This window comes from Amblyraja radiata, chromosome 2 (assembly GCF_010909765.2).
Source record: "Amblyraja radiata isolate CabotCenter1 chromosome 2, sAmbRad1.1.pri, whole genome shotgun sequence".
Classification (NCBI taxonomy): domain Eukaryota; kingdom Metazoa; phylum Chordata; class Chondrichthyes; order Rajiformes; family Rajidae; genus Amblyraja; species Amblyraja radiata.
The window spans coordinates 134,398,733-134,470,821 of NC_045957.1; the positions used below are offsets into that span (position 1 = coordinate 134,398,733).

Genomic DNA, 72,089 nt, shown 5'->3' on the forward strand with positions numbered 1-72,089 from the left:
TTTAAAGACCTCTATCAAGTCCCCCCTTAACCTTCTGCGCTCCAAAGAATAAAGACCTATCTTGTTCAACCTTTCTTTGTAACTTAGGTGCTGAAACCCAGGCAACATTCTTGTAAATTTCCTCTGTACTCTCTATTTTGTTGACATCTTTCCTATAATTTGGCGACCAAAATTGGGCACCATACTCCAGAATTGGCCTCACCACTGTCTTGTACAATTTTAACATTACATCCCAACTTCTATACTCAATGTTCTGATTTATAAAGGCCAGCACACCGAAAGCTTTCTTTACCACCCTATCTACATGAGATTCCACCTTCAGGGAACTATGCACAGTTATTCCTAGATCCCTCTGTTCAACTGCATTCCTCAATTCGCTATCATTTACCATGTAAGTCCTATTTTGATTTGTCCTACCAAGATGTAGCACCTCACACTTATCAGCATTAAACTCCATCTGCCATCTTTCAGCCCACTCTTCCAAATGGCCTTAATCTCTCTGTAGACTTTGAAAATCTACTTCATTATCCACAACACCACCTATCTTAGTATCATCTGCATACTTACTAATCCAATTTACCAAACCATCATCCAGATCATTGAGGTATATGACAAACAACAGTGGACCCAACACAGATCCCTGAGGCACCCCACTAGTCACCGGCCTCCAACCTGACAAACAGCCATCCACCATTACTCTCTGGCATCTCCCATTCAGCCACTGTTGAATCCATCTTGCTACTCCACTATTAATACCCAACAATTGAACCTTCTTAACCAACCTTCCATGAGGAACCTTGTCAAAGGCCTTACTGAAGTCCATATAGACAACATCCACCGCTTTACCCTCATCAATTTCCCTAGTAACCTCTTCAAAAAATTCAAGAAGATTAGTCAAACATGACCTTCCAGGCACAAATCCATGTTGACTGTTCCTAATCAGACCCTGTTTATCCAGATGCTTATATATATTATCTCTAAGTATCCTTTCCATTAATTTGCCCACCACTGACGTCAAACTAACAGGTTTATAATTGCTTGGTTTACTCTTAGAACCCTTTTTAAACAATGGAACAACATGCACAGTACGCCAATCCTCCGGTGCTATTCCCGTTTCTAATGACATTTGAAATATTTCTGTCATAGCCCCTGCTATTTCTACACTAACTTCCCTCAATGTCCTAGGGAATATCCTGCCAGGACCTAGAGACTTATCCACTTTTATATTTTTCAAAAGTGTCAGTACTTCCTCTTTGAATCTCATAGTTTCCATAGCTACCCTACTTGTTTCCCTTACCTCACATAATTCAATATCCTTCTCCTTGGTGAATACCAAAGAAAATAAATTGTTCAATATCTCCCCCATCTCTTTTGGCTCTGCAGATAGCTGTGCACTCTAATAATAATAATAGTAAATTTTATTTTCGGGCGCCTTTCAAATCTCAAGGTCACCTTACAAAGATTAAACAGAAGAGAAAAAAAACATATAGTCGGAGAAAAATAAATAATAAGGACATCATCAATACACAAATTAAAGATAGAAATCACTCCAAAGACACAAAATCAAAAAATCAAAAAAAACACAATGTGAAGAGAGAGCAGCGGCAGCTAAAGCGCGCCAGCGCACACTCTCTCTTCCGACAGCCATCTTGGACACAGACTAACAAAGTACCTTACACACAGAAAAATCATCCCCCCACAGTGGTTACCACTGTGGGGGAAGGCACAAAAGTCCAGTCCCCAACCCCAGTTCTCCCTAAAGTCAGGCCTATTAAGGCCACCGCTGTTGCCTCAACGGAGGCCCGATGTTCCTGGCCGTTCTAGGCGGGTGGTCTCGCCCCGGCGTCGGGAGAGTCCTCACAGCGGCTGGGCCACCTGGAACGGCCGCTTCCTAGCAGGGGATTGTCGGCTTCCGAAGCCGACAAGGACGCACCGAGTTGGAGCTCCCAGGCTCCCGATGTTAATGTCGGCGCCGCACGCTCCGCTCCGCAGACCCGCAGCCCGGAGGTGTTGCTCTCGGCGGTCCAGCTCACCGGAGCTCCAGCGCGGCGACCCAGGCAAGGCATCGCCCACTCCGCTCCGCGATGGCGCTCCAGCGCTGTGCCGCCACCGAAGCCGAGGTGCTGGGCGGTCCCCACCAGGAAACGGCGCTCCAAGCCCGCTGGTAGGCCACGCGGACAGGTCGACGGGCAGAGAGTTAGACTGACTCTCTAATGGACAATTTTATCCCTCGTTATCCTTTTGCTATTAATATAGCTGTAGAAACCCTTTGGATTTACTTTCACCTTACTTGCCAAAGCAACCACATACCTTCTTTTAGCTTTTCTAATTTCTTTCTTAAGATTCTTTTTACATTATTTATACTCCTCAAGCACCTCATTTACTCCATGCTGCCTATAATTATTGTAGATCTCTCTCTTTTTCCGAACCAAGTGTCCAATTTCTCTTGAAAACCAGGGCTCTTTCCAATTATCACTCTTTCCTTTCAACCGAACAGGGACATAAAGATTCTGTACTCTTAAAATTTCACCTTTAAATGTCCTCCATTTCTCTTCTACATCCTTCCCATAAAACAAAATGTCCCAATTCTCTCCTTTTAAATCCTTTCGCATCTCCTCAAAGTTAGCCTTTCTCCAATCAAAAATCTCAACCCTAGGTCCAGTTCTGACCTTCTCCATAATTATATTGAAACTAATGGTATTGTGATCACTGGACCCGAAGTGCTCCCCAACACATACCTCCGTCACCTGACCTGTCTCATTTCCGAACAGGAGGTCCACCACTGCCCCTTCTCGAATAGGTACCTCTATGTATTGCTGCAAAAACTATCCTGCACACATTTTACAAACTCCAAACCATCCAGCCCTTTTACAGAATGTGTTTCCCAGTCTATGTGTGGAAAATTGAAATCTCCCACAATCACTACATAGAAACATAGAAACATAGAAATTAGGTGCAGGAGTAGGCCATTCGGCCCTTCGAGCCTGCACCGCCATTCTATATGATCATGGCTGATCATCCAACTCAGTATCCCGTACCTGCCTTCTCTCCATACCCTCTGATCCCCTTAGCCACAAGGGCCACATCTAACTCCCTCTTAAATATAGCCAATGAATTGGCCTCGACTACCCTCTGTGGCAGGGAGTTCCAGAGATTCACCACTCTCTGTGTGAAAAAAGTTCTTCTCATCTCGGTTTTAAAGGATTTCCCCCTTATCCTTAAGCTGTGACCCCTTGTCCTGGACTTCCCCAACATCGGGAGCAATCTTCCTGCATCTAACCTGTCCAACCCCTTAAGAATTTTGTACGTTTCTATAAGATCCCCTCTCAATCTCCTAAATTCTAGAGAGTATAAACCAAGTCTATCCAGTCTTTCTTCATAAGACAGTCCTGACATCCCAGGAATCAGTCTGGTGAACCTTCTCTGCACTCCCTCTATGGCAATAATGTCCTTCCTCAGATTTGGAGACCAAAACTGTACGCAATACTCCAGGTGTGGTCTCACCAAGACCCTGTACAACTGCAGTAGAACGTCCCTGCTCCTATACTCAAATCCTTTTGCTATGAAAGCTAACATACCATTTGCTTTCTTCACTGCCTGCTGCACCTGCATGCCCACTTTCAATGACTGGTGTACCATGACACCCAGGTCTCGCTGCATCTCCCCTTTTCCTAGTCGGCCACCATTTAGATAATAGTCTGCTTTCCTGTTTTTGCCACCAAAATGGAGAACCTCACATTTATCCACATTATACTGCATCTGCCAAACATTTGCCCACTCACCCAGCCTATCCAAGTCACCTTAGAGTCTCCTAGCATCCTCCTCACAGCTAACACTGCCCCCCAGCTTAGTGTCATCCGCAAACTTGGAGATATTGCCTTCAATTCCCTCATCCAGATCATTAATATATATTGTAAATAGCTGGGGTCCCAGCACTGAGCCTTGCGGTACCCCACTAGTCACTGCCTGCCATTGTGAAAAGGACCCGTTTACTCCTACTCTTTGCTTCCTGTTTGCCAGCCAGTTCTCTATCCACATCAATACTGAACCCCCAATGCCGTGTGCTTTAAGTTTGTAAACTAATCTCTTATGTGGGACCTTGTCGAAAGCCTTCTGGAAGTCCAGATACACCACATCCACTGGTTCTCCCCTATCCACGCTACTAGTTACATCCTCGAAAAATTCTATAAGATTCGTCAGACATGATATACCTTTTGTAAATCCATGCTGACTTTGTCCAATGATTTCACCACTTTCCAAATGTGCTGCTATCCCATCTTTAATAACTGACTCTAGCAGTTTCCCCACTACCGATGTTAGACTAGCTGGTCTGTAATTCCCCGTTTTCTCTCTCCCTCCCTTCTTAAAAAGTGGGGTTACGTTTGCTACCCGCCAATCCTCAGGAACTACTCCAGAATCTAAAGAGTTTTGAAAGATTATTACTAATGCATCCACTATTTCTGGAGCTACTTCCTTAAGTACTCTGGGATGCAGCCTATCTGGCCCTGGGGATTTATCGGCCTTTAATCCATTTAATTTACCCAACACCACTTCCCGGCTAACCTGGATTTCACTCAATTCCTCCAACTCCTTTGACCCGCGATCCCCTGCTATTTCCGGCAGATTATTTATGTCTTCCTTAGTGAAGATGGAACCAAAGTAGTTATTCAATTGGTCCGCCATATCCTTGTTCCCCATGATCAACTCACCTGTTTCTGACTGCAAGGGACCTACATTTGTTTTAACTAATCTCTTTCTTTTCACATATCTATAAAAACTTTTGCAGTCAGTTTTTATGTTCCCTGCCAGTTTTCTTTCATAATCTATTTTTCCTTTCCTAATTAAGCCCTTTATCCTCCTCTGTTGGTCTCTGAATTTCTCCCAGTCCTCCGGCATGCTGCTTTTTCTGGCTAATTTGTAAGCATCGTCCTTCGCTTTGATACTATCCCTGATTTCCCTTGTTATCCACGGATGCACTACCTTCCCTGATTTATTCTTTTGCCAAACTGGGATGAACAATTTTTGTAGTTCATCCATGCAGTCTTTAAATGTCTTCCATTGCATATCCACCGTCAACCCTTTTAGAATTAATTGCCAGTCAATCTTGGCCAATTCACGTCTCATACCCTCAAAGTTAACTTTCTTTAAGTTCAGAACCATTGTTTCTGAATTAACAATGTCACTCTCCATCCTAATGAAGAACTCAACCATATTATGGTCACTCTTGCCCAAGGGGGCACGTACAACAAGACTGCTAACTAACCCTTCCTCATTACTCAATACCCAGTCTAAAATAGCCTGCTCTCTCGTTGGCTCCTCTACATGTTGGTTTAGATAACTATCCCGCATACATTCCAAAAAATCCTCTTCCTCAGCACCCCTGCCAATTTGATTCACCCAATCTATATGTAGATTGAAGTCACCCATTATAACGGTTTTGCCTTTGTCGCACGCATTTCTAATTTCCTGTTTGATACCATCTCCAACTTCACTACTACTGTTAGGTGGCCTGTACACAACACCCACCAGCGTTTTCTGCCCCTTAGTGTTTCGCAGCTCTACCCATACCGATTCCACATCCTGCAAACTAATGTCCTTCCTTTCCATTGCGTTAATCTCCTCTCTAATCAGCAACGCTACCCCACCTCCTTTTCCTTTCTCTCTATCCCTCCTGAATATTGAATATCCCTGGATGTTCAGCTCCCAGCCTTGGTCACCCTGGAGCCATGTCTCCGTGATCCCAACTATATCATAGTCATTAATAGCTATCTGCACATTCAACTCATCCACCTTATTACGAATGCTCCTTGCATTGAGACACAAAGCCTTCAGGCTTGTTTTTACAACACTCTTACCCCTTATACAATTTTGTTGAAAAGTGGCCCTTTTTGATTTTTGCCCTGGATTTTCCGGCCTGCCACTTTTACTTTTCACCTTGCTACCTATTGCTTCTACCCTCATTTTACAACCCTCTGTCTCTACGCTCACATATTTAAGAAACCCTTTCCCTTTAACTCCATCCTCCACTAGCCCATTCGACACCCCACCCCCCTTATTCAGTTTAAAACCACCCGTGTAGCAATGACCTGCCTGCCAGAATGCTGGTCCCACACCTGTTAAGATGCAATCCGTCCCTTTTGTACAGTTCCCCCTTACCCCAAAACAGATCCCAGTGATCTAAGAATCTAAATCCCTGCCCCGTGCACCAGTTCCTCAGCCACACGTTCAGGTCCCGTATCTCCCTGTTCCTGCTCTCGCCAGTACGAAGAACTGGAAGCAAACTGGAGATAACAACCCTGGAGGTCCTGCTTTTCAGCATTTTTCCGAGCTCTCTAAAGTCACGCTGCAGAATATTCCTCCCCTTCTTTCCGACATCGTTTGTGCCGACATGCACTACCACTTCCGGATGTTCACCTTCGCCCTTGAGGATTTTCTGCACTCTGTCCGTGACATCCTGGATCCTGGCACCAGGAAGGCAGCACACCATCCTCGCATCCCGTCTGTTGCCGCAGAAACCCCTGTCTGTACGTCTCACAATGGAGTCTCCTACTACAATGGCGTTGCCTGCCTTAGGCCTTTTTGGTTTTGGCTCAACAGCCCTATTCACATCACAAGCCAGTCCGCCGCCCAGTGTAAACACCTCTTCTGTCCTGACAGCTTCTAAGTGGGTGAACCTGTTCACAAGAGGTACAACACCCGGGGACGTTGGCATTCCATGCTTCCCTCCCGTTCTCACTGTCTCCCACCTTCTCTCTTCCAGTACCTTAGGTGTAACAATCGTACTGTAGGACTTGTCGAGGAACGACTCCGTTTCTCGGACGAACCGGAGGTCATCCACTTGCTTCTCCAGTTCCCCAACACGGCCCTTCAGGAGCTCTACCTGGATGCACTTTTCGCATTTGTAGCAGCCAGAGGCACCAGCGGTGTCCTTGACCTCCCACATACTGCAAGCATCACACTGAATCAGCTTGCCTGACATCTCCTTCTTTCGTCTCTCCCTCTGCAGTGTTTTGCGTAGTCTCCTCTCCTCAGCCTCCTCTCCGAAGACTCTCGAGCCAAAGACTCACACTTTACTCACAGGGCACTTCCCTCGCAAGGCCGCTCACTCACTGCCGCTCGCTAAGAGCAGTCTTGCTTAAATTGACTGATAAATTGCCTGATTTACCAATTTACAAACCAAATTCCTCAGTTTTCAACTGTTTTCCCAGCACTGACTCACTTCTCTCCTCCCACTTGGGCTAGAGCCAATCAGTCGTATCTCTTGCTTAACTCCTGCTGCTGTTGTTGCTCCCAAAGCTACAGCAGTTCTGAGTCAAGTCTGCCTGTCCTTGACCTGTACTTAAACTGTTTTCACTTCTCTCCTCCCACTTGGGCTAGAGTCAATCAGTCGTATCTCTTGCTAACCTCCTGCTGCTGTTGTTGCTCCCAAAGCTACAGCAGTTCTGAGTCAAGTCTGCCTGTCCTTGACCTGTACTTAAACTGTTTTCACTTCTCTCCTCCCACTTGGGCTAGAGCCAATCAGTCGTATCTCTTGCTAATCTCCTGCTGCTGTTGTTGCTCCCAAAGCCCTTGTGCTTACTACTAATATCTGCAATCTCCTTACATATTTGCTCTTCCAATTCTCGCTCCCCATTTGGCGGTCTATAATATACCCCTATAAGTGTTGCTGCACCTTTCCCATTTCTCAGTTCCACCCAAATAGCCTCCCTAGACGAGACCTCTAATCTATCCTGCCAAAGCACTGCTGTAATATCTTCCCTGACAAGCAATGCAACACCTCCACCTCTTGCCCCTCCAATTCTATCACACCTGAAGCAACGAAGATACAGTGCGGAAACAGGCCCTTCAGCCCACCGAGTCCGCGCTGACCAGCGATCGCCCCATACACCCCACTAGCACTAACCTAAATACTAGGGACAATTTTACAATTTTACTAAAGACCATTAATCATTTAGCCACAAGGGCCACATCTTAAATATAGCCAATGAACTGGCCTCAACTACCTTCTGTGGCAGAGAATTCCACAGATTCACCACTCTCTGTGTTAAAAATGTTTTCTCATCTCGGTCCTAAAAGACTTCCCCCTTATCCTTAAACTGTGAGCCTTTGTTCTGGACTTCCCCAACATCGTGAATAATCTTCCTGCATCTAGCCTGTCCAAACACCCATAATCATGATCAAACCCGGGTCTCTGGCAGGGTAAGGCAGCAGCTCTACTGCTGCGCCATCATGCCGCCAAGTCCTCCTTGTAACCACGTGCATTTCGTCTGGATGCTCTGGTATCCTCTCACATCTGGGCAGGAGGTGAACTGCCCTAAATGTGCAGATATGTGTTAGGGAGAGTTGAAGAAAATCTGGGAAGAATCAAATTATTTGAGGTACGATAACTATAAAAATTAATGCTTGATGTTCGGCACAATCTCAGTGGGCTGGTGTTTCAGTCCTGTATCCAAGCTTATATGACAGTGAGAAATTAATAGAGTGATTTGTCCACAGTTCATAAATATTTTTCTGAGGGTATTTTAACAACGGGATTGTGCTATGTAACACTTGCAAATTTGTAGATGACACAATGCTGGGTGGCAGTGTGAACTGCGAAGAGGATGCTAGGAGGTTGCAGGGTGATTTGGACAGGTTGGTGAGTGGGCTGATGAGAAAAAACCTTTTCACCCAGAGAATTGTGAATTTGTGGAATTCTCTGCCACAGAAAACAGTGGAGGCCAAATCAGTGGATGAATTTAAAAGAGAGTTAGAGCTCTTGGGGCAAGCTGAATCAAGGGGTATGGGGAGGCAAGCACAGGTTACTGATTGTGAATAATCAGCCATGATCGCATTGAATGGTGGAGCTGGCTCGAAGGGCCGAATGACTTCCACCTGCACATATTTTCTATGGTTCTATATTTCTATGTTTCTATGTATGGACAATGGAAAGACAAGCCATTGTTACAATAATTTAAAAATAATTAAATATAGGTAAATATATGATAAATTGTTAAATATATTGTTTCAAGAATCATAATTGTCATGCACTGTGTTTATTATTTTGATAATTTATAAAATTATGACAATATTTGCAATAAACTGCTTAATGAACACAACAGAGCATTAAATACAATTAGAAACTATACAAACAATTGAAAATAATACTTTACTTGATTGAGATATATTAAAAAACACACTACCATAAAAAGCTTTTATTTTAAAGCAGCTTTCTTTTATACAGGCCAAAATCAGGTCAGTTATCTGTTTTACACTTAAGGGCATATTACAATTTGCAAAAAAGATACAAAAATATGTACAAATATTATCCCAAAATACATTATGTTCATTGCACAAAGAAGAGGGCATGGTTCAGAATGAAGTTACACTGGATGGCCCTAAAATATTACATTGGATTTGTTACATTTCAAAATAGGAAATATTGTTTAAAAATCATATAGAATTATTTCCTTTGATATGTTAGAAATTTGGAATTGTTTGGTTCCTGAATATCAGATAAAGGTAATGTTGGCATTGTAATGGAACATTGGACCTTGCTAATTAAATCACAAAGAAAGCTTGAAAGGTTAGATTAGTTTAGGTTAATTTAATTGTCACCTTTTCCAAGGTACAGTGAAAAGCTTTTTTGGTGCATGCTATCCAGTCAGTGGCAAGACTATACACACATCTCTTCAAGCATATTTTCCATCAGTTGCCAATATGTGCTGAGGTAGGTTGAAGAGATGTAAGATTACTTTCTCATGTCATATCTTACACCTAAACAAGTACTCAACGCATTCCATCTGACCACCAAACAGACAGTATTACCAGCATGCTTCGAAGACCAATATAGCACAAACAGAGAAAATTCAAATTCCACAGCAACATAGGGAGTTTAAAACAAGAGAATCATGAAACAACCTAAATGGCTGAGGTAATTGGAATACATGGGTGTTATGCATGTAACTAAGGCGTGTCTATCAACCTTTGACTTCAAGTGAATTATAATGGTTCCACTCCTAGTTTATCTAGATATTTCATGGTTCGCATGCAGATTCAAATTAAAATTGAATTATAAGGCTCAACAGGAAGCAGAAATTTACTTTGAAAATAATGAAAAACTATGCTCTATGAGAATTGCATTTTTATTTCCAGTTATTTATTTCAGCATGTAACATTAAACATTGAAAATCTTCCACAACTGCATGTTCTTGCACTTGTGCATGAATGATAGGTGGCTTGAAACTCCAATTTTAATATTTGAAAGGAATATTTGATGTGAATTCACCTCATTTTTTAGGCTTTGATTATGTTCACCAATATCTTCAGTTACGTCACTTTGGTTAATATTTTGTTAATAAGATCAGCATGAGATTTGGTTGTAAATATGCAAACCTCCACCTTGGAAAAAATTCCACCCTAATGTAGTAGATTGTGTGTTAAACTCCCTGTACGGTGTTATCCTATAATAATCAGCCTTCTATTTCTTCATGTTTTTAAGTCCATTGTGCTTGGGTTGTTAGAAAAAAGTAATACTATTTCTTCACTGAATCTAATTTATGCCTAGGATCTGAGGCATAAGTCCGAGCCTCACAATAAAAGGACATACCTTTAGGAAGGAGATGAGGAGGAATTTCTTTAGTCAGAAGGTGGTGAATCTGTGAAATTCATTGCCACAGAGGGCTGAGGAAGCCAATTGATATTTTTAAGGCAGAGATTGACAGATTTTTGATTAGTAAGGGTATCAGGGGTTGTTAGTAAGGGTGTCAGGGGTTTTAGTTTAGTTTAGAGATATAGCGCAGAAACAGGACCTTCGACCCAACGGGTCTGCGCTGATGAGCAATCCCTGCACATTAACACCACCCTACACTTTTTTACATTTTATACCAAGCCAATTAACCTATAAACCTGCACGTCTTTGGAGTGTGGGAGGAAACCGAAGATCTCGGAGAAAACCCATGCAGCTCACGGGGAGAACGTACAAACTCCGTACAGACAGCACCTGTAGTCAGGATCGAACCTGGGTCTCCGGCGCTGTAAGGGAGCAACTCTACCGCTGCACCACCATTATGGGGAGAAGGCAGAAGAATGGGATTGAGATGGAAAGATAGATCAGCCATGATTAAATGGCAGAGTAGTATTCTGCTCTTAGAACTTAGGCCAATGGATTATTTTATATTTTAATTTGGAATATGCTCATCATGGAAAGTGATTGTTTGAGCATGTCTTAAATATGGAATCTTCCAGCTTAATGTTGGCTAATAATTTGGCACAAGTGAATCCTGAGTGCAATAGGTAGCTGCTTATAATTAGATCACAGTTTCGATCTGTATGACTTGCCAGTTCTCATGTGCTTTTAACATGTTCTCTGAGGCAAAGCAATATCAACAGAGTACAATCAAAATAAAGTGACATGCCGAAATAATCCCAATGTTTTTTTTTCAGGACCACAATGTACATTCCTCTGTTGTCGACTTTTTTGCTTTGTTTGTCAAAAATTGAGCTTTACAATATGGAACTGATCTTGTTATACAAAAGTACAATTTCACTGCGATAGAAATGCTTCAGTGTGCAACTTGTAGCTTATTGATATATTATTTATATTACTTTATATTCATGCCGACAACATCAACATGAGATGTCAAAGATTAATTTGAGTAATATAAAATAAGTTAATACTTTGATAGAAATTGTACCGTTTTAACAATTTACAGTCAGTTCTTGATTTAAAAAATAATAAGCTGGCCAACAACAGCAGAAATGTGTGCAATTACAAAGATTTAAAACTGCTGCAAGATCCTAAATATATTAATAAACATAAGATTAGATCAAAAAAGATTTATTCTAAACTGGCCTCAAGAGCCAGGAGTCAGCATTTGATTGCAGCACTTGTTTAATATACATACATGGAATGCTTTTGCTTCTGAAAAGTCTTGTTACATAAACCTTTTTTTAAAATGGTTTACACGGTGAAATTTTCAAAGTCTTTATTTCGGAAATATGCGAAGACTTCTGAATGATACAGCTGGTTGTTCCTTGTATTTTGCCTTTAGCCTGTGCCAGATTTGTTAAGGCCATGGCAGCGTTAATTTCCTTCCAGTAGGTTTCATCTTTGGAAGTTTCTTTTTTCTTTGGATAACTTTAAGAAAATAGGGAGTGGAGTTTAGTCCTCAAGTTCCCAACTTTCACTTCTACAAGTAGAATTTTCTGAAATGCACTAACCTGGTTAATCGGTTCGGTCCGTGTTCCACTGTTTCTGAAAACAAAAGAGAAAAAAGTTATTATTTTTCTCTTGAGAAGATTCCCTCAGAAGCTATCAGGAAGAATAAGCCATTTGTACCAATAAAAGATAAAAACAGATTTTTAAGGCAGTTATCCTCTTTCCTCGTTCAATTCATTTGCAATGTTGACCATTCCACTGGAGGGGCATTTTACTCTGCAAAGATACTCCTATGTTGCACAAAGTGAGCTATAAGCCAAATATTCTGATGGTTATGGTAAATGTGGAGATTTGAAATAGATTTTCTTTGGCCCTGTTCTCTCTTCTTCTGAAAGAAAGTATATTTGAAAAGAGGGATTGAGTCATACTCTATCACTTTTTTCAAAACTTATTTTCACTGGGATGCCACTGGTCACAAAGTCATAAGAACATAAGGATTTATGCACGCTTGCCAACATGACTTGTCGATTGTGCATAAACATTGGTATTACAGTGGGATATTTTTGCTTTTCTGTGACATACATGAAATGTGGATCCAATGCCAGATGATCCATGGGTTGATCTGTAATCCCACAGATATGCTATATTATGACAGACTACCCAACAAATCTGACTCATACTGCTGCCTGAATAGGAAAATAGAGCTCTGCATATCAACATCCAGTTGCCAGTTAGACAGAACAGTTAACAAGCCAAAAACACAGTCAGCTTTCTGCTTACATTAATCATAGAATACAGAAGGAGGCCAATTGGCTCATCGTGCCAGCGCTGGCTCTTTTAAAGGGTGATCCATGGAGTCCCAATCTCCTGCTCTTTCCTAATATTCTGCAAGTTTCAAGTTCATATTCAACTTTCTGTTATGCACACTTCCATCATCCTTGCAAGTAGTGCATTCCAATGCATTAATATCATTAGCAAAATGAAGTTTGCAAAGTTCCCGAGTGATTAGTCTGAGTCTGAGGAATTTCTTAAAGTATATATTACAGTGAACATTTTAAAATCGCAGTGATAAAGAGCGAAAATTTTGACTCCTGCTTGTGCACAGGCAAAATAGTTTCAGATTACATACTAAATTTGTTTTGAGTGATTTACAGGAATTATCCCACATACTTTACATCAAATAATGCCAACCCCAATCTACATCACTGGAGGCAGCCTATAGGTTATGCAGAAGATGAGTATAGGATTTACACATTCATTTTCTTTCCTTGAAAGATGATTTATGTGGCCCTGCTGAAACACAATGGAAAATATGCACGTGAAGGTATATATGTGCACTGCTTGAATATAACTGCTTCTGTTCCCATGAAGTATATTTTCTGATGATTTTTCTATATATTATGTAATAATACTTGTCAGCTGGGTAGATGTCCCATAGTCATTTCGGGAAGGAATAAAGTAACCTCAGAAAAAAATGCATGTTTATTGGATCATATTATTATTATTATGATAACAGAGGCTTTTTTGCTGCTGGACAGAAACCTGATCTTAAATGTTGTTGATATCAGAGAACTAGAGCGAACCGGGAACAGATGGAATAGAATTAGTTTCTTAACTCCTTAATCATTCAACCACAAAAAATCAAGTGTTCTTATGTTTGCAATAATGCTGATGAAATATGTGGTTGTTGTGGGTTAAATATTGTGTGACAATTTGGATTAAATATTTGCACAGATTTATTGGTATCTTGTTTTAATATCAGTCAGGGGTATATAAGGCAATTTCATATGGATGGATTTAGCCTATTTACTCTGGTTTAGTGGTCTCCGCAACGCAGGAGGCAGCTTTTCAGTCATTGGATCCAGGTTAATGCGCCAAAGTGCATTCCCAGCGACCCACTTCTCTCTCTCCTTTCCACTCTCTCTCCTATTCTCTTTTACATGGCCATCAGTTCCCATTTGTTGATTTTGCCACTTAACTACGCCACCTTAATCGTTAAAAATGTGAAATTGAATAAAGGAGTGCTCTAAACAGTGTTAGAATAGTTTACATGAAGAATCATTCAATTAAAGGACGGCACGGAGGCACAGTAGTGGAGTTGCTGCCTTATAGCGCCAGAGACTTGGGTTCGATCCTAACTATGAGTGCTCGTCTGTATGGAGTTTGTACGTTCTCCCAGTGACCTGCGTGAGTTTTCTCCGAGATCTTTGGTTTCCTCCCACACTCTAAAGACGTACAGGTTTGTAGGTTAATTGGCTTGGTATTAATGTAAATTGTCCCTAGTGTGTGTAGGATAGTGTTAGTGTGCGGGGATCGCTGACCAGTGCCGGCTCGGTGGGTTGAAGGGCCTGTTTCCCCACTGTATCTCCAAACTAAACAAAATGGGGAGCTCCATGAAGAGCACCCATTTGCCACGTCACTGGGACAGATGTCAGACCTACAAGGAGTACACCCTATGGCTACCATGACTCACCATGAAAGGAAGGAATTAACAGGGCAGAGGGTGAGCTGTACATAGTAAACGTCTGTTGGCATTTATATTTGCCCTGATGGAGTCCTGTGCTGTGAGTGAACCAATGCCACTGGGAAGTAGAAGGTGATCAATGAGGCAGAGATTGCCGCATGTAATATGGCAAAATCATATTACTGCATAATTTGTGCATAGACGCTAAAACCAATGGATCCACTTTCTAAATACTTCTGTTTACTTATTGAACATAGTCTCTTGAATATGTCCTGCCATTTAATGAGATTGTGGTTTATCTATGATCTTTCTCCTTGAATGCATTTTTGTTCCATATACCGTAACACCTCTAATTAATAAAAATCCACAAAGTTCAAATTTAAAACTAGGTTTTTCCAACCATTGAAAATAATTTCTCTTTATCTACTATCAGCTTTCAATAATATTTTAAATCTTTTAATCAAATGATCCCCTAACTAAGATGACCGTCTAAACTGCTGTGCATTTACTATATTCTGTTTACTTTCTCCTCATAATTTATACTCTGGAGCCCATGAATGATTCAAATAAATCTAATCTGCTCTCTTGCTCCAAGAATATTAAATACTTTATTAGACTTTCAGCCTAGAAAAGACACCCCATTGGAAGAAATATATGTGTTTTGCATTGTATTACGTTCCTCTCCTAGTAAAATAGCATGCGGAAAATGAGTAACACAATTGCAGACGTTTCTGCCAATATATTAATTGTCTTGAGACACAATTTAAGCTTGTCTGCGATGAAAATATTATGCTATAGTATTGCACTGGCATAGGTCCCAAATGCTAACGTATACTGAACTAAAATACTTTATATCCTTTTAGTCAGTGTGAGTAATACTTATCGTGAACCATTCTCGTGAATTCCTGAAGCTTTGTTGGTTAATATTGCACCAATAAAATGAAAGAGAATAATTGATGAGTGGAATCAGTTTTTCTCATTTCCTTTCACTTTGACACCAACCACTCTGAATGTGTTGGAAGGAACTGCAATTACACCGAAGATAGACACAAAATGCTCGAGTAACTCAGCGGGACAGACAGTATTTCTGGACAGAAGGAACGCTTAGATATCGGATATCAGATTATTAATTATATATTAGATATTATAATTATATTAACGTATCAGATATGTACCTCATATCTGATACAGGAAACCTCCTTCCACACTACCAGAATAATATGATGGAATTCAGGATGAGCAAGCAACTATGCCATCAGACTATTTCCATTTCACATCCAACTAGTCACATGGCAGCAATAAATGTCACGGACAACTTAGAAACATAGAAACGTAGAAAATAGATGCAGGAGGAGGCCATTCGGCCCTTCGAGCCAGCACCGGCATTCATTGTGATCATGGCTGATCATCTACAATCAATAATCCGTGCCTGCCTTCTCCCCATATCCCTTGATTCCGCTAGCCCCTAGAGCTCTACCTAACTCTCTTTTAAATTCATCCAGTGAACTGCCTTCTGTGGCAGAGAATTCCACAAATTCACAACTTTCTGGCTGAAATTTTTTTTATCATTCAGTTTTAAATGGCCTTCCCTTTATTCTTAGACTGTGGCCCCTGGTTCTGGACTCCCGCAACATTGGGAACATTTTTCCTGCATCTAGCTTGTCCAGTCCTTTTATAATTGTATACGTTTCTATTAGATTCCCTCTCAATAGACAATAGACAATAGGTGCAGGAGTAGGCCATTCGGCCCTTCGAGCCAGCACCAACATTCAATGTGATTATGGCTGATCATCCACAATCAGTACCCCGTTCCTGCCTTCTCGCCATATCCCTTCACTCCGCTATCTTTATGAGCTCGATCTAACTCTCTCTTGAAAGCATCCAGAGAATTGGCCCCCATTGCCTTCTGAGGCAGAGAATCCCACAGATTCACAATTCTCTGTGTGAAAAAGTTTGTCCTCATCTCCGTTCTAAATGGCCTACCCCTTATTCTTAAACTGTGGGCCCTGGTCCTGGACTCTCCCAACATCGGGAACATGTTTCCTGCCTCTAGTGTGACCAATCCCTTAATAATCTTACATGTTTCAATAAGATCCCTTCTCATAATTCTAAATTCCAGAGTACACAAGCCCAGCCGCTCCATTCTATCAACATATGACAGTCCTGCCATCCCGGGAATTAACCTTGTGAACCTACGCTGCACTCCCTCAATAGCAAGGATGTCTGTCCTCAAATTAGGAGACCAAAACCGCACACAATACTCCAGATGTGGTCCCACCAGGGCCCTGCACTACTGCAGAAGGACCTCTTTGCTCCTATACTCAAACCTCTTGTTATGAATGCCAACATGCCATTAGCTTTTATTCACTGCCTGCTTTACCTGCATGTTTACTTTCAGTGACTGGTGCACAAGGACGCCCGGGTCTTGTTGCACTTCCCTTTTTCCTAATCTGACACCATTGAGATAATAATCTGCCTCCTTGTTCTTGCCGCTGAAGTGGATAACCTCACATTTATTTACATTATACTGCATCTGCCATGCATTTGCCCATTCACTCAACCTATCCAAGTCACCCTGCAACTTCCTCGCATCCTCTTCGCAGTTCACACTGCCACCCGGCTTTGTGTTATCTGCAAGTTTGCTAGTGTTACTTTGAATCCCATCATCTAAATCATTATATATATTGTAAATAGTTGCGGCCCCAGCACCGAGCCTTGCGGCTCTCCACTCGCCATTGCCTGCCATTCTGACAGGGACCCGTTTATTCCTACTCTTTGTTTCCTGTCTGCCAACCAATTCTCTATCCATTTCAATACCCTATCCCCAATACCATGTGCTCTAATTTTGCCCACTAATCTCTGTGTGGGACCTTATCAAAGGCTTTCTGAAAGTCCAGATACAATACATCCACTGGCTCTTCTTCATCTATTTTACTTGTCACATCCTCAAAAAATTCCAGAAGATTAGTCAAGCAGGATTTCCCCTTCATAAATCCATGCCGACTTGGACCAATCCTTTCACTGCTATCCAAGTAAAAACTTAATTCTTACTGGAGTTAAATCATATCTTCTGCTTTAAATCCACTGGAAATGAGTTAATGGCTACCTTTCTATTTAGGACTATTAGCAGTCCTCAGAGAGAGGACAATGGTCTGGACTGAATTCAAACCAAGTTCCAGATGTAAAGGACCAATGTTCCAAACCATTACACCTTGCCATGTTGTGCTATTTACATCAAAGGTCACGTGCACTTGTGGAATTACCCTTTCAGCAAATTGTTGATTGGTGTCCTTATTAGAAATACTTTACGCCTAGAAGTAATGATGGGAATTATAGTATGTAAACATCCAATGCGCCTCACATTCCCATTGCCTACCATTTCATACTGGTATATATAGTATTTATAAAAGGAATTGCAGAAATAATGTACAAAAAGCTTTAAAATCAGTATTCTAATAACACCACAAAAAGAAGAATGCATAAGTGGAACCAGATTACAGCAATTTTAAAGTCATTATCTGTTTAGTCCGATCAGGCAGCACTGGCATCAAAAAAATGTTTTCCAGTCTGGCTCTGATCTCCACAGCTGCGTCCACAGTACGTTTTCTAACTGTCTACGTTAATCGACATCTCATGTGCACACACACCAGCAGCCAAATGTATTGTACACATTTTAAACAAAGTTTGGATAAAATTATTAGCAATAATTTTTTTTTCCCTTTAACAACTATTGAATGGTCCAAGATTGATTAAAAAATATATATGACTGGGCGACCTGGTTATTGAGGAATCCTTTTTGATACTTTACATTTTTCATAATTCAATGTAACAGGCCAAGCTATTTCTTGGACATGACCATGTTTTCAGAATGCACTTTTAATTAATAGCTATTTTCCCCCAATTTTGATGTTGTAAAGCCAAACATTAATTAAATCAGCATAACTTGATAATTCACACAAGGCCAATGAATGTTCAAAGGGCAGAATGTATTGTAATGAATGATCTACAGTTCCAATACAGGTCACATTCATGTGGAATGATATGGAATTGGATGGATTATCTTGTGCACAAAGTTTGTCAAACAACATTGAACAAAACTGTTCAAAAGACACATCTTCTTTGTATTAGATAAATGTCTCAAAATTACTCACAAACAAATATGGAAGTCTGTCATATTGGTCATCTGGAGCAGACTTATTTTTTCAAATAACCACTTTCATCTTTATTTAATTGATAGCAATTTTTGTTTTTAAGTCTATGAAAGCCAAACACTGCCTGAGTGAGTCAACACAGTACAATAATTAAATCCAGGCAGTTTTTGATCAAAGGGTCCTATTCAGTTCTGGTAGTGAGATGTGATTATCATTAAATAAACCCATTCAAAGATGTTGCAAGGAGAACTGATGCTCAGCACGTGCATGTAGATGCAACATCTGAGTGAACTGTGACCAGGCTTCAAAGTGCATACATTTGTATATTGCAGAATCAGAGTGCCAGCAATAGCAATAATGAGAGATGTGAGTCATCCACATGGAATCAAAGACTCCTGCACATATTTACATACTTACACATATTTACATGCACACACACATTTGCATACACATCTTATCCTCCGGTTATAGCCTCCATGCTGGGTTCACATCGTCCTGGTGATAGGAGAATCACCAGTGTTCAGCCATTCGCACTAAACTAAATCCAGAAATTTGTGGGTACGTCTTAGATTTATTGAATCAATGTGCTCCATCATGTGGAGTAATGCCCCTGTCCCACTTAGGAAACCTGAACGGAAACCTCTGGAGACTTTGCGCCCCACCCAAGGTTTCCGTGCGGTTCCCGGAGTTTGCAGGTGGTTGCCAGAGGTTGCAGGCAGTGGAAGCAGGTAGGGAGACTGACAGAAACCTCTGGGAACCGCACAGAAACTTTGGGTGGGGCGCAACGTCTCCAGAGGTTTCCGTTCAGGTTTCCTAAGTGGAACAGGGGCATTAGGAGTATGATCCTGCCTGGTCGAGATTTACTGGCATTATGCTGCAAGAACGGCCTCCCTGAATCTACAGGAGGTCACACCTGGGCGTAGAGTGGATTCCCCATTTTTTCTCAATATATGAATAATAATAATAATAATAACAAGGTGAATAATATTTGAAAATAAATTACGTTAGATTAACATTTTATGATAATATTAAAGTGATATTACTTGCTTTTAACGAATGTAACTTTAAAGAATATTTTACACAGTGTTATTAGCTTTTAAAATGTCTGTAAATGGTAGAACTCTGCTCCAGGTTTTCCTTTTGTCAAACCTTATCAGAAATGTTCAGGAGGTAGCGGTTTCAGAAATGCAACAACTGAGGCAAACCTACCATTGACATGTGTGTAGGTAGTGACTCCTGGTGCAGGCCCAGTCCTGGAATAACCTCCCCCCCACATGCCCTCCTACATGCTATTTTCACACGCGTGCTCATATTGGTCCAGGTGGGTGCCACTGAAGACGGCCATATGTTTGGGGCCCTTCATTATTAACAGAATCCCAATTAAACTGTGGTTTCTATTTTACTTGGCAATAAAAGATTGTGTTCGCAAGACCCAGTTACACAATGTCATAATTAATTTAATGAGTTTTAGGAAGTTATGGTCCAGTAGAATTACAAAATCATTAGCTAATAGATAATTAGCAGCAGCAATAATTAAGTATGCGTCTTGCCTACCAGGAACATCTGTTGCCAATGTGCTGGCACATGGATCAGTTACACATTGCACTTGTCAGTGGAAAAAATGACTAATCAAGAAATTGCAATCTTACAAAGGAAAATAAAATATTTAATTCGGTCCTGTAACAAATCCTTCATGGTAAAGGAACACTGTGAGGTCAATTATGCTGAATAATTTCATTTTTTTAGCATTAATTTAGCATTAAGCTGTCCATGATAATTAATTTCCTAACTATGCCACTTTAGAAAACATCTACATATTATTTAACTGGACAAGTGAAATTATAATTATGAGATATTGTCAATCTTTACATTCACTATGTAAACTGTAAAGGTCTTCATTAAATATGTCAGAAATAAATATTCATTAAGTTAGTATAATATAGACTGACAGAAGCAGTGTGAAGCTAATGTAGAAAGTCGAAAAAGGGAGAAGACAATTTTGGAACAAATTTAGGGCATATAGTATTCTTTAGCCATGTGAATTGGAAATGGAGAGCCTCTCTCTGTCTTGCACCTGAAAAATGAACATGTGTGTCTTGACAAGCCAAGTATAATAGTAAGACCCTGTAAGAAATATTGCCTTTACTCTTTTTCTCTGAATGGTTCTTTGACTTTTGCTCATGTGGATAGCTGCCAAATGGTACAAAAATGAGGAAATTTAACAAATAAGCGAAATAGATACCGAAGTGCAGAGTAGGGGAATTCCTAACCTAGAGTATACATTAATGCATGATTTGGCTAAGGAAAAAAAAAACTATTGAATGCAATGGAATTCTGCTGCCTAGAATTCCAGTAACATTCATGCAGGCCCTCATAAAAGATCTTCAATTTTCCATTTTAAAAAATGCTGAGAAATATCCAATTCTGCCTTTATCCTCCATATGGCCAAATACTTGTTCTCAGGATCTTAGTTCTTGATGAGCTATCTGATCCAGGAGCAGAGCTTCATTTTTAGGTGGAATTGTGGATAACTCCAGAAATGAAAGCCAAAGGTAATATTGTCCTTGGGGGAAGAACCAATGGGAATAATTCTGTCAGTCCTTTGTTTTGTTAATATATATTGAGACCACATCACCCTCAAAATCTGGAGGTGAACCAAATGCAATATATATGAAACCAGATTGACACAAACTTTAAAACTTCTGATGCAAGCTTACTAAACTTTATTTTAAACTTTTTTTTATAATTAGTAGGATGCTTTTAGGAAAGTCAATTTCAGTCATTGCAAAATCAATGCATTATTTTTTTTAGAACATAGTTTTGTGGTAATTACATCAGTGATCCACAAAATCAGGACAATTCAGAAATCATGATCTTACCTGGTCTGACCTATGCGTAACTCCATAATGGTTGGCTTCTTATTGCTTTCAATTATAGCAAACCAATGCTAGTGGTTTATACAACAGTTCCACCCCCATCTTCTCAGGCCAATTAAGAATTATAAATTCGAACAAACCAGGTGTACCCACGTCACTTCAATTAATTACAAAAAATACAGGTAGCTGTACAAATACATAGAAACATAGCAAAATAGATGCAGGAGTAGGCCATTTGGCCCTTCGAGCCAACATCGCCATTCACATGGCTGATCATCTAAAATTAGTACCCCATTCCTGCTTTTTCCCCATATCCCTTAATTCCTTCAGCCCTAAGAGCTAAATCTAACTCTCTCTTGAAATACTAGCCGTACCAAACTAGTCAGCCAACAATTTCAAATCAGTGCCCAAGTTTGACAGAAGAATTATTGCCCCTTATCTAATATTTGAGTAATTGGAAAAAAAACTTGATAATAATCATTAGTGGAATAAATTTTGGGTGATAACATGGTCATGCTGGCTGCAATATTGTTCAAACCATTGACATTGATATGTTGCACAAATGCAAGGCTTGGAGATTTTATGATGTTCAATAAATTCTACTAGTGTTGCATTTGCTAATGAGTCAATAGCTTTGTCTGCATTGTCAAGGTTCAAGAAATTCAAGGTTAACTCTTACCTTTATAGGTTGCGTATTATGTCAGGGCTGTGTGAGAGGGATTGCTCTCTCCAGTAGTAGGAGATAAAAGATGATGTTGCCAGGCATCTATATTTTGACTCTGACAAAGCGAGGCTGAGGAAAGGTGTGTAACAAAAATTCAAGTGAGATCAAAGAACATGAACCTCACTGAGAGTATGTTTAAATTGAACATTTAACAGTAAAGTTGAAAGAGAAATATTTTGTAGCCAGTAAAGAGATGGCTCACCACATTGGTGGAAAAATTCCCCCGGGGTGAATCCTAATCACTAAGGAGTTTGTCCGAATTGCCAAGGAGGATACACTGAAGAAGACCTTGGCAGTCTATCATTGTTATGGTTTAGTGTCAGCCTCCATCTTCATGTAAAACTACACTAGCAGTGCAACTGTTTCCTACTATAGCATTTGGAAGATTGAGAACAGGTGTCAACCATCCAAGATCTTTATTGAAGGTTAAAACTGCCTTATGGGAATAAGAAATGAAGGAGGTCTCCAAGGCCTCCAATATATCTTGAGTAAAATTTTGTTACTTTTAAGGAATTGAAAAAGAATGTTAATGTGTTATTTTAAGATGTAATGGTGGATAATCATTTGAATAATGCCCCTAATTTTGGGCGCACTTTAAACAAATTTGATATAGGATAGAGCTCCAGCCAAGCTTGCCAAATGTCAGAAGAAGTTTGTGAACTGTCATTTTGTTTAATACCTGATAGAGGGACCTAGTAGTGTTGGGAAACAATTGATTCAATTGAAAGCATTGGTTGGGGATTAAAGTTTGGTTGCAATAGAAAAGCCAGTTTTAAATTGACTTCAGAGGAAGAGCAACTCGATTTTGCAAAGAATTACAGAGTATGGATGGATCATCTTGGTATAAAAATGTTCCTGTGTTTCTCAACATGTGCCAACTCTCTTTAAGATGCAAACACTGTTCATTGGTGAAATGTACATCTTCTGTCATTCATTAAAAACAGATGCTGTGCAGGATGAGGGCTTGCTTCTTTATTGAAGGTTTTTGGTACTATTCTTCTGAGACCAAAGTTGGCTTATTAATGGGAGGATATTTACTTTAGGTTTTTCATTGTCTTAATGCACTGTTGGCCATGTATTATGTTATGTTTTGCTTGGTTATCCCCCATCACTTGCATTTACAGTTTTATTTCCTCTGAATCTTTGCATTGTTTCTGGGTGATGTGGCTTCAATATCGCTCCTTCTAAGAGGTGAGCCTGCAAAACCTAAATTTCATCAAAATCCCGTAAGTTTGTAGCTTAAATGAAATAATCATCCTGATACAATAGCACACAGATTGGATCTTCACAAGGCTCGCAATCAGGTATAACAATTTTCAAAGGTACACAAAAATGCTGGAGAAACTCAGCGGGTTGAGCAGCATCTATGGAGCGAAGGAGATAGGTAACGTTTCGGGCCGAAACCCTTCCTAACAATTTTCACATTGTTCTTCATTCTTTGTTTTACTTTGATCACTATTTCCTCGGTCGGACAACTGTAATCCTTTTAAATAGGCGAACAATTTGTTCAGATGTTCTCACCAGTGTTTGGCTGTTGATTTCAGTGTAGGAAGGTGGACGTTGTAGATTGGCAGGCCAACTGATACTTGGAGTTTACAGTCCCATTTTCTACCTGACTATATGACTAATAGGATGAATGAAAGGCATCTAGGTAAGCCACAAGTGCTTCTTATCCTGGTGAAAGGGAGAACATTCTACCCACTGTAGGGACGTAACACCCGCCAATTGCAATAGATAAGAAAAAATTACCTTGAAAGTGGAGTTGAATTCATCGTCTCATGAAGTCAAGACGTGGAATGAATTAGTATCTATCTGGCGCACATTTTGCACAGCCAGTCTTACGGGAAAGTCAAGGTCCATTGAGAGGAGGAATGGAAAATAAGTTTTCTCACCTCAAGGTTAAGAAGAAAATAATCCTCCCTGACATTCCTTCCTATTGAATTCTGTTGGATGTAGAATTTGGGAGTTAGTCTGAATCTCACTCCAGGAATCTAGAGTTGGCTGGTTTGGGTAGATATTGTGAAATTAGAACTTGGAGGAAAGAACGTACATGGTCTGATTACTTATTAAAGCATCTGATTAAATAAGTAGGGCCAAAAGAAACTGGAATTTCAAATGGCCTTTTGATACATTGATCGAGCTTTAAAATCTACATGGAAGTACGGAGGTAAAAGTAGAAATAGCTTTTCCTCCATTAATTCAGTTTATTAAAATGTTATGTGTTTAGATGATGTAAATAGAAATCTCCCAGATCTGAACCTCAATGTGTTTTTATTGTTGGCTGGACAAAGATACAAACATTATTGTTGCCCTAGTAGTCTGGATGGAAGTGGTGAACCAGACACACTCCCACCTTCTCCGTTGGATATTGTACAAGGAGAGGAATGGACTAGGAGGTAATTCCACATGGTTTATTAATCTGATAGAACTGCCTATGTTTACAAGTGAAGTATAATCACATTGATGTGCAAGAAGTCAACAGAAAAGGAGAAAAAGGGGAAACAATGAAAAATAAAAAAATGCTGTAAAAAATGTCAAAGACGATATAACGAGGACAAGCGTCTTGAATCAGCTTGCAGAATATAGATCTGGCAGACATGCAGACATCCAATCCTCAGTAAGTATATTAATTTTCAGTTTGGGGAATGTGGGCTTAGTTACATTTCATAGGTTAAGTGTCCAGGAAAACAGTGGTGAAATTCAGTCATTTTGTTTGGCAGAAGAACTTTGGGAAGCACAAAAGATTTTTCAAATATTCTAAGTCTATTCCACAAATCTACGTAATCCCCACACTAATATAGCATCCAATTCAAATTTTTTTTGAAAAATTATGTGCTGCAGACACCGTTTGGAAGTCCAAAAATAGGTGTTATTGATCCAAATTTCAAGCTTTCGAGTTTATGATATTTGCTGAAAGTCATTAGCTGGTTTATCCAAGCAAGCTGTTTGGACATATAATATATTGCCTGCGTAGTTTCTGCTATTAATCACACATAATTACTCAGTCACCACATTTGAACTTTTACCATCAATAAGGATGTTAACTATTAAATGCAATGTGCATCTTGACTTGATACTCTCAGCAATATCTAGTTATGCTAATTTACAAGCAGAATACGCACATCTCATAAACTATTTCACACAAAAGAAACTGTTCAAGGTCACTTTGCCAGATAGTCAATGTCAGAAAGAAAGAAATGTGTTATCATTCTCAATCAAAGATGTTCATGATGTCAAGTCCAGTCAAGTCAACTTTACTTGTCACATACACATACAAGATGTGCCGTGAAATGAAAGTGGCAATGCCTGTAGATTGTGCAAAAACAACAGAACAACAGAACAGAATAGAACAGAACCAGCATTTACATTAAAAAATAAATAAAGACACAACACAACAGTAAATTAGTTCCTGGTGAGATTACAGTCCTAATGGCCTGTGGGAAGAAACTCCGTCTCATCCTCTGTTTTCGCAGCGTGACAGCAAAGGCGCTTGCCTGACCGTAGCAGCTGGAACAGTCTGTTGCTGGGGTGGTAGTGGTCCTTCATTATGTTGCTGGCTCTGGATCTGCACCTCCTGGTGTATAGGTCCTGCAGGGAGGGAGTGTAGTTTCCATGGTGCGTTCAGTTGAACGCTCTACTCTCTGCAGAGCCTTCCTGTCCTGGACAGAGCTGTTCCCAAACCAGATGGAGATGTTACTGGACAAGATGCTTTCTACAGCCCCAGAGTAGAAGCACTGAAGGATCCTCAGAGAGACTGAATTTCCTCAGCTGCCTGAGGTGGTAAAGGCGCTGCCTTGCCTTACTCACCAGTGTGGCAGTGTGTGTGGTCCATGAGATCCTCTGTGATGTGGACTCCCAGGTATTTAAAGCTGCTCACCGTAGTCCCATTCATCTCCAGGGGGGCGGGGGGCGGGGGGGAGGGGGGGAGGTGGGGGGCTGGACGAAGAAAGGAAGTGGAGGAGCTAGTGGGCTGAGGGAGAGCTGAGAAGGGGAGGAGAAAGTAATGACCACCTGAAATTAGAGAAGTCAATGTTTATGCCGCTGGGGTGCAAACTGCCCAAGTGAAATATGAGGTGCTGCTCCACCAATTTACGGTGGTCCTCATTCTGGCCTTGGAGGAGGCCGAGGACAAAAAGGTCGGATTCGGAATGGGATGGGGAGTTGAAGTGCTGAGCCACCGGGCGATCAGGTTGGTCATTGCGAACCGAGCGGAGGTGTTGGGGGAAGCGATCTCCAAGCCTACGCTTGGTCTCACCGATGTAGAGCAGCTGACACCTAGAGCAGCGGATGCAATAGATGAGGTTGGAGGAGGTGCAGGTGAACCTCTGCCGCACCTGGAAAGACTGCTTGGGTCCTTGAATGGAGTCAAGGGGGGAGTGTCAAGTGTACAAAACGACAAGTGTAGCATTTCTTGCGGTTCCAAGGGAAAGTGCCTGGAGAGGGGGTGGTTCGGGTGGGAAGGGACGAATTGACCAGGGAGTTAAGGAGGGAGCGGTCTCTGCGGAAAGCCGACAGGGGAGGAGATGGGAAGATGAATGAGTAGAACCCATTACTCCTCTTTATATAGAGCTGGGATATATTCTGCATTCACTTTCAAAGGTACGTAGGGCCTTGGTTTAAGGTCTCATTAAAATGACAACTCCTGACCGGACAGCACTCAACACCTCTCAAGTTTCACCCTTGCCGCCTAAAGCTTTCGCTAGGCTCCCCATTGACTCTGTAGTGTTTTTTTTTCCACAAAAAAATAAAGTTCCATGCTGGTGTTTATCATTTGTTTTGCCAAAGGTGATCTCAGGCAGAGTGATTTCAAATAAATAATGAAATGTCTGGACAAAGTGGAAAACTCAATCCTAATCGAGGGAATGAGTTCATAAATTCATATATTCTAGGAGCAAAATAAGGCCATTCAGCCCATGAAATCTACTCCGCTATTCAATCAAGGCTGATCTATCTTTCACTCTCAACCCAATTGATAAGATCATGATCATAAGTGATAGGAGTTGAATCAGACCATTCGGCCCATCAAGTATACGCCACCATTCAATCATAGCTGATCTATCTTTCACTCTCAACCCCATTCTCCTACCTTCGCCCCGTGACCCCTGACACCCTTACTAATCAACAAATTTTCTAATTGTGAGTTGCTAATCAAGAGTTTTGAAGGCTGTTCCCTCTCGGGGGATGAGTCAACCAGCAATGTGATGCCAACAGGGACTTTTATATTAACAGAGAGCCAGAAAAGCCCTGGAATGTAGCTACAGTCATTGTTCCCCATTGCCCCAACTTATCTGCTCCAGAAAGTGGAGGCCAGTCATTGATGGCCTTCAGATGGTCCCACAGCTGAGCACAATGGCCCAGGATAATGGCAGGGCCTGGGTGATGAGAAAGGGTGATGTGGGCAGGCCTGAATGAGGCCTGTCCACAACTCTCCGGAAGCCTTGGCAACCAGCATAGCCCCACCCCAACAGCACCATTCACTAAAGCTGTTTTTGTTAGAGTTTTATAAAGTTTAAAGTTTCAGTGTTTCTGAATTTCACTTCCTTTCAAACATAACTAAAAATCATTAAAAATCAACCAAATGACTACAGAAAATCAAATGTTATTAAATAAATATAAAATTCAAGCGGAAAAATAACTTTAAAAGACTTTCAAATAAACATAAACAAAACAAATAAATAATTAAAAATCATAAATAAAAAACACAAATAATAAATATTAATAACTAACCAAACCCTTTCTTCCCCATAACTGCCTATATGTGATTATATGTGATTATATGCAACCCAATTAAAGAGCTCAGGACTAATTAAGCTTGATGCCATGTTCTCTTTCTCTCTCAGGGGATCAATCATTCTGGCCAAAGACCCAAAGAGAAACGTTAATAGTAATCAATGCTCAGTGAAAGAATGACCTGAAAGCAGATCCCCAAGTGGCAGCGCACAGCCAGGAAACTGCCAGTGGGGCCAGCCCAGTAGGTTCAGGACTACTGCGTTTGCATTCGAGTCCCGAGACTCACCAGCACTTACAATGAGGAATACAGGCAGCTCTCTGCAAAACTGCTGGCAAAACATCGCAGAATCTGGGCCATTCAATTAGAAGGCTGAAGCCCAAATAAAATATGTTTTTGAATATTAATATTTTAGGTGTGTAATGTAAACCTCTATATGTTTATCTGAAATTCTTGCAGGAAAAAAAACACTTGTAAAAGCTTGCTTTGTATTCATTGTTTCATTTTATTGGCTGTATCATTTCATATAAAACACAGTATATTAAGCCTAGTTAAAAACAGCCTATTTTGTTTGCTTTATTGTTGCAATAGAAATAAAAATCAGTAAATTAATGGGCATTTGGGCCAATATTGTATGTTTACAGCATCAGCAATGGCCGAAATTGCCCGAGGTGGGTAACACTGTAGTGTAGTTAGGCCTCACTACTCATTTCTCCACTATTTTTAGCAGATTCATCTAGATATATGGTGTTCCTAAACTATAAGAGGAAAAGGCAGCCAACATCAAGACCTGGACCTCTGACCTAAAATCAACATTACTATAAACTTCAGTAATACCATGTGGTTCCATAAGTTAGCAAAACAAAAACAAAGAGATTAATTTGTATTCATGTGTAGGAAGGAACTGCAGATGCTGGGTTTGCACTGAAGATAGACACAAAATGCTGGAGTAATTCTGCGGGTCAGGCAGCTTCTCTGGGGAGAAGGAATGGGTCTCAGGGGAGAGGGTGACTAGAAATATGTGGAAGGGTAAGGTATGAAAATGACAGATCAAAGCAGACGATGATCAAGGAAATGTAGAATGGATTATTTTTAGATGAGGGGAGGGTGACAATGAGGCATGCATTCAGCAAAATTACTCAGGAGAAGAGTAAAACTAATTAGAGAACTAAGGTGATGAGGCATTGAGAGAGAGGGAAGTTAGGGAAATCTACTTGAAGTTAGAGAAATCAACAGCCAAGGACAGAACGGTCAGTATGGGAATGGGAGAGGGAGTTAAAGAGCTTAGCCACGGGCAGCTAAACACTTTCATTCCCCCTCCCATTCCCAAACTGACTGTTCTGCCTTGCACGTCCTCCACTGTCAGTGTGAGGCCCAATGCAAATTGGAGGAACAGCACCCCATATTTCGCTTGGGCTGCTTACAATCCAGTGGTATGCATATTGATTTATCTAACTTCCAGTAACCCTTGCTTTCTCTCTCTCCTGCCTGTCCCACTTAATTTGTATTCTGCCACTTTATACTAATTTGGATTCTGATACCATTTGATGTATTAATCAGACTGGCACTGGAAAAGTACAGTTATCTGTAAAGTTGCAAAGACTCCCTCAGAGGGTAAATAAGTAAGCGAGCAGACTGGTATGACATTGAGCCATGCGGACGGACTGTAGACCCTCCAGCTTTGGTCATGGGTCTTTGCAGCCTTAGCTGAGTTTGGCCTGGGAATCGTTTTGCTGATGCCCCTCAGGCTTCTGGACTTGTATAAGGAGAAAATAAATCAACTTCACTTCTAGTGGCTGTTTGCATTCCAGGAACTCACCCCACAAATTGTTTATAGAACAGGGACATTGTTGAGTTCGTCTCCAATGTCCACGTATATGGAACCTGGAACTACGGCACTAGATGATCGAGGATCTGAGAACCAGCGATTATAAATTGAGTAAATGCCACAAACCCAAGGAGAAGGTGGTGGGGAGATTAGTCCTCTCTCCAACTCCCACTCCCTTTGAGCACTGGCGTCCAGAAGACCAGTGAAATTAACTTACATTATTTTGTAATAACACAGAGCTACAGATGTTGGTTTATACCAAAGGAAGACACAAAATGCTGGAGAAACTGAGCCAGGCAGCATATCTGGAAAACATGGATAAGTGATGTTTCAGGTCAGGAAGGAGGGTTATGACCCAAAACGTAACGTATCCATATTCTCCAGAGATGCTGCCTGACCCACTCAGTTACTCCTGCACTTTGTGTCTTTCTTTTATATCTTTATACTGATTTAAAAACAGTTCAAATTTCCTCTATTGAAATTGTTCGATATTTATATATACAATAAAACACTCTTAAGAGTTAAAAAAGACCTCTTCAGGATATCATATAACAACCATATATAACCATATAACAATTACAGCACGGAAACAGGCCATCTCGGCCCTACAAGTCCGCGCCGAACAATTTTTTTCCCTTAGTCCCACCTGCCTGCACTCATACCATAACCCTCCATTCCCTTCTCATCCATATGCCTATCCAATTTATTCTTAAATGATACCAACGAACCTGCCGCCACCACTTCCACTGGAAGCTCATTCCACACCGCTACCACTCTCTGAGTAAAGAAGTTCCCCCTCATGTTACCCCTAAACTTCTGTCCCTTAATTCTGAAGTCATGTCCTCTTGTCCCCAAGCATTCACCAGCCAATTAAATATTTTGAAATGTAGCTACCTGATAGAAAGATACAGCATGGCGTGTTGTCACACTGAGTCTGTGGCAACCATCAGCCACCTATTTAGTCTATTCTTAAATTAATCCCACTTTTCGTTTTCTGCATATCTTCATCAACTCCCCTCAAATTCCACCACTCGCCTACACATTAAAGGCAATTTGCAGTTGCCAATTAACCTACCAACCTGCCTGTCTTTGGGATGAAGGAGGTAACTCAAACACCCAGTGGAAATTCGTGCAAACTCCACACGGACAGCACCCGAGATCAGGATTGTAGCCGGCTCTCTGGTGCTGTCAAGCTCCAGTCTGTTTTTTTGTGCTGCCCAATGACAAGAAATCCCAGTCTTTGAAATACTTACAGAAATCTTACAGAAAGTTCTCAAAACCAGTAACGTGACTGAGATATAAATATGAGCCAGAACGTAGTGTTATAAAATAAGTAACACATTTTGCAAGAATAACCAGCCACAATGTTTGATTATCAATTCAATGAATATCCAGTATATTTTACAATCAGTAAATTATCAATCAATGAATTATTTAGGAAATGTCATTTAATTCATCATAAAAATGGGAGAAAACTGGAAACCTCTGTTGTCTGCTCTGTTGGTTACAGTTTGTGGTGGAGTTTATGTCATGGCATATGTTCAAATATTTGTTTCTGTCAAAATTATACATCAGTTAAATATAATTTATTATAGTTTTCTGTGCTTGCTAAAAGCCTTGCATTGAGTATTTAATTGCTTAAGTGTACAATGAAGGTTTCTTGTACAGAGGTTTGATGAATAGTAATTTAAAAAAATTGTATTTACAGCCCTATTTAAAGGCACTCATTACAGTCAGACTTATAAATCAAGCCTGCTCACAGTCAACAGTTGCAGCAGTAGTGTGCTGACTTTTTATGGAGGTTTCAACCACTCGTGTACTTTAACCAGAAATGAATAATTTTCCAGCTACTGTATTAATTTAGCTATAAGCATATTTTGATGTTATTTTAAGGAAGTGTTAAGCTGTAATTTGCCCCAATATTCCACAGTTATGATGAATGCAAGTATTTGAAAAAATTGCATAAGTACCCTGGAAACATAAATAATGTCTGGCTGGGTTCATGAATTAAAACTTTTATGTGCCCAATACTCCAGTTCTGTTTAAAGGGAACTCATACATTTCCTGTGGGCAGAAACTTCCTGCTTCAAGTACTTCCTCCACATTTTTCTAGTCTATCATTATTGACTACTTGAATACATTTTTACTCCAGACTAATTAAACATTGACAAGAAAACTCAATGAAAAAATATCAGACCTTAACTTTGGCTCCTTACTAAGAATGTAAAAAATATTCTTACTTTAAAACCAAATACTACAAATGATTTCCCGGGGCTACGTTGGTACAAGTATCATGATCCTGGAGAATAACTATATTTTCATGGCTTTCTACCCAGCTAAGAGAGTGAATACAACAGGATTTTTTGATTTACAATCATATCAGCAGAACTGACAAATGGCCAAAGTGACCTATTCTTCAAAAGAAAATTATCTGTGCCAGTTTAGCAAGTCAACGTAAAAACATAGAAAATAGGTGCAGGAGGAGACCATTCGGCCCTTCGATCCAGCACCGGCATTCATTGTGATCATGGCTGATCGTCCAGGCTGATAACCCATGCCTGCCTTCTCCCCATATCCCTTGATTCCACTAGCCCCCAGAGCTCAACGAGAGCACTACAGAAGTACACACAATATTATGGGATCACAGTAGGTCTCTCAGTCATGCTATGATTGTATTCTTCCTTGGGTTGATGTCTGATATTTTTTAGTGCACTTTTGCATGCTACTGTGGGGGAATTAAACATAAACATGCTTACTATGAGGAATATTTTATTCTCTCTAACATGACTCCCTCCACCCTTAATTTTCTCCATAAGTTTAACTCCTCTCTCAGCAACATTTTATGGGCGCAAGTAGTCCTTGTTCTGAATTGCCACTGTCCGTGCATAAACTCAGATAGACAACATACGGTATCTAGGTGTCCACTTTAGACAAACAGCTGGGAAGCCTATACAGTAGCGTGTTCCATTGATTAAAACTGAGCTTTAAGCTGTAGTGAAGCTGGTCACTCGGCTGATTTCATTGCTAAACTCCTCCATAAAGATAATTGTATGAAAAAATAACTTTCTAAATTGTTGGCTAGGAAACATTGCCCTAAGCTTTCAAGGATTCTGTGCATGGAGATTAAGGAAATCTGAAAAAAAAAACTTGTTGGTAGAAGTAATTGGAATCTATTGAGTTGTTTTAAAACTCAGAATGCTGCATAATATAATTTACTGTAGAAAACGTAACATTTTTTCTCAGTTTGGTCGGCATATGACTCAACTCCCACAACACTTGTTTGAGTAGTGACTATCCTCAGCAGAGGTCAGGCAAGTGATCAACTTGTGTAAAACAGCTCCGTTAAGTCAAAGTGCACAAACCTGGAATGTCCAATGTCACCATCTCATGGCATGAAATGAGTAACAAAAGGAGTTTTGCCCGCATTAAATCGTTTTTTAAATGTTGTTTTTTAAAAATACAAAACCCTTACCAGTACGATACACAAAGTTCCCGTCTGCTTCAGATGATGATGGCGAAGCTAATTCTTCTTCATATTCATTGGAGCTGAAGGAGCCGGAATGGTTTCTTTTCCTGTCGGCAGCTTGCATAGCGGCGTTTGATGCCATGACATGCCTTAACGAGTCATTCAAGTAACGATGTAATAAGCTGCTCTTGTACTTTGGTGGGGACACATAATCTTCATTGATTAGTGTGCCTGCCCTGCCAACTGCCTTCAGAATGGGACTTTCCTTTTTAATCGCAGCCTGAAGGGGTTTGTGGAATTCGCCAACTGCAGTGTTCCTGGGTGGATGTTCTGCATCTACGATTTAGAAGATAGAGCATGTATGAAAAAAATAATTAAATAATCTGTTCCTAGGTGCATGAAATAAATAAATGCATTTTATTATAGGATTCTTGGCTTTATAAACATTGGCAGAGAAGACAAAATCAAGTACGTTGTTATTTACCTCAATATATTACAGATATAAACCTTCCACGAGTGTTGTGTCCTGTCTGGGCCCACACTTTAAAAAGGGCCCAGAGGAAATTTATTAGAGAGGATGGATTAGAAAATTCAATTAGACAAGTGAAGGTTGTTCTCCACAAAGCAATTAAGGTGAAGGAAGGAATCAGTGAAAGGGTTCACCTCAAGAATAGCTGTAATAAAATACTGGTGTATAGTTGCAATGATGTGCCTGGAAAAGCTATAGCAAGTACGAGATGGATTGTTCTGTTCCAAGTGCTTATGACATTTAAACATTCATGACACTTGAAATTAAATGATTTTGACTGACAGAGGATTGGTATTCAGAGGGCACAAGAGGAAGAGAAATTTGTTTATGGATCAAAATGATCTGATTAGAATGCACTGTCTGAAAGGATGGTGGAAACAGTGGTGCAGCGGTAGAATTGCTGCCGCACAGTGCCAGAGACCCCGGCTCAATCCTGGCTACGAGTGCTGTTTATGTGGAGTTTGTACGTTTTCGCTGTGAACGTGTGGGATTTCCCTGGGTGCTCCGGTTTCCTCCCACATTCCAATGACGTGCAGGTTTGTAGGTTAATTGTCTTCCGTATAAAGTGTAAATTGGCCCTAGTGTGTAGGATAGTGTTAGTGTACGGGGTTGAGCGCTGGTCGGAATGGACTCAGTGGGCCGAAGGGCCCGTTTCCACATTGTATCTCTAAAGTCTAAAGTATAAAACGTTATTTCTTATTCATTTATGGGGTTGTATGTTGCTGGTAATCCTAACATTTGTTACTCATCCATAAATATCCTGTCAGCTGACGTTCAGAGGGAAGTTCTTGTATTCAGGCCCAACAACAATGAAGGAATGGAATGTTAGAGTAAGGAAGGATGGGACAAAACTTACATCCTTCTCCCTGGCCCACTTTCCCAATTACTTTTGTGTCTTCAGAAAGTGTAAAAGCACCCAGGCCGTCATTTAATTCACTGATAAACTGAACAGTTTAGGATAAAGTACAAGATTCTGCATTACCTACCCTGCCCCCAGCCACTGCCCACCATCCCCAAAATGATGTGTTGACTTCTGCTAACTGCTATTTGTTTGTTACTAAATACTCAACTCATGCTGATATATTTCTCCACTCGTATGTCCTAAATTTGTGTCGGAACTTCCAGATTGGCAGCTCACTGAATACTTCTGAAAATGCACCACGTGCAGTGGTTGCACTCATTTATCCTCAGTGTTACAACGTTGTCAAATATGATACCCCTTTCTTACATGTATGGTCCTTTTGCCCAACCACGTCATGCCTGTTACAACATTTCCAAATAACGTGCTCTACCTATCACAATGCTACCACAAATTTGAGGCAAACTGTTCTCTCCCTCCCCCGCTCCTCTCCCCCCCCCCCCCCCCCCCCCCCCCCCCCTCCCCCCCAACCCCTTGACGTTACTTTTGCTCTCTTCCAGCTCTGGGGACTATTCAAAAGTGTCGGAACTTCTGGAAGTTCAAAATGCATCTATTATCTCTGTTTCTATATCCTGGATTAGTAATGAATTAGCCACCAAATATAAATCAGTTAATTAGTCATACCAAATTATTAATTATAATTTTCTTCACATTTCTCTCTCTCATTAGACACTTGGTTTCCCACTGTTCCCAAACATTATCTGTACCTTGTACAGATATGCAAATACAAAGTGTTCAATGTCTACAATTTCTTTATTATAATTTCTACTGTCTCTACCTCTTGGGGACATATGCTTATTTTGGCTAATCTCAAGTTTTTAAATATCTGTAAAAGCTTTTAAAATCTGTTTTTATGTCTCTTGCTAGTTTACACACATGCTCTAAGTCCTTTGGCTTACTGCTTTTTTGGCAACCTTCTAAGCCTATTCCTATAATTTAAAGCTATCTCTAACATCCCTTGTTTGCACTAATCAGGCCACTTTCCCTGGTGTTTTTTTTAATTGTTATGGGAATTTATATTTTTTATAAGTTATGAATTATTCTCTCATTCCTTGCCTTTATTTAACTAGTTATTTTTTAAATCTTGTTTCCCAATCCACCATGGACATTTCTGAGTTTGTTTTGCTCAGATTTAAAAAACAGTTTTTTGCTGTGATTAAATCACCTTCAAACGAACGATAAAATTCTATCATATTATGATCACACTTCTGCAGAGGCTAACTTCTGTTAATTGATCTGGTCTCACAATACAAGATTACACGTAAAATAGCCTGTTCATTGGCACATCTATATGTGTAATTATCTTAAATGATTTATATAAACTCCTTTTTAATAAACTCATTTTATATATGTTTTATATAAACTTTTCCCCAACCTATTAGAAGATCCATGTCCTTTAGCACTATCATCACTTTGAAGAGGAACAAACACTTCACCACACCAGCACTTTCTTAGCATCTCCCAAACAATATAGAGAACTTCATTTGGTTGCTTTAATCAATCCTTTATTGTCCAGGATATTTCCTTCACTACTTTTTCCTATTGCATCCATTGTTTGACAGTTATCTTTGGTTAAATATTAATTCCCAGTCAGTCTCAATCACATCATTTTTATTAGATCTATTTATTAGATCAAAGCCGTATATTTCGGTGAAAAAGACCATCTATTTTATTGTGAACGCTTCATATACTGTAAGTATAAAGTTGCTAGACCTAATCCCTACATAATCCCAGTAGCTAATGTTATACCCTTTTCTTGTTCTTAATCTAATAGTTCGAGGGTCTGCAATGAGATACATAGTAACTGAGGACTACTCTCTGATTATTGGTAAGATGGTTCAATTGCCTGATAACAGGCAACTTCCATAACTGATCAGGGGATTATTACCTGTAAGATTATTTTGACTGTGTATCTTTAAACTCTCCAGCATAAACATTTTCCTTTTTCTTCCCATGCTGTTGGTTTCTAAATGGACCGTCACAAGACTGGATCCCACTTTTACTTGATATGCCAAGTTCTCCTCCAGCCACAGGAATATTTTCTTTCTAAACTAAAATCCATATTGTGCGGAATTTTTCTTTTCAAAATCTTTAGATATGCAATCTGACCCCTGCACAGAAGTCTAAAATTGATATCATTTAGACTTAGGGAGAGGTCTTTGTTAGGTCACCTCTATTAATTATGCACATATAATATTATCATTATGTTCCAGCCAAGATAAATGTAATACACACATGTTGGTGAAGTTGAAAACACATTCATTGATATTTTGTTAACACAAGGAAGCACTTTCACCAGCAGAAATTACTTAAACAAATTTCCAGTCATAGAAGTGCATTAATTTTATTTTGAATATTCTGTATTTATAGTTTAAGATATCCGTGGAAACATCTGCATTGAATGCCAATGGATATCTCTTGACTGACTTTACACACCTTTGTCTTGATGAAGGTTCTTAATTACAAATGTTGTGCTTTAATTCTATTTTGTATGTATTTAGCATAAGGGACTGTTATTAGAGCAAGAAAATCATGACATTGGCAGTAATCACTGAAGCAGAAAATAATTAATCTACTTGTATGAGTTAAGATTCCTTTGAACTTGTATAAGAAGGCAGTGCTGCATTTGAACTTTTCCATGTAATTCAACTGAGAGTAACAGTGGGGAGAGGTTAAGAATAGCAGAAGCATGGGGCTCCAGAAATAATTGTAGCTATACCCCAAAGGTCCACCCCAGAAGTTGTCTGACTTAAATTCCTGCTTACGCCTTGACGTTTGTCATGAGTTGAGCTTCACTGCTGAAGTTCTGCACAGACTTATTGTAAAATGTTGAAGAGCAGCTGCAGCAGTTCTGTGTTTCTGCCAACTCTTATTCTCCTGTTCCAATCAACAACACTGACTAACAGCCTGGCCATCTCTCCTGGCATCATGTAGGCCACCTCATCGATCTATTGATTTCATGATCCAAAGCCAGCGGCAGGATTTCTTTTGTTATGATTGCCATTGTCATTATCTTTCACTTAAGAATTGATGGTAACACATCATATATCAACCAGTCCTGCCACAGTTCTCATTGGTTTTTCAATCCAATGGTCAATTAACCACTTTGCAAAAGGCAGAACCACCAGAAGAAAGTGTACAGCATCAGATTTGTTGGCAGCCACCTATTTAGTGAGGGCCTTGGAAAAATGTGTTTATATTTGTGATATTTTAAATTTGCCATCTTTATTTCACATGAGTGAGAAGACAAGAGTGCAAAGATGTAGGAGCGGGAGTAGGTCACCAGACCCAACAAGCCTGGCACACCCGTCAATATGCTCATGGCTCATCAATGCTGGCCTCACCTCCTCATCTGTGCCAGATCCCCCATAACCATTCATTCCTCAATCGGTCAAATATTTATCTATCTACACTTCAAATATATTGAATCATCTGGCTTCCACCAACCTCAAGAGCGGAGAGTTCCAGAAAGTCGCTACCCTCTGAGAGGTGCACTCTCTGCACGTGTTTAAACAATGGCCCCATTATTTTTCAATCTTCACTTCTTCACCTCAAATTGTCCCTTTGTTCTTGACTCTCCCACTCATGAAAGCTCATCTCAACTACCAGCCTGTAAAGTGCTCCGCTGATCCACACCTGGCTTCAGTCTCTAAAAGTTGGAAAATATTGCTCAACTTGGGAAAGATAACCAAGGGAAGGGGGAAAAGGTTAATCTTACAACTGAAAACGGATATTGATATGATCCGAATAATGGATATAAACCTAATGGGCAGGACATGATATAATCCTACCCGTTTAATCATGCTGGTGCACAGGAGAGCATAATAAAAGTTCTGCACTTGATTGTGAACAGTAACAGCATTCCCAATGTGCCATCATCATTGATGTTTCAAGATGCGAAAGACCTAGATAGAGTTGCTAAGAAATATCAGGACATGTTTGCTTCCAGGATTTCAATTACTGCACAAAAGCATGCAGGATCGCAACGGAAATTGTAATTGTGGAACTACAAGCAGGCACCAATCTTTCATGTTTTTATCCGTAAACTGTTATCATTCCTATCAACAATTAATTCATCATCCTTACGACACATAATGAAATTAATTTTCATTTTCCAAGTGTTCTCACAAAAATAAATCACAGTTTTCCTTTGGTTGACCTTAAGCAAAAACAAAATCAAAAAATAAGTTTCTTAAGTTTGAGTCAAAATCAAAGGTCTGCTTGCCTTTTTATTAGCCTCAGTTAGTGGCATGTTCTCACCCACTTTCTTACTAAATCTCAGGGAAAGTTTTAGTGAAAAACAAATTTCTATTTGATTTGAAACTTTACAATTAATTTTGTTTTTGTGACTGCTCCCACAAAGGATGTATCTTACAGATTTTTAATTATAATACTCTGGCTTAAGCATATATTCAATATTAACAACGTGTGACTTTTAATTACATACGTCCAAAAGAAAGGAACCTATAGATCAGCAGCCAAAAATGCCCCAGACACATTTAAAAATTCACTTGAGTTTAAATGCACATCAAGACATGCAGCACTTTGGCCTCGTATTTTTACGTTCCCTTCAGAGAACACAGCTCTTGTTGGACAGAAGATTGACTCCTGTATCCATAAATAACAGAACATTCTGTAATAAGGCAGTGCCAAATAAAAATAAAACATGTTGCAAAAGAATATAGAACTCAAAAGACTTTGTTCATTTCCCATACCTTCCGAACATGTGTCATCACTGCTAATGCTGAGGCGTTCTGCGTTGCCCTGGACGTACTTGTTGTATAACTTTATGCGTAAGGCCCAGCTCAAATCTGGTTGTCTAACAGTATTCTTCAGGCGACGCCTAGCATTTGCAAACCAGTTGGAAACCTATTAGAAAAAGCATATTTTTAAAAAGTGAATGGCCATTTGGCAACAAGATTTCCAGAAATCTCTGTTAAAAAGATTGTCATCTACAAGCCCAATTTTTTTCTTCTCGATTTTTAAGAAAGTGAAATGCAATTATTTTGCCTTCAGCTTCCTTAAAACATAGGTTTTCCATCTGAAGCTAAATATAAGGAACAAAACAGCATTAACCATTAAGCTGGTCCAAAGTAATAGCATGGTTTCAGAATACATTTCAACACCTTCTTCACAAGGGCATTTCACCTTTCAACTATGCGCTTTAATTCATGTGCACTTTATTTATTGTCTTTGCTCCACAATGAAATGGTTAAAATAAGTGAGTGGAGTGAAACAGATAAGATTTCATGGCACCATATGTTGGTGCTATGAGGCTTTTTTTCCTTGGCTGCTTGTTGCACCCAGAATTTGCTTTGAGCTCCATGCAGATAGTACAGTAGAACGTGGCAGGGAAGGCTTCATGCTGATTGTGGTCACTGGGGGAGCAAGTAAGTTCACCTAGCCAATAATATGCACTGTCTTGCCAATTGGAAGAAGTTCTGAGCTAAAAAAATAAAGCAAATCTGGGACCTCGCTATAGCTGTCGTGAATTCAGTACTGCAAGATTCTTTACAAGTGACAAGAAACTAAAATTTTATCGAAAATTGTTGGCTCAAGGTACAATAAATTTCTAATTTTTGAAATGTAAAATCCAATATACGAAATGGTAATTTTGATGTAATTAAACATGGTCAGATATAATGCAAGTTTCGTTTAAGGACGAGGCAGAAATTTGACACAAAGAATTAATAAAAATATTAAAAATAACAGCACTACCTTAGGATCAAGTTAAAACAAAATATGGGCAATATATATCTGTCTGGCTTATTGTATTAGTAAGTTGTAAGTCTGATTAAATTGTATTTTGTACAATTTTTACTGCATTGATATTAAGCCAAATCCATGTGGCATCAAAAACTGTAGTTAATAGTTAATTATCTGATTTCAACCAAAAAAAATATTAATACAAGGCACCACCTGTGTTAATCATAGTCAGTGGCGGATGATTTTTTACTGAGAGGAGGTGAAACAAAATAGGAAATTACACCACTCAATCCGGTCTGGGCCGTCACAATTATTACATGTAATAAAACATGCAAGTAATATCCTGTAAGGGTGGGACCAAGAAATGTAAAATTAGCTAAAAGAAATGTAATCATGAAGGTGCCTAAATGGGTTTGGTTTTAATTGTCAGCTGTCAAAAGACGGGGAATGGAAAATTCAGTTGGGAGGCTTGGGTTGGCTATGTGGGGATCAGTGAAGCAAAGGGGATTAACCCTCAGAGAAACCTCTCTTTAGGAAAGTGAACACAGGTGGCTGAGAAGACTCGACATTAGTTCGGTGTGAATACTTCATGCTTCTCGCCGGATTGCTCAGCCGCTGTGCGGATATACACCGGATTTTGGATGTGTATTGATGTGACATGGGGGGGGGGGGATAATGTGGGAACACTGCGCCGTGTTATTCAAAGCCACTAATTTCAAGGCAATTGTGCTTTAAATATCCTTCTTTTTCTTTGACCCGAGTGCTTAAAAACCGTGATATGGAGATTGCCATGCGTGTAGGATTGCATTAAAGGATAAATTAGTGGAAACATCTACAGCGACAGTTACGAGGTTATTATTTTATTGCATAACATTATATTTCATCCAGGACTTGTCTCCGTTAGAGCACGTACCCACAGCTGGTTCTGTATTTAACTTTGTCTGTTTTCATTCCTTGCCTTTACAGGAACTTAGCCTTTGCATGTTTTATTGCCACGTGCCCTTCCAGAGCTGAATAAATAAATTGTCAATAAACTGGAATAACAACCATCGCCCCTCTTTGAATTCGCCCTAAGCCGCGCGATTCTGGTTTATGATGATTTATCTACATTGAAATATGAGTTGCTCGCTAATTCTCCGCCAAGTTTGCAGAGGCAGGTACGCTGGGCTGCGGCGTTGAAGTAAGATGGGATGGGTAATTGCTGGTGCAGGGTATCGAGTGACGAGAATGGGGCGAAAATGGGCAGAGTTACAAACTGCAGGACCAGTTGTCACGGAAGCATTTCACTGGATTATTCAGCCGGAGAATCAACTAAGCAATGGAGGAACAGATTCACTCCTGAAATACAGCTGTCCAGAATCCCTTCCTTCCTCCACCAAAAACAAGATTTGGTTTGTTCTTTTTTACTCACTAACACATGATGTTGCTTTTGCAATATGAATATTAAACGATGCTGCCTTAACCTCGAATAGCGTGAAACCCCCCAGGGAAACCGCATCTCCCATCAACGAGCTGTTACTGATGGAAGTGTCTACACTAAAAGATGAAATAAAGCGGATGGGACGACGTTTGCTTTCAAACAATCGTCTCATAATCCAAATCAATCCGAGGAAACCGAGTGAATATGTAAGATGCCATTGCAATCAAAAAGCAAGTTTCAAACCATGTTCAAAAGATATAACAAAAATGATTGGGTGACGTTTCGGCTCTTAAAGATAGCAGAGTCATAAAATGTGGATTGTAAGTATGTTGGACACCGCTCATCTTGAGGAAATGCGATTCCTCCTAATGGATAAATCAGACCAATTCATAACGAGTTGGTCTCCATTCGTCGTTTTTTTGGAATCATATGGTGCAACACAATTGTAAAAAATAACTGTTTCAGGACTGGACGAGGGTTGGTCAAGACTATAAATAATGATCTCCTCTTTTTTTCTTTTCTTTTCTCTATTCTCTCTCTCAACTTTCTTCATTTACTCGTTTTCTTTTTTCACACACTATATATTTCACATCTTTCTATCCTTTACTATCTAACTTCTTTTTCTTATTCTAATCTTTTTTCAGTGTAACAAAAAAAAAAAAAAAAGAAGTTGTACATAAAATGTATTATGAAAATATATATTAGGCACTTTGGTGCCATATGACTGTACTTACTTCTAATAAAATAAAATATTAAAAAAAAAAAAAAAGATAGCAGAGTCAGGAGATATGGGGAGAAGGCAGGAACGGGGTACTGATTGTGAATGGTCAGCCATGATCACATTGAATGGCGGTGCTGGCTCGAGGGGCCGAATGGCCAACTCCTGCACCTATTGTATATTGTCGACCCGAAGCGTCACCCATTCCTTCTCTCCAGAGACGCTGCCTGTCCCGATGAGTTACTCCAGCAACCTGTGTCTATCTTCGGTTTAAACCAGCATCTGCAGTCCCTTCCTACACCTAGCAATTTGTCAGTGGTTCTTGCTCATGGTGTGGTTTGAACGCTGACAACTAATGTGACGAATTAGAGAGTCGTGGGTTGAAAGGAGGTTTAGGGTTAGGAAGGATGTGAATGGAATTCAAACTTCGGAACACTTAAAGGACCTTGGTTCCCACCCTTGGCGATGCAAACTAAACCAACCCGATCTAAACTAATGCAACCAAGGCAATTGTTCTAAGCAGGTACACAAAATTGCTGGAGGAACTCAGCGGGTGCAGCAGCATCTATGGAGCGAAGGAAATAGGCGACGTTTCGGGCCGAAACCCTTCTTCACAACCTCCTCTCTAATCAAAATTGTTCTAAGCATGCGCTTTTAAAAGTAGACAATGTTTATCATGAAATTGTGCATTGTCACAGAAAACGTACACAGCATAGTGTATCGGTGTAATATCCTTTATAAATCCATTTGGGGGGGGGGGGGGGGGGGGGGGTATTAGCAGATTCAAGGCAATGGGATTGATGCAGGAAATAGGTTGAAGTCAAGGGTCTGCCTGATCTTGACGGGGTGGGGGGGGGGGGGGGGGGGGGGGGGGGGGCAATTGCTTCCCGGCTCAGCGTTGATGAGTTAAGTTGTTCTTATATTTGTACAACCGGGAATATAATTGCTTAATGGTCATATTCAGATAAACTTCAGTTGCACGATAAAACTTTTCATGGACTGGATGAAACCTCTCCACAAAGAAAGGTAACGAAAAAGATGTGTCCTCTTGGAGCAATGTTTCTGCACAATATATAGTTTGTTCAACGCGTTTCCGTACAACGCTGTAGCTGGTATTATTCAGCATCTGCATTGCAGTTGGAGAGAGCATGTTACAAGCATTTATTATCTTAACGGGTACATTCTCAGCTGTAATCCCCACGGCAAATGTACAGTAACAAAGGGGTCGTTTCAGCACGATATTCTGTACTAAAATAAAAGTAATCATAGTAAATTGGCCGCTTGAAACGCGGAATAATCGTATTATCCGTACAGAGTTTAACAAGATCACATTAAATAGTAATGATAGTCAGATTACGGGGGGTGGAAATAACAGGACTTTAAGAAAATCCCCAAACATGGTTTAATTCAAAGCAAAATTAGTGGGTCGCGAATTTTTTTCTGTCTGCTTCTCTCCCCTGTTCCTATTCATATTTTGCAACTATATTCAATACTCATGATTTCCTATAAATACACGAACAAAAACAGCAGAAATATAGACTGTCCAGAACGTATTACATTAGAAGGAACTCTCAGAGGTTGAAGTCAGCATAAGGATTTGTTCGAATAAAGTAGATCAGGATTAATTTGCATTCTATTAAGTTGAATTGTAACTGTGAAGCTGCCAGATACAGGTCCAGCCTGGATTTCGCCTGTATCTGCATTGAGCAATCGGTCTTCATTTAACTCTGTGAGTGAAACTGTCACCGAAGATCAAACAATTACTTCTTAACCACCTACATTCTGGATATAGTTTGCTTTGGTTTAGGTGGGATCATAAATGAACACTAAAAATAGACACAAAATACTGGAGTCAACAAAATATTTTCACTGATCCTCGGTACACGTGACAATAAACTGAACTGACTGAAGGATCTCAGCGGGTCAGGCAGCACCTCTGGAGAAAAGGAATCGGATGGAGTGGGTTCATCAGTCTCGACCCGAAACGTCACCTATTCCTTTTCTCCAATGATGCTGCCCGTCCAGCTGAGTTACTCCAGCATTTTGTGTCTATCTTCGGTGTAAACCGCAATCTGCTGTTCCTTCCTACACACATATGAACACTAGTTTAGTATTCCAACTTCTGGTGCGATAGTATGTCCAACAAACCGATGTCTCTACACTAAGAGTTTACATTCAGATTCAAAATTAATGTCTAATGTCTTAAAATAATGACAATTGAATGATTTATCCAAGACAAGGATTCGCAGTTTAAAAATTGGGGGAAGAGTTGGCTGGGGTGGTTAACATCCGAACTGCCCGTGCATTATGGTCATGTAGTCTCGGAGTTGCAGTCGCCGTCCAACAATTCTCCACTTTCAGCGCACAGTTCCCAGAAGTGTCACTATTTAACTCTGATCCTGCAGTATATATTTGGGCGAAGTAGGGGCAAGCGAGGATGGGAGCTATTGCCATTGGGCAAACGCATGATAAACTCGGACTTCCAGTGTGATAAAGGTGACAAACTGAAACACCCTTCCTTTTGTAGTCGCGTGATTTCGCTAGTTATTATCTTATGTTTTTTGTTTATTGTGCATTATCTGTGCACGTGTACATTAAGCTGCTGCAAGTAAGATTTTAATTGTTCCGTTGTCAGTTTATGTGATCATTGAATACTCTTGAATGGGTGATTCTGGGTGAAATTAAGGGCAGAAATGTCGGTGAGAATCTGTGGTTGAGAGAGAGAGAGAAAGAAAGGGCCTTACTTGTACCAGGGTCATCTGGGATCCAAGGGCCAACAGAATCTTTTCCGTTTTGGTCGGGTAGGGGTTGTCTCGGTGTTTGTAGAGCCATTGTTTCAAGGGTCGAGCCATATCCTGAAGAGCTTGTCGTTTGTGCCTGACTTTTCCACCGCCCTGCCGAGAGCTGCAAGCAACACAGAATAACAAATGAGAACTCGTCAGTCACCACTAAACAGAACCCCGCCGAAGGCAACCAAACCAATGAGTCCACTGAAAACGGAAGCATTTTAAATGCTGCACCAAGATAAAGGCTCATACAAAACACATCTCCCGCACTATGTTCCGCACATCATTCGTGTATATTGAATAGAACATGCTCGGCAAATTAGCAACACACGTTGCAACCCACCGTGTGTGTGTGTGTGCGCATTGCACGCCTAGATAGTGCATCCCCACAATATTCAGATATTACTTATCACATAAATGTAAAGAACAGCAATTGTGATCATAGAACCTAGACACAAAATGCTGGAGTAACTCAGCGGACCAAGGTCATCAGTCTGAAGAAGGGTCTCGACCCGAAACGTCACCTATTCCTCTTCTCCAGAGATGCTGCCTGACCCGCTGAGTAACTCCAGCATTTTGTCTACCTTCGGTGTAAACCAACATCCCCAGTTCCTTCCTACACATTTTCTAACGTTATTCCTTCCTAAACGTTATTCCCTTGAATTGTACCTAAACGGTATTCTCATCGTGTATCTCTTCACTGTAAATGGATCGATTGTAATCACGTATTGTCTTTCAGTCACGTTAGCACGCAACAAACAGCGTTTCACTGTACCTCGGTACACGTGACAATAAACTAAACAGAACTAAATTGAAATAAACTTTATAATACCGCCTGGAAACACGCGTCAGATGGGGGGGGGGGGGGGGGGGGGGGGGAGTTGGAGATACAGTTAATGTTTCAAGTCGATCAGCTTTAATCGGGTCACTTCCACGTGAAACTGTATTTAGAATTCCCAGGTGTGGGTCCTGCTGAGTATTGCCAGCGTTTTCTGATTAGTTCCAGATTTCCAGCATTTGTAGTTTCTTGTTTGCTTTTCTATTAATCATTGTGTGTCAAGGTGAGGTGCTGGATCAAACATCAGAAATAGCTCATTGATAACCAGCCATCCACATACGTTCAAATCGCACATTATGTAAAGAAAATACTAACAGAACTTTCTTCTTTAATCAAACTTGAGCCAATTCTCCCGATGAAGACGCCTGTCGGACCTGACGGAAAAAATCCAAATCACCACAGCAATACATTCTCGCTTTAAATGAGAAAATAGACTTAAATCCAACCCATTTATCGTTACGTAGGAACAAGGAACTGCAGATGCTGGTTTACAATAAAGATACAAAGTGCTGGAGTGACTCAGAGGGTCAGAAGTCTGAGGAAGGGTCCCGACCCGAAACTTCACCTATCCATGTTCTCCAGAGATGCTGCCTGATCCGCCGGAACTCCAGCACTTTGTGTCCATTTTATCGTCAGGAAGCTTGGTATTTTTCCAATTATTCCGTACAGATAAAAAACAAATGGGATTGGATGAACGCAAAATGCGCATCGATGTTTAATGAAAATAAAAACGGTAGACGCTGATGATCTAAAAAAATTAAAATGTAAGTACTCAGCCGTTACTGAAATTAGAATTAGTACCTCTCTCTACACGTTGTGAGTTCATGGTGCTTGTTGCAATCTATGACAATAGATTAATCCAAGTACATTCGTTGGAGCCGAAGTGTTTGTGAGGTTTCTCACTGAACGACGAGGCTCCGTGTAAATGGGACTATCCCTGTGTTTTGCACGGTTCAGAACGATGGCATAACTCAGCTTCTGGCGTTGTGTTTAAAGAAAGAAGGGTCTCAACCAGAAACATTACCTATTCCTTTTCTCCAGAGATGCTGGCTGACCCGTTGAGTTTTTGTGTGTCTATCTTCGGTGTAAACCAGCATCTGCAGTTCCTCCCTACACACTTGTTTTGGAAATTTGTGTTGTATGTACAATGCATCTCACAGCTTCAGGTCATGTTAAAGTCGGTGTAGTTTTAGTGCACGCGACAATAATAAACACAATTGGGGAAAAAGCTAAATAAACATGTGAAATATAATTTGTGTTTTGATCAAGGCACGGACATGGTCGCAGACAGACATTCCCGTGTGGCCTCTAGGTCACCTCTAGATCAATACAACTGGGACGTGGATGCGGGAACGTTTCATTACGCGTGGTGGAAGCAGTCAATATGTGTATGAGATCGGTAAGGAGAAATGTGACTGTATTCGAGGCGAGACCTGTAGATGTCGCTGCGAATCCTTGGCCCTGATGTCCAGTTGCTGCTGATCCTGGCTCTGGTCCCTCTGACGAAACATGTCTCTTTGAACATAGCCAGACTGTCGCGCCGTTATTAAACTTGCGCACTGCAACATATGCGACCCACAACCACTGTCATCAAATATCTGTATATCCTAATATTGCATAAGTAACGCGGGTAACTCTAACAGTGGATTTCTACAAGCTTTTGACATTAACGCTAAGGGGATGATATATACTATAAAACCAGAATAATATTCAAACTCCCCCATAATGACGGCCTATAATTAAAAAAACAGGTAATTTTGATTTGATATGTATTTTCGTTGGAACTGAAATATATTACACAGACTTAACAAAAATATTACCAGATAACAATTATTTGCAAGCCTGTGTATGTTTATATAATATTTCATCGTACTTAAATTGTTTAAAGGTTTTACAATACCACGTAGGGAAGGATGTTTACGTTTGTGGTCGACCACTGTGGAAAAGCTACACTGGCTAAATAAATCCGAGCAGTTAAAATGTCAATGTTGGTTGAGCTCTTCCATTGTATCCCCCTTCTTTGCCTTATTTATGCAATGAGGCATGAGCACTATTTTACGCGTTCAGTTCGGCGATCTTTTAACTGAAAGGTGCAACGTGGTTGCCTATATATACGTTTAGTTATTTAGAACATAACTATTTCTAATAGTTCACATTCTTAAATTGTTATTTCACCTCTGGTCTGCTCAGGATCTCGCAATCATTTCCCCAAGCAGATAGTTTCACACAGTTGTGAAATATGCTGAAGCAGTCAATTTGAAAAAAATAAATAAACGGTTTAAAACGTCGTGTATAGGTTTACCCAAGTATAACAAGATAGTGTGCACATCTTGTTCTAGTTTCTCTACGCGGTGAACGCGTGACTTCTTAATTTGGGGAAGAGGGTGCCGTTGCACAACGCCGAGATACACACAAAACCACTAACACCTCTCCGTCAATGTCGCTTTGTCCAAAGCCTATTTACAGTGCAAGAGTGTCGTTCATGGTTCGCTCAATCTATGTCCCCTGCCGCAAACATTTTTGCAGCCCGTCAAATGTAGTGATTTAATACAGGTCTTATATTGTGAAGATGGTCGTACCCTGACCTCCTGTGCCGCAGACCCCGTTGACTTCTGCTAGACGGGCTGTCCGGCATCATTAGCTCCCGGTGCTGTTCCTCCATCACTTCGATGTACGTTCTGCTGTTCCTCTCCACCTCATTTGCCTTTTCTTCGAAAAGAACCTGGTTGGCAAATTTATTGAAAACGATGGTGTTCATCTTTCTGCGCGCTCCGGGGCCACTGCCTGTTCTGTATAATGAATGGAAGGCCGACCCTGCTTCACTGAATGCAAAAAAAAAAAATCAAACCAGATCATAGATTAACATAAAACTCAAGGGGTGCAGTCCGGCTTGTAAATGAAGACTAAGTTCACTCTATGCACAAAGGAAGGGGTCGGCCGGTGTCTAGGGATAGAATGAAACACAAGTGAAAGGCCTTGCTATTCATTCTCGCCGGCAGATGAGAGTTGGGTTTTACACGCCGTCTTGTTTACAAACCTCAAAATAGCGAACATAGATTTACAGATGAAACCGTTTACTGGGGAAATGCGTCTCGTTAATCGGCCAGATTTTCACTCACTGAGTTTAGTTCACAAGGATTAAATTATTATCTCATCCCAATTGAAACAATTATCCCCAGCCCAATGCGAACTGGGGGGGAGGGGGGGGGGGGGGGGGGGGGTGCGAGCAACCTCAAAATGAGTCAACTACAGCATTTAAGTAAACGCGTGTGACAAATGAACTAAAGCCACTTGTTAGAACAACTCGGTGACACTAGAGGCTGCAGATGGTGAAATTTTGAGCAGACCACAGAATGATTGATGAACTCAACGGGTCAACTATTCATGTTCCTCCCCAAATGCTGCCTGACTCGTTGAGTTCCTTCACCAAGTTATGCATTTTGATAAAACAATGTTGAGGACGATCTACATTCCGCCTAATTTGTTCTCTTTATCACAACAGATAAAACAGAGGGGTAAAAACTTGACTCGGGAGGGGGGGGGGGGGTGGGGGGTGGGGGGGAAGCAACTGTGAGTCCAGGGGTTTGAAGTGAAAAGTTTGGTCTCCGACTATCTGCCACTGGCCCATTTGAAGGACAACGCGAGCCTTGTAAACGTAGCAATAAAAACGCTAGCAATGATTAATGTTTCTTACGTTTGTGTTAGAACTGAACGCGGGGTTGACTTAGACAGAGCTTCCATTCAGAACCGATGATTAGATAAGAACATCTGGACAAGGTTGAGGAGTATCACACACAAAGCGCACAGGCCACCGAGGTTGTGGGGAGAGTTTGCAATGTCCCCCAGTGTAGACAGTGGATTGTAAGCAAGCACCCCCTCCCCCCTGGTTAGTTCCCAGACAGAGAGATGGTCCGACACGTGTCTCCTCCGCGAAGATTAGATAATGGTCCCGTTGTTTCGCAGTCCCCCCCTCACTCCGCTGGTTACCCGCGCCCCCGTTTCACCCGAGTTTGCTTTTGTCAGCTGATTTTTCTGTTCAGAATGGGGGTTGGATGGACCAGCACTGCGGGGACTGTAGATATCTGGCGATCCTTCCGGGTTGAAGGATTTAAAGCTTGTCGTGTGTTCTGGAGCAGTTACTAATCTTTAGCCCGCAGGCGGTCCCGCCGATCAGCTGGCCGGACCGAGAACTTCCCGTGAACATTCGCCAGGATCCAGCCAACAATTTGCCTCCGTTGCCACAACTAACCACCCACAACCACCGCCAACCCCTGTTCAGACCCACTTTGCAAAATACAACATGTTCCCGAAGTGTTTTCTAAAATCCCCATCACATTGTGCAGAGAACAAGCAATAGCGCCGAGATTGTCGTGCACTCTTTACTCTCCCAATCAACATTAGCAAACAAAGCAGAAACACGTTGACTTCACCTGGCTTTGGTCAGAAAGATCCGGTCACAGCAGTAAAGCGATAAGAGCGAGAAGAAGTCCAGCTCCTGTCCTCACGACCGTTCCCATTTCACATCGCTGTCAGTCAGACTGATCTGAAACCGCACGAACCACGCTCGCCTCTCTTCTATTTACCCTGATGATGGCTCTACCCCAGAACCTGAATAAACAGCGTCACTCATGTTTCCCAGCCGCGCTGCCTAGTCTGCGAACATAGACTGAATGCGTTATCCATGTTCCAGGGCAGTGCAGCGAGAGGCTGGCTCTGCCTGTTCTGCCGCTCCTAAATATAGCGCGTATTTCACTTCCAGCAATAACATTTCCGTTATAAATAAAGTGACCTGGTACATTTTCGCTTTATTTTTCTCTTAACAAGTGTATCACTGATAATATTTTAATCGGTGACTTGAAATGTTCAATAATATTTTCAAAGAAAAACGCGAGAAATGGCTCATTTGGTAGCTAATTGTTTACAAAGCTTACAACTGTGTTATTTTAGGCTGCCACATATAAAACTTCCCGTGAATTCACATTTCTATCGATTGCTCTATTTTGCTCACATGTTTATATTACTTTGTCCGATTTAAACAACCCCACTGCATCTTTTTTCCCCAAATATAAAAGATTAAATATATATTTGCGGAAAAGTAACGTTGATGATATGAATTCACTGAAGTGCACACGCAGACTTTCGTTTCTACCCCCTCCCCATTGAATCGTACAGCATGCACTATACAGGTAGAACGGGATCTCCCAGACATGTTGAATTACTGGACTTTATTTCCAGTAGGTCGATTCTCTTGCTAGAAGATTGATTGCTGGAAAATAGAACCATCCGAGGAACTCCTGGCTTTCTGCGACATATATAATCTACAGGAAGACACACGAATAAACCAGCAACCTGTTAGATGGACCCGTTTCTGAGTTAAAAGTTGATTCCCATTTTTGATTAAGGAATAGCATCCCTAATATATATTTTCGAAATCGATAGATTTGATCAGTTGATCAAATGTATCGATTTCGAAAATTTCTATTAGGGATGCAGTTCCTGAAATATCCCGCTGCCGTTATATCCCGTTTGGTGAAGTATGCAGTGTTGCATTCTTCACAAAACGGGATATTAACGGTAGCGCGATATCTCACATATTCATTAAAATACTATTTTAATACTACCGAGCAATTATAGGTTGGAGGAAGCTAAATGTTGGATCAAGCCAGAAACTGGATCATATTTTGACATTACACAAGGTGAATAAATTATATTAGTTATCGCTGGAGACACATGATTACAATCTCCACGCTGAAAAGTGACCAGAACTTGGAAGTAATTCCAGTCCCCTTTATTGGCTTGTGTTGACAGTCCCGGTGGCAAGGCTGAAAATAATGCGATGAACACTCCTAATTCACCAAGTGTTGACTGCAAGAGTTAATGTCACCTTTTCCTTTTACGGGGTGTTATTTCACTGGATTCGCTCTGTTGTCATAACGACGGACGAGAGAAATGATGGAGTTTCCTGTGGGGCTGGGGGTCTGTACACTGCTCCACACAGCAACTCAGTGGAGTCATTGTAAACACAAGGGTGACACAAACTGTGTTAGAAGCGTTAGAAATAAAAACAGAAACATTGTCATTATACAGGGTCGACCTTTGACAAAACACATGACATTTCTAATCTCCATCCCCTTTGCACTCATTACGCTGGGAACTAAAGTTTTTCGTAATCTTGATGATCTCAACCATTTCAAAATCTGAAAGTTTAAACATCTCAGTAAAACTTTGCGATTGTGTAATTAACAAAACATTAAGCAAAGGGAGGAATCAAATCAAATACCAGGCTCTCTCTCTGTGTGTATTTTACAGATTACGTTTTCTGACATCAGACCCTCGCTCATTCCCTTCAGCGGTGTTTCACTGTATCTGCCGCTTTATTCACCCGTTTTGTCCGGTCTCACAACCTCTCGTGGCCGCTGTCGCTGGATTGTGTGAAACATCCAACCACGGACACTAAACACAACCGCGGGACGCGCTCCTTGCAGCCTATTCGAATTTCAGTTTCTCGTTTCCAGTCCTATCTTTATTGTGTTAATATCGACTAATATTAGCACGAAGAATCGAGATAGACGCGATTCACGCGAATGTAGTGTCTGACGCGTACTTTTATGAATGACCAGCAAAATAACATAGAAACATAGAAACTAGGTGCATCACAGTAATTTGCCTTCAGGTAACACAGAGTGAATGATAATTTGGTGAGACAAGGTCTCAATCGCGCCTGCTGGATGGTATCGAGGCTTTGTAATTAATATATATATATATATTAGCTTCTGTCCAATACCTTTCATTACCAGGGGGTTCTAATTAAGTGGATAACATAGAACACGAAAACTTTCCATGTTGTCACTTGGGATGACATTCGGACTCCGCGCTCAGATAAAATAGATGTCACGTAACAAGCGGTCCCCAAGCCGTGCAAGTTGACGTGTAGGAATCTCTGAGTGAACAGGATGGAGTGCGAACTGTGGTCTGGACTGGAAGTTGGGCAATGTTTGCGGTTTAACTCCATTCGGGTTAACTCCATTTGGTTGTGTTTCAACAACAAAAAAACATGCATCAATTAAATGGCAATAATGTTTGTTTTACGGACTAATTAACCATAATCAGACAGCTAAATGGAAACTTGTCTGGCTCCTCGGGAGCAATTTATCGGCTGCGCTCACGGAAAATGTCAAAGCCGCCTATGTGCGCAAAATTAAACCCTAACCTAGCACGAACTCGGGTAGGTGAAACCGCGCTGTATTTATATCCACTGCTCTCTTTTGCGTGCAGTGGAAGGTTTTTAGTACTGTTGTTAACAACATGAATGGCATTTTCTCCATAGCCTCATCCGCCAAGATTCAATATCGTGCGCGCCACCGATCCCTTCTGCAGATGCGACGTTTGGAAATAAACGGCAGGATTTATTATAATTCATAAAGTCCTATAGATTTATTGGATAGGCAGCGATGCTATTTGGTGCAGAAATGTTCGATATGGAAGCTCCTGATAAGATGACACAAACAAATAATATTTTAAATCTAAAGCCTTCATCGATAAACGGTCTTGGATGAAGAGAGCAAGGTGTATTGAGATGGATTACTGTAATATACAAGACTTAGCACACATGTTGAATACATGTTGGAGTACAGTATGATATATTTGTTGACAGTTATTTTAAGCTGTGCTATTCACCTTTTGAACTTTATTGCCTGTATAAATCTAACCTTTGAAGAGCACTTTAATAAACTATAAAGTTATATTGTGTAACAGAACCAGCGGGTTCCAACTAATGTATAAAGAAGTCAATTGTTTATACCCCTGTCCGATGCCTGCGGGAGGTATCGAGTTACTGGTGTTGGAAGTGCGAACATGTGCTGCCTCCGATGTTTCCTGCAGAAGCGCTGATAAATGCCGCGGCTAATGTCTACCCTATGCTTTAAGTATTGACCTGACTAATGCTGCGATCATGGGATTGCATTTGGAAGGGCGAGGGTAGGGGTAGGGGTGGGGTTGATGGTGCAAACCTGTTTTCGGATTAGATGTACGCGAATTACACAGTCATTGTAATTTGGTCACAGGTTTGTCACACGTTTTGACCAACTGACTTCGAAAGAACTGCGCGAAAGAATTCCAGCGTTTTAGTGGAACGATTCACACGGGCCGGCCGCGCGGTTATGGGTCTTTGCAAATTGAATTCTTTTCAATTACTTCGCTTTACACATTTAAGTTAAAATAAGATGCAACCTATGAAATCGGAGATGCTGATGTTTGGTAAATGTAAGTATTGAGGGGAGTTGAGCGCAAGTACTGTACGCTGTTAATTGTAGGTTGAACAAGTGTGAGCGCTGACACATTGACCGACTGAAAGGACGGAATTGACAAACTGGCAAAGGAGCTTCACTTGTTTTTAAATGGCAAGTTCTCCTTTCACGCACATCTACCCAATTGCAGTAAATGTTGGTGCGAGACAAGCTTGCTATCATCAATAACGAGTACAGGCAGATGACTATTCTGGACTGCAGCAATAATACCTCTTCGCTCTGCCGACGTTCGCTGGGCACAATGCACACTTCCATAGCGTCTTCTTCTCTCTATTCATTTATTTATTTGGTTATTTATACCACAATTACATTTTAAACGTTAACTGAAACTTCCGTGCAGTTGACGAAAATTCATGGTTTGATTTATAAACTGTGCCTTCAGTATGAAGCGTGCAAAATTCATGAATAATATCCGAGCAAAAGCAAGGAGGATAGAAGGGATTTCATATCCAATTTGATTCTTTATTTTAATCTTGTTGCAAAAACAACGGCTAATTGGAGATATATCGTCGGAACAATGTATCGAACTGAATACAAAAACACAGTGGGTTTCCATGAATGGAGCAGGTAAATGCAAATCTGGAGTCTATTATAATTCTCAGGCAACTTGCACATACGTGTATTGTGTAATAACACCCATTATGTTAAGCAACGGCTTTAAATAAAACAAACATGAAATTACTTTTGACCCATGGGGCGGATAGAATCGTTAACAGTAAGGTACACACAAATGCTGGAGTCGTTAACAACCCCTCTCCCCCACCCCTCCACCAACAGTGAGAAAAAGTACATTACCAGTTTCAACAAATTAGTTTGGGTTTCTTATTGTCACATGTACCGAAATACAATGCACTACTTTATTTGCGTAATGTCCAATTAAATCAGATACACGGAAACGATCAAGCCACACATACAGGTAGAGCTATTCCATTGGTATTGCTGTATTATAATCGTTTTAATATCACATGTTTAATTTCTAATGAATTCAAACCACAAGTTTGAAGAATCCTTGAGAGGCTTCTAACACATAATTCTACCGAATGTATTGTTTTAGGGGTGGTAGCGCAGGCTAGTTTAAGTATTGTGAAGCGGGACGCAAAGGGACACGACTGACGATGAAACACAATTCCTGGTGACAGGCTGTTCAGCTGATGGAGAAAAGAGGATTAAAAGAAAAAGATATCGGCATTCGTTAAAGGAACAATCGCAACCGCGAGGATGATGGTTTGTTGATCAAACGGGGTTTTATGGATGAACTAAACGACAATTACAATCACAGAGTTGGGAGTACACTTTGCATTCCAGCGATTCCCAGCGTGATGGAACTAATTTGTAGCCGGATTTCTGACACGTGTAGGCGTGGGATGGGAGGGGGAAGAGGGGGGGACGGCATTGTCCTAGTTTTAACAGCGTTATGGTCAATGCAAACAACAACAAAAAATAGTCGAGGACATGCAATTCCTCAGAACACTTTTAACCAACAAACGGGAACCCAACGAGGAAAGGGCAATTGTGCAAAAGTTTAGGGAATTAATTTGGGCCGGTGGAAGAGGTAATAATGCGAGGGCAATGTTCCAGTAGCGATGGTATTTCAGTTAGACTTCGGATGGCTGAGGGGGAAAAAAAGATGAAATAGGAGTAAAAGTTCTAAATTTAGTTCAGACTGGTTTTACACGGCTGAAAAGTGATTTAGCCCAAGTGAACTGTAAATAGCTCCTTGAAAGTAAATCAATCTCAGAGAAGTTAAAGCTAGCAAGAGACGACTAATTTTCTTCACAGAAAAGGGCTATCGTGAAATCTAGAACCCCCAACCAGCAAGGCGAATAATCCCCTTAACTGCAGCTCAAAGGGGACTTGTAACACAAATAGATAGCCCAGACGAGAGTAGAAATGAGATAGCTGGAATTAAAAAAAATACTGACAAATGAAATAGAAAAAAGCTTTTCACTTTACCTCGGTATACGTGACAATAAAAAACCTCAACTAAACTAAAATCTAAAGATCTTTTATAAAATCACAAAAGCAAGTGGAAAGATTTATTAGGGGTCAATGTCTGGAGGCCAAAGATGTGAACAGGTATTTTGATGTGAATGAATATTTTACAGCTGTTTTCACAAAAGAGAGGGGTGATACTCATTGTTGTGTTAAGAAGGGGATAATATCAACACAGTAATGTACTAAGAGATCTTAATAAATGATCTAAAAGTGAGTGAATGAAACTCAGTGAAATGTGAAATGCAACCCAGGCTGTCCAAGTAAACAAGGGAGTAAATTGTGGAGGCTCCAATTACAAATGTCCATCCTCCCTGAGGATTGGAGGACTGCTAACATAATATCACTGATTAAATAAGGAAGTATGAAGATGACAAATTACAGGCTAGTTAGTTTAACTGCAGTGATGACCAATTGATGAATTCAATTGAATGGTACAATATAAATATCCATTTAATGGTTTATTTATTGTCACATGTTCCAGGTACATACTATCCCCGTACATAAGTACAAATGCCTTGGTCAGTATAGAACAGCCCACTGAGTCCATATGCAGGAGGTGCCATTTTGGCACCATTTTACAGTCCTAGCTGCAGCTGGCCACACAGGGCACAGCTTAATTGGGGAAAGTTAGCATAGGTTTGTTCAGGGATGATCATGCCAGTCTAATTGAATTTTTGATGTAGGTAGTAAGGGTTAACATAGAAACATCATAGAAAATAGGTGCAGGAGTAGGCCATTCGGCCCTTTGTGCCAGCACCGCCATTCAACATGATCATGGCTGATCATCCAGAATCAGTACCCCATTCTGGCTTTTCCCCAATATACCTTGATTCCCTTAGCCCTCATGTATTGTCTCTGCTGGCTGATTAGCACACAATAAAAGCTTTTCGCTCTACCTCAGTACATGTGACCAGGCACGGAAATCGCTATCAAAACATGGGGGGACCAGGGGGACACAATTTCTTGGCGGCCGCACGCGCATGCGCACACTCACACACACACACTCACACACACACGCGAGGCTTCGGAGGCTTCAGCCGTGGGCCCTGTGGAGACCCACTGTTACGACTCCCGAATGCAAGTACTTCAGAGCCACGTAACACAAGTCAAAAACCAGGTTCAGGTTCAAAAACAGTTTTAATTATTCACTGGAACACAAAACTCAAACCTGATATAAACAACCCAGTCAGGGATATGGATAAACCGACAAACAATTTAACAATGCTCCAGCCAGCCACACCATGGGCCGTCGAACCGGAGATTCCAAAACCTGCCCAAAGAGATACAACCCTGAAACCAAAATACACGAAAACTCTAAGGTCAGCCCTTATCCGTCCCAATACAATATCTGATAACAAGGAATGGTGAAAATACACAAAGTTCTATGCCATGTGGTCAGGCTGCCTCGGCCCCCACCAACAGACTGCTCATCAGTCAGAGTCCACGACGAAGAGAAGAGAATCCTGGGAAGCTCTCGTATTTATACTCCAGATGAGTCACCCGTCACCTGACGCAGCTGGGCCAATCGGGTACAGGAGCCTTTAACCCCTCGATTCCAGACTCACAGCCACGAGGCCTGTACTTGGGATAGAAACAGAGAGGTAAGTACATAGCATTCACCGGGGGGGGGGGGGGAAGCGCCTAACACCCCCACCCAAAGATACTGAATAAGTTTCTGAAAATGAACTAAAAAAACACCACCAAATTTCAGCAACTATTCAGTAACACAGACATCACTGGCGCGACAATGCATCATCCAATACATCATCCTTGCCACGGATATGCCGGTCAAATGAGACAACCGCAAGGGAAGCGTCTCCAAAGCCTCAGAGTTACTCAGCTTTCCCTGCGTTACTGCCACAGACAACCGTGCCTCCCCCACATCACCACCCGTGTCAGGGGGCAGCACCACTGCAGCCAAAACAGGCTTAGAAGGACATAGCTCCGACCCATCAACCTCCACAGGCTCCTTCCTGTCGAACCAGTCCTTCATCCTAGACTGAGCAGAGGCAAGATTACCCATTGCCAGTTCGCATGCCCTCCTCAGTCTAGAGCGAAAAGTACAGACGTGGTCTAAAATACTACGTTTTGTATCCTCCTGCAACCATTTCTCCTTCAGGACCCTCAACGGACCACGTACAGTATGCGCGAACACCAGGTCAGCAGGACTGAACCCTAAAGACTCCTGCACGACCTCACGCACCGCAAACATAACTAGATGAACTCCCTCATCCCAGTCTTTTTCAAACTCCAGGCAGTAAGTCCTCAACATAGATTTCAAAGTCTGGTGAAACCTCTCGAGAGCTCCCTGGCTCTCAGGATTATACGCACTGGAGTAACAATGCTTAATATCTACCAACTTCATTACCTGACCAAAAACCTTCGACATGAAGTTGGTACCTTGGTCACTCTGCACAACCTTGGGCAAACCGAACAACGAAAAAAACTTCGTGAGAGACTTAACAATTGCAGGGGCAGTAATTCTACACAAAGGGACCACCTCCGGAAAATGGGTAGTCGCACACATAATTGTTAATAAAAACTTGTTGCCCACCCTTGTCCGAGGTAGAGGGCCCACACAATCAACTAGAATCCGCTCAAACGGCTCACTGACCACAGGGATTGGATATAAAGGCGCAGGAACAATCGATTGGTTCGGCTTTCCTGCCACCTGGCAAATGTGACAACACCTGCAGTGCTGTTTCACGTCCTTTTTCAACCCTGGCCAAAAAAAATTCCGTAAGATGCGGTCATACGTCTTATTGACCCCCAAATGTCCACCCAGAGGACCATCATGAGCCAAACAGAGTATCTCGTCCCTATACCGACGAGGCATCACAATCTGATCAACCACGCTCCAATCATCATGCCCAGATATATCCAAGGGAGACCACTTTCGCATCAGTAAGCCATCCCTTAGAAAATACCCCTTTGCTGTGGAATCCATATCCCCCTCAGGCACTGCGCAGTCGAACAGATCAGATAAACCTGGATCACTCTTTTGCTCCTCAACCAGCCGGTCACGTGACAGTGACACCGGCACATTTCCAGACACTATCCCATCTTGAGATGGAGAAACACCCTTCACAACACAGGATCTATCATCCTGATCCCCAAAAATGCTCTCACTCAGGTCCACCACATCCTCAAACTTCGCCTGGCTCTTAGCCATAGCCCTCGTGACAGCACAAGCTGCGAAGACCTTTGGATGCTACATAGCCAATCTATCAGGACTCTGCACCATCGGAACAGCCGTCACCTCAGGAGTGACTAAAACTCTACCTCCTGCCAAGTCATTCCCCAAAATCACAGAAACTCCCCCAACGGGAAAACACGGCCGTAACCCAACAGTTACCCGGCCTGAAACCAACTCGGACTCGAGACGCACGGTATGCAAAGGCACTACCATGTCATCCATCCCGAATCCTACCACTGGGACACTTGACCCAACCGATGATTCCCCAGAAAACGGCAGTACACCATCCAATATAAAGGACTGAGTAGCACCAGTATCACGCAAGATGGATACTGGAACTCTATCACCCCCATCCTCTAGAGAAACAAAACCACCCATGATGAACGCAGAATAATTCCTACACTCATCAGACTCAGGCACCTCAGGTACGACAGGTGCCTTCTGTGCACCCACCAAAGCCACAGGCTTTGCATTTTTCTGCTTCAGAACGGGACACGACTTTAACATGTGCCCTCTCCTTCTACAATAGTAGCACACAGGACCTTCATCAGTCCTTACATTTCCGTCAACCTTATCAGCTCGGACCTCCCCCTGTATCAACGTGCTGCCATTTGCAGGCACAGAAACAGCTTTGACACTGCCACCGGCGACACCACCACGATCAACCGGCCGTGCACCAATACTATAGGACCGCCCAACAAAATCAGATTTATGAGTCAATACATACTCATCTGCCAACACCGCAGCCTTAGACACCTCATTCACCTTCTGCTCATTAAGGTAAGTAGTAACCCTCTCAGGGAGACAGTTCTTAAAGTCTTCCATAATTATCAAGGCCCGCAGTAGCTCAAAATCCTTCACTCCTTGAGAAGCGCACCACCTGTCAAAAAGTGCCTCCTTCTCCCTAGCAAACTCCACATAAGTCTGACTATCAAACTTCCTAAAGCGCCGGAACTTCTGCCGGTACGCCTCTGGAACTAATTCATAAGCCCTTAGTACTGTAGACTTCACACACTCATAGTCCAGACTGCTTTCAACAGATAAAGACGAGTACACCTCCCGTGCTTTACCCACAAAGACACACTGCAATAGCAAGGTCCACACGTCCCTAGGCCACTTCAAGGACAAAGCCACCCGTTCAAACACTGTGAAATACTTGTCCACATCCTCCTCACGAAATGGGGGAACCAGGCGGATGTTCTTGCTCATATCAAACTCCCGTTCCCTAGAAGAAACCCGGGAATTATCAATTTCTTTTTCCCGCAGCTGAAATTCAGCCCTTTTGGTTTCCTCCTCAAGCCGTTTCATTTCAAGAACATGCATGAGCTCTTTCTCTTTTAACAAAGAGGCAATTCTCTGTGACTCAAGCTCCATCTCCTTCAGTTTAATGATGGCCTCCATGTTCTGAACTGGCTGAACAGAAGGTGGGGGACTGTCTGCACCACCAGGCAAAACCCCAGCCTCCACCAACGCAGCCCACAACTCCGATTTAATGGAGTGTTTCTTTGAATGCTTGTCAATAGTAATGGCATAGTTCTCAGCCAGCAAAATCAAATGCTCCTTCGTACATCTATCAAACAACTCCCGACTAGGAGCCTCAACAAATTCTTTCACCTTAAATTCCATTCTAAAGTCGCCCTAAACCACCAGCTAAAACCTGGGCACTAATGCTACCACAAACAGGGAAGAAAAAATTCCCCCACAACACACAGACTTCCTCAGTCCAGAAGCCTACCAAAAAAAACCCTCTAAAAACGTCTAGGGTCCTCAAAACTTAGGACGAGCCCCCATTTTGTTACGACTCCCGAATGCAAGTACTTCAGAGCCACGTAACACAAGTCAAAAACCAGGTTCAGGTTCAAAAACAGTTTTAATTATTCACTGGAACACAAAACTCAAACCTGATATAAACAACCCAGTCAGGGATATGGATAAACCGACAAACAATTTAACAATGCTCCAGCCAGCCACACCATGGGCCGTCGAACCGGAGATTCCAAAACCTGCCCAAAGAGATACAACCCTGAAACCAAAATACACGAAAACTCTAAGGTCAGCCCTTATCCGTCCCAATACAATATCTGATAACAAGGAATGGTGAAAATACACAAAGTTCTATGCCATGTGGTCAGGCTGCCTCGGCCCCCACCAACAGACTGCTCATCAGTCAGAGTCCACGACGAAGAGAAGAGAATCCTGGGAAGCTCTCGTATTTATACTCCAGATGAGTCACCCGTCACCTGACGCAGCTGGGCCAATCGGGTACAGGAGCCTTTAACCCCTCGATTCCAGACTCACAGCCACGAGGCCTGTACTTGGGATAGAAACAGAGAGGTAAGTACATAGCATTCACCAGGGGGGGGGGAAGCGCCTAACACCCACTGTCAAAAGAAACTTAAGCGAGAGAGGTGGCGGAGCGAGCACTCGATGCTGGTGCTCGGTCTGTTCAGCAGCAAGGGCGAGATCAACATCAGACAAGGCACTAGTGGGGAGAAAAAGACTCCATACAGACAGCGCCCGGAGTCAGTATCTAAACCCGTGTCCCTGGCACTGTGAGGCAGCAGCAACACTAGGGCCGAGTGGTCTCTCTCTCTCTCTCTCTGTGTACCAGCAGCCGCAGCAGACCCTCCGCCTTCCAGATAGAGAACCCCTCCCTGGCTGTGACCCGGTTCCGGGTCCCTCTGCTCATCGGGCGCCGACTCCACGCTGTACCGAATCACCCCCGAGTCAAGGCGCGCTGGGCTGGAGGAGAGCGAGATGCACGCGAGGCTTCGGCCGTGGGCTTGAATCGGCCCGTTCACGAGGTCTTTCTTTCATCAGGAGCCTTGATCGCCTCGATGCATCAGTTTGATTTTAAGCGGCGACGGGCGCTCAAGGGCCCCGCGATTGGGCCGATTCAGCCCTTAGAAAGTGGCTGATAAAGTCCGGATGACAAAACATGGGGGGGGACGTGTCCCCCCTGTACCCCACAGGTTTTCCGCCCCTGCATATGACAATAAACTAAACTAAACTTTACCACCCCAGGCAGCTGAGGAAATTCAGTCTCTGAGGATCCTTCAGTGCTTCTACTCTGGGGCTGCAGAAAGCATCTTGTCCGGCAACATCACAATCTGGTTTGGGAACAGCTCTGCCCAGGACAGGAAGGCTCTGCAGAGAGTAGTGTGCACCCCCCTTGCAGGAACTATATACCAGGAGGTGCAGATCCAGAGCCAGCAACATTATGGGGGACCCCCTACCACCCCAGCAATGGACTGTTCCAGCTGCTACGGTCAGGCAAACGCCTCCGCAGTCATGCTGTGAAAATAGAAACTGAGTTTCTTCCCACAGGCCTTCAGGATTCACTAATTTACTGTGCTAATTTACTGTTGTGTTGTGATCTTTTGTAAGAAAATATTTTCTAACATGTAAATACTGATTCTGTTCTAATCTGTTCTGTAATTTTTGCACAATCCGCAGGCATTGCAACTTTCATTTCACTGCACATCTTGTATGTGTATGTGACAAATTATGTTGACTTAACTTGACTAAACAAAACTAACAAGCAACTGGTGATTAGTATTTAGAATGGGAGCGGTAATTTATGGATCTTCAACCAATGGTAGTATTCACCAAAGATCCTATAGCAAGCAAGATAGATCACTCGATGAAAAAGACGTAGTACGGTCATGGGGAGATTCATGGGTAATCTTTCGGCCCCATTTCCGTAACCGGTTTCCGTCTCCGCAACAAAGATCCCATAGGATACTAGTGCGGAGACGGAAGCCGGTTACGGAAACATCCTCGTAAAAATAAAAGTTATTTGGGAAAAATCTTCTCTTCATTTTCTGAATTATAATTTATTAACACAAATTGTTCCCCCACAACGCTGATTACACTGCGAGTTGTGTCGGGTTGGGTTACTGAAATGGATGAAAAAAAGGCCCACGTTCCGCTCCATTGCGTACTACACATCAGCCCATTGCATTTAGGAGTGGTCTATCTTGCTTGTTGTAGGATCTTTGGTATTCACAGCACCACACCTTCTAGCTAATTTGCCACACTGATCGAATCATTTTTTTATCTGCCACTGACAGGATAGGCTAACCCGTGGGGATGGTACTGCGGTATCAGGAAGGAGTATCCCAAGGAGTAATCGACATTCATGCCAGACCCCATGAAGTCTTGTGACATTAGGTCAAACAATGGAATGAAAACTCCCTCATGATTACTAACTGCATCCTCCCTTAGTTGGTTGATGAATCTATGCTCTTCTATGTTGAACAACACTTGGAAATAACATTGAAAATAGCATTGAAAATAGAATGTACCCTGGGTGAGAGGGATTTCATAATACATGACCAAGATCAACACCATTACTCCCCTAAACATGTTGCAAACTCAGGGGACTGAGTCTCTGCTCACCCCAACGCAAATGAATCCTTGAGTTCCTCACTGGCACACTTCAATCAGTATGAATTGGCAACAATGCTTCCTCTTTGCTGACATTCAACAGGGGGCACCTCATGGCTCCATGCTCAGACCCCTGCTCTACTCTATACTGGACACTGTTCCAATGCCACCTTTAAATTTGCTAACAATACTGCCGTTGTTAGACAAATAATGGGTAACGATCAGTCAACGTACAGGAGGGAGATTGACAAACTGGTTGAGTGGTACCAGAACAACAATATTGCTCTCAATGTCAGCAAGACTAAGGCGCTTCATGAAGGGAAAGCCGAGAGTCCATGAGCTTGTCCTATTTGGCAGAACGGCGGTCTCTGATGATATGTCCTGGGCCCAGCACACTGCTGCATTTACGAAGAAAGCTCATCAGAGCCTCTACTTCCTCTGAGGTTTGAGGGGATTTGGCATTTCACTGAATAAACTATCAAACTTCTACAGCTTGGAGAACATACTGATTGATTGCATCATGGGCTGGTTCGATATCTTGACTAGCCAAGAATGAAAAACAATGCTGAAAGTGGTGGATATTGCTGGTCTATCACTGTGCCTTCCCCAGCACTTAAGGGATCTACAGGAAGCAATGTCTCAAGAAGGCAGCTAATATCATCAACCACAGTGCCCTGGCCTCGCTCTCATCACACTGCCACCATTGGATGAAAGTACAGGAGCCTGAGAACCATGACCTTCAGGTGCAAGAACAACTTCTTCCATGCTTCAATCACCAGAACCACACTGCACGTTTAGTGCGGAAACCATTCTTCAGAGTGCGTCTGAAAGGTCTTGACCCGAAACGCCTCCCATTCCTTCTCTCCTGCTGCCTGTTTTGTGCGCAGGAGCTTGTTTGCGTTCCGCAAGCACCGAGACGGTAATAAATAAAGCATCTGTCCCCGCGGTGGGGGTGAATCACCCGGTGTGGGTGTCAGAGTCCGGGGGGGGGGGGGGGGGGGGGGAATCACCCTGGTGTGGGGGTTGGCATCTGATGGTGGTGCATCACGGTCAGTGACTGTGGGACGCTCCCGCGGGTGGAGACTGAGGAGAGAGAGTGAGGAGAGAGAGAAGGGGGAGAAGAGGGGAGAGAGAAGGGGGAGACGGGAGTGTGGGGTTCATTTTCCCACACAAGCCAATCTGAACCCAAGCACCAAGTTGAAAGCCGCCGAAGGTGCGCATCCCTCGGGCAGCCCCCACTCTCCCACAGCCACCCTCCGCGGGCTGCGGGTCGGGTGGAGCGGAGGTTTGGGACAATGTTCATGCCTTCACAGTGACGTGATGGACGCGGGGGTCTGGACCAATCGCTGACAAGTCCCGCCCCCCCGGCAACGTCATGTCCATTATTGGACATTTCTGTTGAGCGGCAGTCGGTCCTATGGCCTATAGGCGACACCGCCTTTCGGGTAGGTGGCGTTTCGACAGAGCGGCCATTCGGTAAGTTTGCTTTTAGGCGACGCAGCTTGTAGTTTCCTTGGCTTTTAGGCGTCCCGCCCTTTCGGTTAGTTTGCATTTAGGCGTCCCATCCTTTCGGTTAGTAGGCGTTTCGTCTTCGGACTCTTTCGGTTTATTGGCGTTTCAGCCTCGTTTTCATTCGGTTCTTTGGCTTCACAGAGAGTGGTGAATCTTTGGAATTCTCTGCCACAGAAGGTAGTTGAGGCCAGTTCATTGGCTATATTTAAGAGGGAGCTAGATGTGGCCCTTGTGGCTAAAGGGAACAGGGGGTATGGAGAGAAGGCAGGGATGGGATACTGAGTTGGATGATCAGCCATGATCATATTGAATGGTGGTGCAGGCTCAAAGGGCCGAATGGCCTACTCCTGCACCTATTTTCTATGTTTCTATGTTTCGATTTCTCTGCTTCGGCTTCGTGTCTGTCGGTGCCACGTCTGGGTACCGGCCTTCGTAATGAGAGAAGTTGATTATAGGAGCAAAGAGGTCCTTCTGCAGTTGTACAGGACCCTGGTGAGACCACACCTGGAGTATTGTGTGCAGTTTAGGTCGCCAAATTTGAGGAAGGACATTCTTGCTATTAATTCCCAGGATGGTTCACGAGGTTAATTCCCGGGATGGCGGGACTATCATATGATGAAGGAATGGAGCGACTGGGCTTGCATTCATTGGAATTTAGAAGGATGAGAGGGAATCTTATGGAAATATGTAAGATTATTAAGGGATTGGACGCGCTAGATGCAGGAAACATGTTCCTGATGTTAGGGGAGTCCAGAACTAGGGGCAGAGTTTAAGAATAAGGGGTAGGTCATTTAGAACTGAGATGAGGAAAAAATTTTCACACAGAGAGTTGTGAATTCATGGAATTCTTTGCCTTAGAAGGCCGATTCACTGGATGCATTCAAAAGAGAGTTAGATAGAACTGTTAGGGCTAGCAGAATCAAGGGATATGGGGAGAAGGCAGGAACGGGGTACTGATTGTGGATGATCAGCCTTGATCCCATTGAATGGTGGTGCTGGCTCGAGGGCCAAATGGCCTACTCCTGCACCTGTTGAAAAAAAATGACTGACCTACCTTCCCCTCTCAACCCTAATCTCTCTTCCTATGACCCTTGACACCCTTAATAATCAAGAATCTGTCAATCATCACCTTAAAAAGATCCATTGACCTGGCCCCCTCAGCCGTCTGTGGCAATAAATTCCACAGATTCACCACCCTCTGACTGAATAAATTCCTCATCTCTTTCCTAAAGGTACATCCTTTTATTCTGAGGTTATGGCCCCTGGTCATAGAATATCGCACTATCCAATTGCATTAGATTAGATCGAAACTGCGTACGCAGAATAATCATGGACAATTAAATAAGAGAAGAAAACTCCTGTAACATTCCCATCCTCAAAAAAGGCAGGGCCCAGTATGTGAGTGCCAAAGATAATCTGTTCTAACATGGGCAGAGATCCTGGGGGTGGGTTGGGGGGGGAAACCTGTCCCCCCAAATGTTTTGAGAGATGGGGAACAATCCACCCCATATTTTGTGAAACATGTTGCAGCAAAACTGCCCGGGACTGGCTGTAGTGCCCAGGTGCGCTCGCTTGCCCCAGGTCTGGCTGTAGTGCCCAGGTGCGCTCGCTTGCCCCAGGTCTGGCAGTAGCACCCAGACCGCATGCGTGCCCCGGGACAGGCTGTAGCGCCCAGCCAGCGGGCTGGATGATTTCGGGTTAAGGGCCGGATCTGGCCCCCATCCCCAATCCCCCATGTTTTAAAAGCAATTTCCACCCATGCGTACCAGAAGTGCCTCCAGAAAACACAGAAGCCAGTCTTCAGTTAGTTTGACTCACTCCACATGATATCAGGATATTGCTAATAACGGTACATACAGTAAAGAATGCGGAACCAGTCAATATCCCAGCGGCAGTACTGAAGATCTGCATTCCAGAAATAGTTGCACTCTAGCCAAATGTTCCTGCAGTTTCAACACTGGCATCCAGTTAACCATAGAAAATTGCCCTGGTAAATCCTATTCACAAAAAGCAGGCTGAATCTAATCCACCTATTTATCACCCAATTAGTCTAATCACTATAATTTGGGAACTGATGAAAGGTGTTGGCAATTCCATCAAGTGGCATTTACTCACGAGTAACCTCCTCACTGATGCCTTGTTTAGGGTTATGGTAAAACCATTTGTCTCCAGACCTCGGCATTAACTTGGTCCAACATGTTGAATTCTGGTGAGGTGGGAATGCTATCAATGCTGCACCCAACTGAGTATGGTTCAAAGGACATGTAAAAATGCTGCTAATGGACTTCAAGACTAAAGTCACTAAAGTCTGAAGAAGGGTTTCGGCCCGAAACGTTGCCTATTTCCTTCGCTCCATAGATGCTGCTGCACCCGCTGAGTTTCTCCAGCATTTTTGTGTACCTTTGATTTTCCAGCATCTGCAGTTCCTTCTTGAACATAAAGTCACTTCAATTGTGAGAATCAGATTTACAATAAAGAAGATAGTTGTGATTGTTCAAGGTCATTAATATGAGTCCCAGGATATCACTACAAATTCCACTAGACAGTGTCTGAAGTCTAACCATCTCTAGTTGTCTCATCATTGATGTTCAAAGGATCAGAAATGGGGATGATTGTGTTGATGATGCATAATATTCAATTTAAGTCGTGGCTCCTCAGCAGAAGAAGCAGTCCGTGCCTTCCTGCAATGTGACCTGGACAGCATTTCAGCTTGGGTTTATAAGCAGAGATGAAGGTAAAACAAAATAGGCCAATACAGATTACTATCGAGCAATTTAAATTATTTTAGGAACTGCAGATGCTGGTTTAATAAAAAAAGACACAAAATGCTGGAGTAACTCAGTGGGTTTGGCAACATCCCTGGAGAATATGGGAAGGTGATGTTTCAGGTTGGTACTGTTCTTCAGATTGTTTGTCGGGGTGGTGGGGGATGAAAGCTGTGAGAGAGGAGAGGCAGAACAAAGTGTGGCAGGTGATAGGTAGACAGGCTGGGGGGGGGGGGGTGGTTGGGTGGTTGGAACAAAGGCCAGAGATACTGAGGCCAACAATGATCAGCAATCCCGAGACCCAAGTTCACCCCTGAGTCAGCTGTGGAATTTAAATTCAAGTTAATGAACTCGGATTTGAAAACAAAATAATCAAGTCTTAGTAATAGTGATCATAAGAACTATTGGTTTGTTGTAATACCCCATTGGGTTCACTAATATCCTTTAGGGCGATAAATGTACCATACATGTTGAGCCTGGCTCATAAAAGCTTTTTTCCATGAGTTGTAGCTCTACTCAATAACCAAAAATCTGTAGACTCCTTTTGCTCTGGTATTTTAATTAATTCACATGTTTAATCAATAACGATTTATTATTAATGTTTAATGTCATATGTGTCATTCCTAACTGTCACTGTATGTCATGTTGTCACTTGTGGGCAGAGCACCAAAGCAAACTCCTTGTATGTGAATACTTGGCCAATAAACTCATTAATTAATTAATTCATTCATTCATGTGATTTCAGGCCTAACCCATGTTGTTGACTCTAAACTGGTCCAGCAATTCGCTCAATTCTATCATGAATGCCATATTCATACAAAAGAAAAATAAATCAATACAGATCACTAGTACTTTCAGCGGATTGGTTGCAGCAGTTACCAACAATTAGCAATGAGCAATAAATGCTGGCCTTGCGATCAATACCCTCTTTCTGAAATATGAACTTAAGGAAAAGTTCATCATTTCCTTTGTTCATCTAAAGGGATTCCAAAGATATATTGGTTTATAAAACTTAGAAAAGTATAACACAGGAACATGTCCTTTGGCCCCAAATGTCTGTGCCATACATAATACAAAGAAAAACGAACCTCATCTGCCTCCACATCATACTTATCCCTCCATTCGCTGCATATTGTCTATTGTCTATATCCATGTGCCTATCTAAAAGCCTCTTAAATTCCACTCTCGTAACAAACTCGCAGAACTGGGTCTCTGCGCATCCCTCTGCAATTGAATCCTCGACTTCCTCATTCGCAGACCACAGTCTGTTCGTATTGGTGGAAATGTGTCAGCCTCGATAACAATCAGCACGGGAACACCTCAAGGCTGCGTGCTCAGCCCCCTGCTGTACTCACTCTATACTCATGACTGCGTAGCCGGTCATAGTGCGAACTCCATCGTCAAGTTCGCTGACAACACCACTGTTTTGGGACGTATCACTGATGGGGACGAGTCAGAGTATAGAAGAGAGATCGAGCGACTGTCCATATGGTGCCAGCACAATAACCTGGCCCTCAACACCAGCAAAGCCAAGGATCTGATTGTGGATTTTTGGAAGGAGTAGGATGGGTACCCACAGTCCCGTTTATATCAACGGGTCGATGGTTGAAAGGGTCAAGAGCTTCAAATTCCTGGGCGTGCACATCTCTGAAGATCTTTCCTGGTCCGAGAACACTGATGTAATTATTAAGAAAGCACATCAGCGCCTCTACTTCCTGAGAAGATTACGGAGAGTCGGTTTGTCAAGGAGGACTCTCTCTAACCTCTACAGGTGCACAGTAGAGAGCATGCTGACCGGTTGCATCGTGGCTTGGTTCGGCAACTTGAGCGTACCGGAGCGGAAAAGACTACAAAAGGTAGTAAACACTGCCCAGTCCATCATCGGCTCTGACCTCCCTTACATCGAAAAGATCTATCGCAGTCGCTGCCTCAAAAAGGCTGGCAGTATCATCAAGGACCCACACCATCCTGGCCACACACTCATCTCCCCGCTACCTTCAGGTAGAAGGTACAGGAGCCTGAAGACTGCAACAACCAGGTTCAGGAATAGCTACTTCCCCACAGCCATCAGGCTATTAAACTTGGCTTGGACAAAACTCTGAACATTAATAGCATCTGTTTATTTGCACTTTATCAGTTTATTTATTCATGTGTGTACATATTTATATACTGGTATATGAACACACTGATCTGTTCTGTAGTCATGCCTACTATGTTCTGTTGTGCTGAAGCAAAGCAAGAATTTCATTGTCCTATCAGGGACACATGACAATAAACTCTTGAATCTTGAATCTATCTCCACCATCATCCCTGGCAGTGTTTCAGGAACCGGCCAGCGTCTGTGTAAAAAAAACTTCATCCGCAATTCTTTATCAAACTTTGCACCTCTCACCTTAAAGCTTTGCCGTCTAGTTTTTGAAATTTCTACTCTGGGGGAAAAAAATTCTAACTGTCTACCCTATCTATGCCTCTCTTAATTTTATATACTTCCATCAGGTCTCTCCTCAACCTCTGACATTCCAGAGAAAACAATTCAAGTTTGTTTGTCCTCTTGTTAGAGCTAATACTCCCAAGTCCAGTCAGCATTCTGGTATTTATGGAATTGCTGTAAAAGACAGAGGATAGGAATCGGATACTAAAGACATTTGGCTAAGGTATTTGCTCCTTATCCAGTTTTTAGTTTATAAAAAAAACAAAGTGCTGGAGTAAATCAGTGCGTCAGGCTGTATCACTGGAGAACATTTCTCCAGGATAGACAATGTTTTGGGTCGGGACCCTTCTTCAGACTGATTCTGATGGCTGGGATGGGAAAGAAAGCTGGAAGAGAGGAAGGGCAAGATAAATCCTGGCAAGTAAGGTGGGTACAGGTGAGTGAGGTTTTGATAGACAGGTAGTTGGAGAAAGGCCAGAGATGAATTGGCAGAAGGTGTGAAACAATAGGATTGTGAATAGAGATGTGAATTGTGAAGCTAGAGGGTGAAATGTAGATGGAAGGCAAGGGGATGGAAGAGATAGACGCGAGTCCAGGCACAGGGAAGGGGAGGGGAGGGGAGGGGGGAAGAGGAGTTAAAATGTTTAGCAACAGAGGTTAACAATAGGCAATAGACAAAAGGTGCAGGAGTGGGCCATTCGGCCCTTCGATCCAGCACCACCATTCACTGTGATCATGGCTGATCATCCACAATTAGTACCCCATTCCTGCCTACTCCCCATATCCCTTGACCGCTATCTTTAAGAGCTCTATCTAACACTGTCTTGAAAGCATCCAGAGAATTGACCTCCACTGCCTTCTGAGGCAGAGAATTCCACAGATTCACAACTCTCTGGGTGAAAAAGTTTTTCCTTACCTCCGTTCTAAATGGCCTATCCCTTATTCTTAAAATGTGGTCACTGGTTCTTCTTTTTCTTGCGTATGGCGTGCACAGCCTAAAGTTGTAGGACAACTTGTTCTATTTGATCTTATTTGATTGTGCACACCGGGATGATTGCATTTGTCAAAACAGGGCGGGCCATGTGAAGGTTGCAATCTCCCACCCTGTCCCTGGTTCTGGATTCTCCCAACATCGAGAACATGTTTCCTGCCTCTAGCGATTTCAATCCCTTAATAATCTTATATGTTTCAATAAGATACCCT

General features: G+C 41.9%; 1 protein-coding gene across 7 annotated transcripts; it reads right to left on the bottom strand.

Annotated features, from left to right (window-relative positions):
* Window positions 1–11,412: 11,412 nt before the first annotated feature.
* mkx (mohawk homeobox) lies at window positions 11,413–52,591 on the bottom strand. 7 transcript variants are annotated; one of them, XR_004410726.1, is made up of 8 exons: window positions 49,987–50,146; window positions 48,872–49,114; window positions 45,413–45,572; window positions 39,540–39,693; window positions 33,383–33,712; window positions 22,310–22,423; window positions 12,202–12,235; window positions 12,040–12,118 (listed from the first exon to the last, which is right to left on the bottom strand). XR_004410726.1 is itself a non-coding variant. In XM_033016176.1 (7 exons), exons 2-7 carry the CDS (start codon window positions 49,048–49,050, stop codon window positions 11,932–11,934), a joined length of 1,044 nt encoding a protein of 347 aa, XP_032872067.1. In that variant the 5' UTR covers window positions 49,051–49,114; window positions 52,573–52,591; the 3' UTR covers window positions 11,413–11,931. The 7 variants fall into 7 exon arrangements, 6 of the variants coding, with proteins under 6 accessions (XP_032872067.1, XP_032872064.1, XP_032872056.1 ...); XM_033016176.1 differs by lacking the exons at window positions 22,310–22,423; window positions 49,987–50,146 and adding an exon at window positions 52,573–52,591 and having other exon boundaries at window positions 11,413–12,118; XM_033016173.1 differs by lacking the exons at window positions 22,310–22,423; window positions 49,987–50,146 and adding an exon at window positions 50,676–50,971 and having other exon boundaries at window positions 11,413–12,118.
* Between the last annotated feature and the right edge of the window lie 19,498 nt (window positions 52,592–72,089).

Coding starts and splice junctions, on each gene's coding strand:
- mkx (XM_033016152.1), bottom strand. CDS start 50,033: ATGGAAGCTCTGTCTAAGTCAACCCCGCGTTCAGTTCTAACACAAAC. Junction 39,694..45,412: donor CCCAGATGACCCTGGTACAA/GTAAGGCCCTTT, acceptor TTTTTCTAATAG/GTTTCCAACTGGTTTGCAAA. Junction 33,713..39,539: donor TGATGACACATGTTCGGAAG/GTATGGGAAATG, acceptor TCTAAATCGTAG/ATGCAGAACATCCACCCAGG.